Source organism: Vicia villosa, unplaced genomic scaffold, assembly GCF_029867415.1.
Source record: "Vicia villosa cultivar HV-30 ecotype Madison, WI unplaced genomic scaffold, Vvil1.0 ctg.002403F_1_1, whole genome shotgun sequence".
Lineage (NCBI taxonomy): Eukaryota > Viridiplantae > Streptophyta > Magnoliopsida > Fabales > Fabaceae > Vicia > Vicia villosa.
The window spans coordinates 272951-345039 of NW_026705919.1; the positions used below are offsets into that span (position 1 = coordinate 272951).

Here is a 72089-nt window from a genome sequence, read left to right on the forward strand (position 1 = left end):
AGGGTTTTTGAGCCTATCAAGAACTGAGATCAGGGATCACCTTTGGGAAATCCTAAAAAGCCCCAGGGGATCATTCAAAGACATCAATCATCTTCAAATAGCTCATATGACAAGATCCACTGGACATCACACCTCAATTCAAGACCTACAGTCATCATTTTCATCTAGTCGACAATTAGGGTTTTTGACCTAATTCACCAGGATAGTTGACTTTTAATCAGGACATGGATCCAAGACTCAAAGCATGACTCAAGAGCTCTTATTCCCTCAATATAATCCATTCACATCACTCATTTGAAGAGGATATTTTGATTCATCACAAAAGTCCAAGAATTCACTTCATCTGAAAAAAAGTCAACTGCATAGGATCATCTTTGACTTTTTGGAAATTTTGGTCAACCATGACTTTTGGAGTTTCTAATCATCAATATATGATATTTAAAGTCATTTGATCAAAGAAAATCAAGAAAATCAATCAAAAATCAAAAATCAAAAGTTTGACTTTTCATACTTAGAAAATTTTTTAAGTGTTTTCAAGTGATTTTTTGCCAAACTTTGGAAGGGATTTTCTCAAAATTTCACCTACAAACTGAAAAAAACTTCCAACATGAAAGTTGTAGATTTTGATCCAATAAACAACTTTGACACATATGATGTTTTGGCTAAAAATCAACCATTGAAGAGTTATGGAGCTTCAAAGTGGCTGCCTTCACAAAACATGCAAGAAAACCCTAGTTTTCTTCAAACTTCATGGGACTTTTTCACTAATTTCCATGAAGAATTTGGGCAACCACTAAACTAATGAATCAAATTACATATTAAGGGCTTTCCAAATTGTGCTCAACCTCTCCCAAATTCATTTTGAGCTAAGAGATATGGTTGATCAAAGTTAGGCACTTGAAGTGAAAATTATAGGTCATGTACAATTTGAAACTTTGCAATTTTGTGCAAGTGACTTCTCTAAATGATGCTACCCGACCTCTAATGCATCTGGAAACATGCCATACATCCAAATTCATCATTGCATAAGGATTAGAGAAGATTCCCAAAAACAAAGGCATGTGATTATGTAATGATTGCATTTTTGAATTTATGGCAAATGGTGAATCATCAAGGAATCTTGCTCTAAGCCAATTAGAACTCTCCTCTGAATCAGAAATGTTCCCTAAGATCATACAAGATCAATGGTTGGGGAAGCTAGCCCGAAAATGCATCATTGCATTTGGGATCTTTTCAAATTTTCTTCATGGCTAAGAAACCAAACTCACTTCACTAAGCAAGCTCACAATACACAATTACTCTGAACCAATTGCCTATAAATAGAAGGCTCTTTCTCATTCAGAAAACACACCAAAGCAACCATATTCTTTGCTTTCTCTTTCTCTTCTCATGCTTATGGTTTTTCAAAGTTCTTTGGCAAGAAGAATCGTTTTCTTCAGACCAGAGCTTATCTTTGGAAAGTAAGCATTCTAACATCTCAAGGGGGTTCATTTGAGGTGATCCAAGCACCTGGATCACTTCTGTAAGTGGAGGAACACCATTGTTGCTCTCACTTTGGAGCTGTTGCAGTTGGAGGTCCACAGAGCAATTCAGAAGGTTTCCAACAAAGCCAAGCATCCAGACACGTTCCTCAGGTCATAGTGAAGCTGTTCAGATGGCTGCAGCTCATCTGTAACTCAAGATTCATCACCCTCCATGTCCACTTGAAGCTCAAATCGAGGGAGGTCCATAGAGCAGTTCAGAAGGTTTGAGGTCACAACAAGCATCTAGTTAGCATCACTGAGTCCCAAGGAAGATTTTAGGATCATTCATACAAGCCCAGGTGCTCTCTAACATCCTCACGATCTCCATTTTCAGAGGTAAGTTTCTCAACTCCATCTCTTTAATTCGTGTATCTTTTTGGTTAAAACTCAACACCATTTCATTCAGCATCATAAGAGGATTAAAAACCCTCTATCATCAGTCATTTATGCTTCAGTATAGCCATTTAATTTAAATTTCAAATTTTATGGTTCTTCACGTATTTTAGATAATTCAGTAGATGTAGTTAATATAAATTCATATTAGTTACATATTTAGAATCGTGAGTGAATTTAGAGCAAGTTTGGTCTTTACATCTTTGCAAATGGTTGAGAAATGAGCAAGTTCACAAATTCAAAATTTGAGAGCTTGAGGAAGAAGACGACCATGGCTGTGGCGCGCAAATTTCAAATCTCTGGGCAAAGTTTATTTTATTTTTAATGATAGGCGTTTTCTAAACGAATGAATAACTTGCCCATGTGGCCTCACATGCGCTCTTAGTCTCCTCATGCCTCAAGTCTGGGGTTCGAATCCCCCTCGCCCCAGACTTTTTGATTCTTTTATTTTTCAATGATTGATCACTTGTTTTGAAACATAACCAAATGGGTGAGTGTTATAATCACCAAGCGCGCGTTGGCTCAGTGGTGTTATTTTGAGCTGGTGACTTAGAGGGCGTGTGTTCAAACCTTGGAGGAAACAAACCCAATTTTTTACCACTTTTTTTTCTTTGTTTTATTCACAAACTTCACACAATTATTTAACCTATCAAATAAATCCATTTTCACCTCATTTTTCACACACTTGTTATTTAATATACCTATTTTGTGAATAATCAAAAAAATCATAAAAATATTATTTATTTCATATATTTTTATTAGGTTTAAAATAGTATGTTTTAAGTATTTTCTTAAATACTTTGAAAATATATATCTTCATTTTGTTTTAACCTAATTATTTTGTGAATAATTTTATGATAAAACCCTAAATTATTTAGGTCTTAATTAGGTATAGATTTCATCTTTTCCTTAATTAAGTTGACTTTTGTCAATGTTCAAAACTGTTTTCAGTCTCCGATTAAACAGATGGTTAAGGTTTTCAAACAACAAAACCTTATATCATTTCAAATCTTTTTTCCAACTGTTTTCATAAACAGTAAATCATTTTCAGTGGGCCTCTATTAGAGTGTAAGACCCAACACCTTCTTTCTTTTCATAGTTTGTTTTCAAAAACTGTATTTTCAAAATCTCCTTTCTGTTTTCAAAACATTCTTCTGGTATTTGAAGGGCATTATTCCCGGTGAAACTCTTCAGATACCTATGTGACCTTTGTCCATCTTCACTTCTTCTGTTTTCAAAACTCTTAACTGTTTATAATAAATATTCAACTGTTATCAACAAAACAACAAAAAATTGCTGGTAAGGCTTGGTACATACTTCTTCAAAGGCCTCCACTCCATCCAGGTTAGGCTTTACAAGCTTTCAATTTACAGTCTTTATTTAAATTACTGTCAAATATAAACTGTGCATATATTTGTTTAGAACTATGTTTGAGTGTAAACCCTAGGACAGTTAAACTATATATATATTATAGGAATATGGCCTAGGATTGAGAATGTCTTCCCGGTGAAGGCTCTTTCCTAATTAGAGATCTGTAGTTCAAACCCCCAAGATGAATTATTCCCGGTGAAACATCTTGGCAAAAACCTTAGAACCCAAAATAGGACACATCCACCCAAAGAGGAATTATTCCCGGTGAAACCTCTTACCCATTTGCTTAGAGCCAAAATAAGTTCAAAACTACATAGCTTTCTCTTGTGCTATAACAAGGACCCTCGATGACCCTCGATTAGCCTCCTCTTGGGCTTTGTACAAGGACCCACAGGCTTCTTAAAAGCATTTCCAGCTTCCTCTTGAGCTTGTATACAAGGACCCATCAGGTTTCTTATAAACATAGGAACAGGTCTTTAGTCACCTTTTAACATACCCTGGTGAGTTTCTTCCATTCTTTAAACCAAACTTTAAACAAGCTAAGATTGTCTCAATTTCATATTGAGTACACTTTTTGGAATAAGAGACATGGACAGTCTCTGTCACCCTTATCTTCATTAATTTTTCCTTAGCAGAGTCTAGGATCCATATTTGCTCATCACCAGCAAGAGTCAGCCTTAATCTTGGGCTTTAAAATAAGAAGTCTCCACTAGATAATCTTTCTGCCATTCATCTTAACAAAAATCCTTGGAAAGGGTCAGCCTCCAAAATTACTTCTTCAAAACCAAAGATTCATTCTCTTAGGAGATAATTTCCCCAAAAGAGTCAAAAACCCCTGGAAAGGGTCAGCCTCCAAAAAAAACATGATAAAAATTCAGTCTTTTAATAGTCAATTTCTCCAGTTGAGTCAAAATCCCTGGAAAGGGTTAGCTTCCAAAAAAATCAGTCTTTTAATAAATAAATCAATCAAAAGCCTCAAGCTTGGGCCTCATACAAGCCAGTTAAAAAATCAAATCTTTTATACAGTAGATAGACATAGCTTATCTCTATAGAGAGATCTTTCCTCTATCTCACCACATTCAAACAAACAAACATTACATTTCATTTTAATCAAGTCTCCCATTTAGGATTTTGAAAGGCATGAGCTGGCAGTAAAACCCAGACATGTGGTAACTTTCCCTAATTTGGATGAGCATTTTTCTTTCATTTAAGAGGCATTTGACTGGTATACTTGCACATATACAAGTAAGTTCCCCCTCTTGAATGAAATGAATTCAGTTATTCTGTCACTCTTTTAAATGTTTGTGGTGGAATAGTAGAAATACCTCTCTATAAAGATGAATTCATGTCTCTTTATTGTAAACAGAGATTTAATTCAAAGCTTCAACCTTGAGCTTCAAGCAAGGCACCAAAAATAATTAATTTCCCTAGTTAGTTCCCCGAACTACATTAAGCTCTGACTTCCACTAGGGATATGTAGGCATGAGGTTCACAAGGAATCTCAGCGAGCTAATAAAATACCAAAAATAGTCAGCTTGTCTATCTGTCTGTCTATCTTTTTTTTAATCAATTCAATTCTCTCTCCTAACACAAAGGAGAAACTTTCCCAATCATTAGCAACAAACACAATCACAATGACACAGAGAAGGTTCCCGTAGAGTACTACGGATATGTAGGGTGCTTAAACACTTCCCTATGTATAACCGATCCCCCGAACTCTAGAATTTCTAGTCTAGGTGAATCCCCACACTTAGCAAACTCCTAGGGTTTAGTTGAGATCTTTTTTCCCCTTTCCTACTCGTAGGACAATAAGAAAGTTCGTGTGATATCGTAGGAAGAACTGAAATAAAATTCATCCCATCCCGGGCGCATTCTCCTTCCAAATTTCGCGTGAAGGGTCTAGCGTGCCGTCCTCCCAAGTGAAACGGGGAGGTAAAAAAACGACACCACAGTAAAAAATGGCGACTCTGCTGGAGATATAAGTGTTAAAAACCTTGGTTTTTCATCCAAGCCAATGGTTGACCTGTTGCTGGTCCAGCCCCAATGAGGAATTAGGGATGCCAAATTCCCCCTCAAACAAGAGAGGTCCTGCCTAACCTCTGTGTCATATCATGTGTTTGTTGCATTTATATTTGTTTATTTTGTTTATTCTGTATCGGGAAAGGGCTTGATTCCCCCTTGTGGTGAGAAATCCTATACCCGGATTTGAGTGCAACATAAGATAGGATGGAGGATGTCTTCCTGGTGAAGACCCTCTAATCTTGGTTTCCAAGTCTACTCTTGGGATTTGCCTGGCTGGTTGTGATTAACTGCGCCACTGCATTCCGAGACTGATTTGTACCAGGAGGACCTAGAAACACATTAACCCAACTTAAAGCCTTTTTAGGACGTAGAGCGGTGATTACGAAAGTAATTGTCACGCAGATACTACACTCAGAGAAAACTCTCTTATAGATACCAATCAACGTATCTTTAAGGTTGAGCAAAAACTCTGAGACCCCTAGAACCCGTTCTACAGGTACAAAAATCCTTATCCTTAGTTTACCATTGGGGCGAGGTTTGCGTTTTGACTTCATGACCACTATACCCTTCAACGCCATGTTTGTTTAAAACTCTTGTGTGTGCATTCATGCATTCATGCATCATTCATTAATAACAACTAAAAAAAAGAGTCTTTTTCGAGTCGTTTTTCAAGGAAACTAAATAACGAACGTTTTAAACTTCATAGAAAGAGAGAAACGGAGAAAGGACTTAAGGATCTATACCATGGATTACGGAAGAAAGAGATCTAGGAAGTACACCTTCAAGATTCCCCAGGTCGAGGAACTGGGAAAGCTCGGAAAACTGGTGGTCAACCCCCAGGTTTTCAAGGAGAAGTATGGAAAACTTCTGCCTTTGCTCAATACCAACATTGTGGATGGGATCCTTCCCACCTTGGTACAGTTTTACGATCCAACATATCACTGCTTCACCTTTCCAGATTATCAGCTCATGCCTACGTTGGAGGAGTACTCTCGTCTGATTGGAATACTCGTGTACGCGCAAGATCCGTACTCCGGTTTAGAAAAGAATCCTGACGACATTATCATTGCTGCAACTACTCCTTTGAACGTAGTCGACATCAGAACTCATATGGTGAGTAGAGGAGGAATTCAAGGATTGCCCTCCAAATTCCTGTTTAATCAAGCTCGGTACTTCGTCAGCATCCAAGATATGAGCGCTTTTGAGGAAATCTTGGCTTTACTTATCTACGGATTGTTTTTGTTCCCTAACATTAACGATTTCGTCGACATCAACGCAATTAAGATCTTCTTAATTAGAAATCCAGTTCCAACCTTGCTTGCGGATGCTTATCACTCTGTGCATTCAAGAAACCTGAAGCAAGGAGGATTAATCACATGCTGCGTACCGTTGTTATACGAATGGTTCGTTTCGCACCTGCCGAAGTCTAGCACTTTCTGGAGCATGAGGGATGGCCTTTACTGGCCACAGAAAATCACGTTCCTCACTCATACGGATATTGAGTGGTGTAGTCCTGACAACGACGAAACCGAGATTATCTTCAGTTGCGGCAGTTTTCCCAACATACCCCTTATTGGAACTAAGGGAGGAATCAGTTACAATCCAGCTTTAGCCCGTCGTCAATACGGCTATCCCATGAAAAATATACCAAGTAACATCCAATTGGAGGGTCTGTTCTTCAAAAACATCGACGATCATGGCAACATGCTGAAGAAGGAAATTGTCCAAGCCTGGCGTCTTGTTCACAGCAAAGGGAGAAGATTGTTAGGAAAAAATCTTTGCATCTCCCTGGATCCTTACCTTCAATGGGTACGCGTCAGAGCATTCAAGCTCAGGATGCCATATCAACATCAAGAACCTATTCCCCTAAGGGAACCAATTTACCTTTTCTCCACCGATGTTCAAAAATTACAAGCGGCATTAAACAAGGTATGCCAAGATAGGAATGCTTGGAGGAACAAGTATCGAATCGTCAACACGGAAAATATTGAGATTCAAAACATCCTAAGAAGGAAGGATGAGTTACTTGAAGTACTCGATCGACAAGTGACACAATCATCACTTTCTCATCATATCCCTCCTGCTTCCTGGATCATCGATCAGCTCACGTCAGAAAACGCTCAGCTCAAGAAACAGAAGAAGATGTTAGAACGTGAAGTCGGCTCTTCGTCAAAATTTTAGAGTCCTTTCTCTCAGTTTCTCTGTATTTCCCTTTTCAAAGTGTGTAAAAACGGCGTTTTCGCTTAATTAATAAAAGTTTGATGTTTCATAACGTAATTATGGTGTTTCCTTGAAAAATATTAACTTAATTGCATATCATACATCGCTTTAGTTGTACGCACTGACACGAGAATTGTCGCGGATCTAATAGTCACTTTCCTTTCTCCAGAAAGAGAGGAGGAGAAGGAGGTGAACCAAGACTTTCAAGCTGTCTCATCCATACAACACTCGTTCAAGTCGCAAGAAAAGAATGGAAGACTTTGAGAAAGAGAATGAAGAACTCAGAGAAGAGATTAATACTCTCAAAGGTACTGTTGAAAGACTCAATAGTATGGTAGAAGCCCTGGTAGTTGCGCAGAATCGACCAACGCCAGAAGAACCGCAAAGGACTGTGGTTTCCGAGATTGTTTCTACTCCTATTCCTCAGTATACCATGCCGCCCGATCGACCTTGGGGCATGCCGTATAACTTTACTCCAGAAGGGTACATACCTCCAGCTTCTGAAGCTCCAAAAGTCACCATGGATATGCGTCCACCGGAGGGTTACAAACCTCTGGAAATTGAAGTTCCAAGAGCAACGGCAATGGGTTTCGCACAACAGAATGCTGAGATTCCAAGATCTGCTGTCATGGCTTCTCCACGACCGATTATGCATACTTTTCCTCCACCGGGCGGACAAGTATATCATCACGCTCCAAGTGAGGATGCTGGCGTGTATGAAAGATTGGACGAGTTCCAGGAACAGTTTCTGCAAATGCAGAAGGAACTCAAGACTCTCCGAGGACAAGATCTATTTGGAAAGAATGCTGCAGACCTCTGTCTGGTTCCAAATGTTAAGATTCCTCACAAATTCAAAGTACCAGATTTCGAGAAGTACAAAGGGAATTAATGCCCACAAAGTCATCTCGTAATGTACGCTCGAAGAATGTCAACTCAGACTGACAATCAACAATTACTCATTCATTATTTTCAAGACAGCCTGACTGGTGCTGCACTCAAATGGTACATGAACTTGGACAGTTCAGAGATTCGTACTTTTCGGGACCTCGGAGAGGCCTTCGTCAAACAGTATAAGTACAATCTGGATATGGCTCCCGACAGAGGTCAACTCCGGGCCATGACTCAAAAGGATAGAGAAAGCTTCAAGGAATACGCTCAGAGATGGCGTGAAGTTGCTGCTCAAATTTGTCCACCACTTGAAGAGAAAGAAATGACAAAAATCTATCTCAAAACTTTGAGTCCATTTTACTACGGACGAATGGTTGCAAGTGCACCAAGTGACTTTACCGAGATGGTAAACATGGGTGTACGTCTAGAAGAAGCAGTTCGGGAAGGACGCTTGAACAAAGAACCAGAATCTTCTATTGGTCCAAGGAAGTATGGAAGTTTTTTCCAGAAGAAAAAGGATCAAGATGTTAGCAATGTCTTGCACAAAATCAAGAAGAAATTCCAACCTCAAGTTGCAGCAATAACTCCGGTTGTTAACTCAGCGCCAGCTTATCAACTTCAGGTCCCGCAACAACAAATTCAACAAAGGTCGCAACAACCTCAGCAGCAGGTTCGACCTCCAAATTACAACAATCGGGCTCCAAGGTATCCTGCCTTTGACCCCGTACCAATGCCGTATGCAGAATTGTTTCCAACATTACTGGAAAAAGGACTCATTCAGACAAGAAGTCCTCCAAATCCTACAAACAGTTCCTCACCATGGTATAAGGCTGACCAGTCTTGTCCCTATCATCAGGGGGCACCAGGTCACAATATTGAGAACTGTTTCTCTTTCAAGATTGACGTCCAACGATTAGTAAAGAGCGGAATGCTATCCTTCAAAGATACTAGTCCAAACGTCCAAGCAAATCCTTTGCCGCAGCATAAAGAAGCTTCAGTGAATTGGATAGATCAACACCCTAACGTCATTCAAATCTACGACATTCGTCAGATAGGGGAAAATCTTGTCAAGATGCACGCTAAACAAGCTGGGTACGGCCATGTACCACCTCACAACTACTTCACATGCGATATTTGTCCAAAGAATAATCAAGGATGTGCCGTAGTTCAAGCTGCATTACAAGAACAAATGGACTTAGGATGGATTCAACATATCCGAGTCAGAACTGAACATGCCATCAACATGGTTCAAGGATGTCCAGGAGAATACAAAATCTACAAAGTTGAAGATCTTGAAGGATCGGTAGTCAGGTTCCATAAAACTTTAAATGGACTTGCCTACTTTGGAACAGATTTCCACGCTTACAGTAGATGCAGAATTTGTCGAAGAAATTCACAAGGATGTTTGCGTGTTCGCAACGACATTCAAAAGCTGATGGATGACAATACCATTACTGTTCTTGCCAACAGAGAAGATGATGAAGTCTTTACCATATCTTCTCAAATTAATCAAGTTGAACCAATGCAAGTTAAGTATGATAGCAGGAAGACAACAGTTGCTCCACTAGTCATCTACTTACCAGGTCCTGTACCGTATGAGTCTAGCAAGGCTATACCATACAAGTACAATGCTACATACATTGAAAATAGTAAGGAGGTATCATTACCGTCTGTTGTCAACATTGCTGATGTTAGTTGAGTTACCAGAAGTGGACGAGTCTTCAACAGAACAACAGAAAATGTGGAGAAACCTTCGGAGGAAGTACCACATAGGCAAGACAATCATCCGACCAATGCTGTTCAAGCGAAAGAAAATGATGAGATCTTGAAGTTAATCCAGAGGAGTGAATACAACATTGTAGATCAATTACTACATACTCCGTCTAGGATTTCTGTTCTTTCCCTGCTATTGAGTTATGAAGCTCATAGGGAACCTCTACAGAAAGTTTTGGAACAAGCTTTTGTAGAACCTAGCGTCACAATAAGCCAATTCAACAACATCGTTGCCAACATCTCCGCCGGAACTAACCTAAGTTTCTGTGACGAAGATCTTCCTGAAGAAGGAGTAGACCACAATCTTCCACTTCACATCTCAGTTGGCTGCATGGGTGATATACTCACAGGAGTCCTAATAGACAACGGATCCTCTCTCAACGTCATGCCTAAATCCACATTATCAAGATTATCTTTCGAAGATTACCCTTTTAAGAAAAAGTCATGTCATCGTCAAAGCATTTGATGGATCAAGGAAGTCAATTTTTGGAGAAGTGGATCTTCCCATAACTATTGGACCTCAGACGTTCAAAATCACTTTCCAGGTCATGGACATTCCAGCACAATACAGTTGTTTGCTAGGTCGCCCATGGATTCATGAGGCTGGGGCAATTACTTCAACACTTCATCAGAAACTGAAGTTCATAAGAAATGACAAATAGGTAACCGTATGTGGAGAACGAGCTCTGATCGTCAGCAACCTGTCATCATTCTCCGACATAGAACCAAAAGAAGTTGTTGGAACTAAATTCCAAGAACTTTCCTTGGACAAAGGAAAGGAGAAAGCAGCGTCTATCTCTTCATACAAAGATGCAATCCAAGTTGTAAAGGATGGCACTACCAGTGGTTGGGGGCACATTAATATTCCTACCAACAACAAGAACAGAACAGGAATTGGATTCTTTCCAACATCATCAAAAACTAACCCAGGGATTGAGGTAGTTCTCCCAATTCAAGAAACTTTCTGCAGTGGAGGTTTTCTTCAACCTGTCCAGCAAACAGTCAATACCATCGGTACGAAAGACACCGATGAGAATTTTGAAGTGGAATGTATGTCCTACCTTCTCGAGGAAGGATACATAGCCCTATCAGAGTCTGATTCACCTTGCTGTTATCCGACTAAAGGATCTGAAAGTAAGACTCAACCAAGCAGTGATGAAGTTACTAACAGCTTCACCACCAGAAGTCATGGTTCATCAGAAGAAGTTCCTCCTATCCCCGAAGAGACTTGGGATACATTAGGAGAACCAAGCGGAAAATTCGACTACATGGTGAAATACTCCGCTCCTAAAAGTTCAAGAATCTCTCTTGAAGATATTGTTCCAACTGGATGGAACATTGATTATGAGTACCTCTCTCAGCCAAAAGAGATGTATAACCCTTGCTATTCATCATCATCGACTGGTGAAATCATCATTGAGGATTATATCCCCGAGTCACCTTCCGAGGCTACGGATCTAGAGTTCACATATCTAGTCAATGCCATCTTGGGAGAAGAGAAAGACCAAAATACAGAAGAGGATGATCTCGAAAGTGTCTCCGACAACGAGTCTCTCCATTCAGAAGATTGGAAGTTTCCTCAAAAGAAAAACCGACATACTCCACTTGGAAATGGGTATGCTCACACCGCTCAGTCTGCTGAAGTAGAAGAAGATCGTCTGAGTGTTGCAAAGACAGTGGTTAGTAAATCAAGACCTACCACAGGCCAGCTTAAGCCTAAGATTCCAGATTACTTAGTGCACAATGGGGTTCGCCACTATTGGACAACTGTTGAAGTTTCAACTGTTGTTCGCACTCCTAAGTAGGGACTTTCACCGTTATTTTGTCCTCTCACCATAGCCCAAGGTGAAAAGATGTTTCATAGGGCTTTGCATTTTACTATTTCTTAGGAAAATGTCCCTCTTTGCTTCGCCCAAAGCAATAGAGTTTTGTTTTATAGGGTCTTTGTTTCAAGAAATGACTGTCAATAAATAAAAATGTCATTTTGTTCCTTCGTTTAGTTTTCACTTTTCTTTTTTCGGAAATTGGTAATCCTAAAAAAAAAACACCCTAAAAAACATCAAAATATTCCATTAACTGCATGCACTGAGTCTTCCCTCGTTGTCTAAATAAAACTTATCACACATATGCAGATTAATCATAAAATACCCCGTTGAAACGAACGACCGTATGACTTCTCCAAGCTTTGAGTTTCCTGTATTCGAGGCAGAGGAAGAAGAAGACGAAAAAATATCAAAGGAAATTTCACGATTACTTCAACAAAAGGAAGAGGCCATTCAACCATACAATGAGCCTCTAGAGATCATTAACCTTGGTTCCGATGGAAACGGAAAAGAGGTTAAGATTGGAGCTTCGCTCAGTTCAGAGATCAGAGAGAGTTTGATACAGCTGCTCAAAGAATTCTCAGATGTCTTCGCTTGGTCTTATCAAGATATGCCAGGGTTGGATACCAGTATAGTGGAGCATCACTTGCCATTAAAAGCAGAATGACCTCCGGTCAAGCAAAAATTAAGAAGAACTCATCCGGAGATGACCATGAAAATCAAAGAGGAAGTTCAAAAGCAGATCAACGCAGGTTTCCTCGTCACTTCAGAATACCCTCAGTGGTTAGCTAACATTGTTCCCGTTCCTAAGAAAGACGGAAAAGTCTGCATGTGCGTCGACTACAGAGATTTGAACAAAGCTAGCCCTAAGGATGATTTTCCTTTACCACATATTGATATGTTGGTAGACAGTACAGCAAAATCCAAAGTTTTCTCGTTCATGGACGGATTTTCAGGATACAACCAAATCAAAATGGCACCTGAAGACATGGAGAAAACATCTTTCATCACCCCCTGGGGCACGTTCTGCTATCGTGTTATGCCTTTTGGACTAAAAAATGCAGGGGCAACTTATCAAAGGGCCATGACTACGCTTTTCCACGACATGATGCATAAAGAAGTGGAAGTCTATGTGGACGACATGATTGCCAAATCAGAAAATGAAGAAGATCACATACAAAATCTGACGAAGTTATTTCAACGCTTACGAAAGTTTCAGCTTCGCCTGAACCCCAACAAGTGCACCTTTGGTGTCTACTCAGGAAAACTCCTTGGTTTCATTGTCAGCAAACGAGGAATTGAAGTAGATCCAGACAAAGTCAAGGCAATTCAAGAAATGCCTTCACCCAGAACCGAGAAGCAAGTTAGAGGATTTCTTGGACGTCTGAATTACATCTCGAGATTCATATATCTCATGACTGCAACTTGTGCTCCTATTTTCAAACTTCTACGGAAAAATCATAGTTGCGTCTGGACAGACGATTGTCAGAAAGCGTTCGACAGCATTAAAGAATATCTGCTCGAACCACCCATCTTGTCTCCTCCAGTGGAAGGAAGACCTTTGATAATGTACTTAACCGTCTTAGAAGATTCCATGGGTTGTGTCCTTGGACAGCAAGACGAGACAAAAAGAAAAGACCATGCCATTTACTACCTAAGCAAGAAATTCACTGACTGTGAATCCCGCTACTCCATGCTCGAGAAGACGTGTTGTGCTTTGGCCTGGGCTGCCAAGCGTCTCCGCCAGTACATGATTCGACATACTACTTGTTTGATCTCTCATATGGATCCAATCAAGTACATCTTTGAGAAGCCTGCTTTAACTGGGAGAATTGCCCGTTGGCAGATGTTGTTATCAGAATATGACATTGAGTATCACGCACAGAAAGCCGTGAAAGGAAGCATTCTAGCTGAGCACCTGGCTCACCACCCACTCAATGGTCATGAATAAACCAGTTTCGACTTTCCGGACAAGGACGTTATGTACCTCAAGATGAAAGATTACGACGAGCCACTACCAGAAGAAGGACCTGAGATAGGATCCCAGTGGGGCTTAATCTTTGACGGAGCTGTCAATGCTTATGGACGAGGAATTGGGGCAATCATTGTTACACCTCAGGGTACCCATGTTCCATTTACTGCCAGATTAACTTTCAAGTGCACAAACAATAAGGCCGAATATGAAGCTTGCATCATGGGTCTCGAAGAAGCCGTGGATCTAAGAATCAAACACTTGGATGTATACGGGGATTCTGCTTTGGTCATCAATCAAATCAAAGGAGAATGGGAAACACGCCAACCAGGGCTAATTCCTTACAAAGACTACGCGAGGAGATTGTTACCATTCTTCGACAGGGTAGATTTTCATCACATTCCTCGTGAAGAAAATAACTTGGCTGATGCATTAGCCACACTCTCTTCCATGATTAGGATAAATCATTGGAATGACATTCCTCGGATCGATGTTATGCGCCTGGATAGGCCCGCTCATGTTTTCATAGTAGAAGCAATCATCGACGACAAACCGTGGTATCACGACATCAAGAACTTTCTTCAAAAGCAAGAGTACCCTCTTGGGGCGTCAAAGAAAGATAGAAAGACTTTGAGAAAGTTAACTTGTAGATTCTTCCTGAATGAAGATGTTCTGTATAAGAAAAAATTCGACATGGTTCTGCTCAGATGCGTTGACAGAAAAGAAGCAAAAGTACTCATGAGAGAAATACATGAAGGTTCCTTTGGTACTCACACCAATGGACATACCATGACAATGAAAATACTGAGAGCAGGATATTATTGGCTGACGATGGAGTCAGAATGCTACCAGTACGCAAAGAGGTGTCACAAATGTCAGATCTACGCCGATAGAATTCACGTGCCACCATCTCTTCTCAACATACTCTCTTCCCCTTGGCCTTTCTCCATGTGGGGAATCGACATGATTGGAATGATCGAGCCAAAAGCGTCCAACGGACATCGCTTCATCTTGGTAGCTATAGACTATTTCACCAAATGGGTTGAAGCAGCTTCATATGCAAACGTTACAAGACAAGTTGTCGTCAGGTTTATCAAGAATCACATCATCTGTCGCTACGACATTCCTAGCAGAATAATCACCGACAATGGGTCAAATTTGAATAACAAAATGATGAAGGAGCTTTGTGAAGAATTCAAGATTGAGCATCACAACTCATCTCCTTACAGACCAAAGATGAATGGAGCTGTAGAAGCAGCTAACAAAAACATCAAGAAAATCGTTCAGAAGATGGTCATCACTTACAAAGATTGGCATGAAATGCTCCCGTATGCTCTTCATGGTTACCGTACATCAGTACGTACTTCGACTGGAGCAACTCCTTTCTCCCTTGTATATGGCATGGAAGCAGTCCTACCCATAGAGGTTGAGATCCCATCAATGAGAGTCTTGATGGAGGCAAAATTAACAGAAGCCGAGTGGTGTCAAAGCAGATTCGATGAATTGAACTTGATCGAAGAAAAGCGCATGACAGCTTTATGCCACGGTCAGCTATATCAACAAAGAATGAAGAAAGCTTTCGACACAAAGGTTCGACCTCGCACAATCAAAGAAGGCGACCTTGTACTCAAAAAGATTCAATCTTTTCTCACAGATTCGAGAGGGAAATGAACTCCCAATTATGACGGCCCCTACGTGGTCAAGAGAGCTTTCTCAGGAGGAGCCTTAATACTCACGACTATGGATGGAGAAGAATTCACCCGTCCTGTGAACGTCGACGCAGTCAAGAAATACTTCGCCTAAATAATTAAAAGAACAGCTCGCTAAGTTGAAAACTCGCAAAGAGCGACTTAGGCAAAAAAGAGCGTCTCGGTGAATCGAAAACCCGAAAGGGCGATTCAGGCAAAAGTTAGAGACATAAAAAAATAATAATCAATCCCGGTAGACTTAAAACCCGAAAGGGGTAGTTTACGCAAAAGTTAGGGATATATGGCAAGTAACTGTGTTCAGGACAAACTTGATCATTCAAAAATCCATAACGGAGTATTCATCAGCAGTAGGTCATCTTCTACGAAGCACGAATACAACGCAACTCGGAGTGGAAGGGAAAGATAACGGTCGTCACGTTTCATCGTAGCCCTTTTCCCAAAAAATTACCAATTTCCAACTTTGTAAATGCTCCATGGAATCAAGCATTTGGCTGATTACCATTCCATATATAATAATTTGAGCCTTGTGCTTTTCTTTGCAATCGAGTCTTATTCAGTTTCTTAAAATGCATTTTAAGTTAAAACAGTCATTTTTTTTGAAACGAAATGTTTTCATAAAATAAAAATGAATTTACTTGCAAAAAAAATAAAGGTGAAATTTCTTTCTAAGGTTTACAAACAATAGGAAGAATGCAAACAGTTGCTCCGAGAACGGTTGAGACTTCGGGAACCAAGATTTCCCCATGAGGTCGCTTTGCGAACATCTCCCGATGACGGATCTTCACTTCAATTCATATTACTCACTTCGGACAGCGGACAACTGATAACCAGGTATTCCCAACAGAGTTCGAACTACAAGAAGAGGACATCTTCTGATCAACGAGATTCAAGTCGTATCATAGGATTTTACATCCACGACAATTCTATTCACACTCACTTTGCATTTCATAATCATTGTAATATTCATGCATTTCGTCTCACACCATATTTGCATAATGAGAGAGTCGAGCCAGGTTTTGATCGTGTTAATACCCAAATTACTTGGGCATACACCCAAATTCCCCAAGCAAGTCAGCAATGTTAGTCTCCCTCAAAGAAATAGTTTGTTCACTTTTGGAGTTCCCCAGCCGAGATTCTCTCGCAGAGCGACACTCGACAATCTTCTTCAGATGAGATAGTCTATTTCGCATTTTGGAATTCCCCACAGGGTCGATGAGCGGTTCTCTTCTCCAAGTAGTGTGGATTCCCCGACATAATTGACAAGTGATAGTTTTTCCTCCTGGAAAACAGTTTGGTATTTCCCCAGCAGGGTCAAGAGATGCCACTCTTCGTCAAAGAAAATAATTTGGAATCTCCCCAGCAGATCGACAAATGATCCCCAGCGGAGTCAGTGAATGGCAGTCTCTTTCGGCAAAAGACAGTTCACTCACTTTTTCGGGAAAAAAATAACGAATGGCAGCCTTCTTCATGGAGACAGTTCGTTTCGCTTAAAGATTCCTCAACAACGTTAGCAAATGGCAGTCTCTTTCGGCAGAAGACAGTTTGCTCACTTTCTTTCACGGCAGGGTCAACAAATGGCAGTCTCTCCCAGTAGAAGACAGTTTGTTCCCCTAGCAATTGGCAAATGGCAGTCTTTCCCCAAGGAAAGACAGTTTGTCTGTTAAACATTCAAGAGATCGACAAATGGCAGTTTCTTTAAACAGTTTGTCTGTTTCTGGGATGTTTCATCCCCTTCAGAGTCGACAAATGGCGGTTCTCCTCTTAGGAAAACAGTTTGTTGGTTTCCTGGCACAAGTCGATGAATGTTGGTTTTCACCCCGAAAACAGTTCGTCTGCTTTCAGGCAAAGTCATTAGCCCCTCAAAAGATCATGAGGCCATATGACATTCTTTCAAAGACGTCAAGTCAAAAGGGAAGATGGTGAAGTTTCTTTATTACCATCAAATGGCGTCTCATCTCCAAGTGCTGATGAGAAGTTTGATGAGGAAACAAACCTTTGAAGTTTCTTTATTACCATCAAATGGCGTCTCATCTCCAAGTGCTGATGAGAAGTTTGATGAGGAAACAAACCTTTGAAGTTTCTTTATTACCATCAAATGGCGTCTCATCTCCAAGTGCTGATGAGAAGTTTGATGAGGAAACAAACCTTTGAAGTTTCTTTATTACCATCAAATGGCGTCTCATCTCCGAGTGCTGGTGAGAAGTTTGATGAGGAAACAAACCTTTGGAAATTTTCTCTTTATCTGAGATATTGTCCAAACACGACTGAGACCAGTTTCGAGATATGGACATCTGAAACGAGGGGAGGTTGTTTACCTTTTTCTAAGTATCAACACTTAGTTAAAGAAGATGGATTGCGCATCCTACACTGCCATCCATTCGCCAGAATCCACATCAAGTATTTCTACAGGAGTTTGTCTCCTCATCCCCCGCCAAGTGCGACAACGGGATTAAGTCATGCAAAGATTTTATCAATTACAACATCTCAAGAGCGCCCAAAATTCGGGCATTCTCTGATATTTAAGTCTCTTTCACGCAGGAGAGATCGAGATATCAATCTCTCTCCCTCCAGATAAAAGAAACTTAAATAGGGGCATCTGTCATACCCTAATTTTTGACCCCCCTGAGATGACATATCTTCAGGATTTTTATCAGGTCAAAACAAGTACCAAGAGCAGTCACTTCTTCATCTGGCATTTAATCAAGGATGTTCAAAGACAGGAAAACTCAGGCAAAGGATCAATCAATAGAAGGATTGGTCTCTAACAGAATCATAGGACTCAAAAGCTTCACTTTTTATTCACCTATGATTGATTAGACACCCAGTCATCTGAGTACAGGTTTACTCAGGTCACCAGATTAGGGTTTTTGAGCCTATCAAGAACTGAGATCAGGGATCACCTTTGGGAAACCCTAAAAAGCCCCAGGGGATCATTCAAAGACATCAATCATCTTCAAATAGATCATATGACAAGATCCACTGGACATCACACCTCAATTCAAGACCTACAGTCATCATTTTCATCTGGTCGACAATTAGGGTTTTTGACCTAATTCACCAGGATAGTTGACTTTTAATCAGGACATGGATCCAAGACTCAAAGCATAACTCAAGAGCTCTTATTCCCTCAATATAATCCATTCACATCACTCATTTGAAGAGGAGATTTTGATTCATCACAAAAGTCCAAGAATTCACTTCATCTGAAAAAAAGTCAACTGCACAGGATCATCTTTGACTTTTTGGAAATTTTGGTCAACCATGACTTTTGGAGTTTCTAATCATCAATATATGATATTTAAAGTCATTTGATCAAAGAAAATCAAGAAAATCAATCAAAAATCAAAAGTCAAAAGTTTGACTTTTCATACTTAGAAAATTTTCTAAGTGTTTTCAAGTGATTTTTTGCCAAACTTTGGAAGGGATTTTCTCAAAATTTCACCTACAAACTGAAAAAAACTTCCAACATGAAAGTTGTAGATTTTGATCCAATAAACAACTTTGACACATATGATGTTTTGGCTAAAAATCAAACATTGAAGAGTTATGGAGCTTCAAAGTGGCTGCCTTCACAAAACATGCAAGAAAACCCTAGTTTTCTTCAAACTTCATGGGACTTTTTCACTAATTTCCCTAAAGAATTTGGGCAAACACTAAACTAATGAATTAAAGTACATATTAAGGGCTTTCCAAATTGTGTTCAACCTCTCCCAAATTCATTTTGAGCTAAGAGATATGGTTGATCAAAGTTAGGCACTTGAAGTGAAAATTATAGGTCATGTACAATTTGAAACTTTGCAATTTTGTGCAAGTGACTTCTCTAAATGATGCTACCCGACCTCTAATGCATCTGAAAACATGCCATATATCCAAATTCATCATTGCATAAGGATTAGAGAAGATTCCCAAAAACAAAGGCATGTGATTATGTAATGATTGCATTTTTGAATTTATGGCAAATGGTGAATCATCAAGGAATCTTGCTCTAAGCCAATTAGAACTCTCCTCTGAATCAGAAATGTTCCTTAAGATCATACAAGATCAATGGTTGGGGAAGCTAGCCCGAAAATGCATCATTGCATTTGGGATCTTTTCAAATTTTCTTCATGGCTAAGAAACCAAACTCACTTCACTAAGCAAGCTCACTATACACAATTACTCTGAACCAATTGCCTATAAATAGAGGGATCTTTCTCATTCAGAAAATACACCAAAGCAACCATATTCCTTACTTTCTCTTTCTCTTCTCATGCTTATGGTTTTTCAAAGTTCTTTGGCAAGAAGAATCGTTTTCTTCAAACCAGAGCTTATCTTTGGAAAGTAACCATTCTAACATCTCAAGGGGGTTCATTTGAGGTGATCCAAGCACCTGGATCACTTCTGTAAGTGGAGGAACACCATTGTTGCTCTCACTTTGGAGCTGTTGCAGTTGGAGGTCCATAGAGCAATTCAGAAGGTTTCCAACAAAGCCAAGCATCCAGACACGTTCCTCAGGTCATAATGAAGCTGTTCAGATGGCTGCAGCTCATCTGTAACTCAAGATTCATCACCCTCCATGTCCACTTGAAGCTCAAATCGAGGGAGGTCCATAGAGCAGTTCAGAAGGTTTGAGGTCACAACAAGCATCTAGTTAGAATCACTGAGTCCCAAGGAAGCTTTTAGGATCATTCATACAAGCCCAGGTGCTCTCTAACATCCTCACGATCTCCATTTTCAGAGGTAAGTTTCTCAACTCCATCTCTTTAATTCGTGTATCTTTTTGGTTAAAACTCAACACCATTTCATTCAGCATCATAAGAGGATTAAAAACCCTCTATCATCAGTCATTTATGCTTCAGTATAGCCATTTAATTTAAATTTCAAATTTTAGGGTTCTTCACGTATTTTAGATAATTCAGTAGATGTAGTTAATATAAATTCATATTAGTTACATATTTAGAATCGTGAGTGAATTTAGAGCAAGTTTGGTCTTTACATCTTTGCAAATGGTTGAGAAATGAGCAAGTTCACAAATTCAAAATTTGAGAGCTTGAGGAAGAAGACGACCATGGCTGTGGCGCGCAAATTTCAAATCTCTGGGCAAAGTTTATTTTATTTTTAATGATAGGCGTTTTCTAAACGAATGAATAACTTGCCCATGTGGCCTCACATGCGCTCTTAGTCTCCTCATGCCTCAAGTCTGGGGTTCGAATCCCCCTCGCCCCAGACTTTTTGATTCTTTTATTTTTCAATGATTGATCACTTGTTTTGAAACATAACCAAATGGGTGAGTGTTATAATCACCAAGCGCGCGTTGGCTCAGTGGTGTTATTTTGAGCTGGTGACTTAGAGGGCGTGTGTTCAAACCTTGGAGGAAACAAACCCAATTTTTTACCACTTTTTTTTCTTTGTTTTATTCACAAACTTCACACAATTATTTAACCTATCAAATAAATCCATTTTCACCTCATTTTTCACACACTTGTTATTTAATATACCTATTTTGTGAATAATTAAAAAAATCATAAAAATATTATTTATTTCATATATTTTTATTAGGTTTAAAATAGTATGTTTTAAGTATTTTCTTAAATACTTTGAAAATATATATCTTCATTTTGTTTTAACCTAATTATTTTGTGAATAATTTTATGATAAAACCCTAAATTATTTAGGTCTTAATTAGGTATAGATTTCATCTTTTCCTTAATTAAGTTGACTTTTGTCAATGTTCAAAACTGTTTTCAGTCTCCGATTAAACAAATGGTTAAGGTTTTCAAACAACAAAACCTTATATCATTTCAAATCTTTTTTCCAACTGTTTTCATAAACAGTAAATCATTTTCAGTGGGCCTCTATTAGAGTGTAAGACCCAACACCTTCTTTCTTTTCATAGTTTGTTTTCAAAAACTGTATTTTCAAAATCTCCTTTCTGTTTTCAAAACATTCTTCTGGTATTTGAAGGGCATTATTCCCGGTGAAACTCTTCAGATACCTATGTGACCTTTGTCCATCTTCACTTCTTCTGTTTTCAAAACCCTTAACTGTTTATAATAAATATTCAACTGTTATCAACAAAACAACAAAAAATTGCTGGTAAGGCTTGGTACATACTTCTTCAAAGGCCTCCACTCCATCCAGGTTAGGCTTTACAAGCTTTCAATTTACAGTCTTTATTTAAATTACTGTCAAATATAAACTGTGCATATATTTGTTTAGAACTATGTTTGAGTGTAAACCCTAGGACAGTTAAACTATATATATATTATAGGAATATGGCCTAGGATTGAGAATGTCTTCCCGGTGAAGGCTCTTTCCTAATTAGAGATCTGTAGTTCAAACCCCCAAGATGAATTATTCCCGATGAAACATCTTGGCAAAAACCTTAGAACCCAAAATAGGACACATCCACCCAAAGAGGAATTATTCCCGGTGAAACCTCTTACCCATTTGCTTAGAGCCAAAATAAGTTCAAAACTACATAGCTTTCTCTTGTGCTATAACAAGGACCCTCGATGACCCTCGATTAGCCTCCTCTTGGGCTTTGTACAAGGACCCACAGGCTTCTTAAAAGCATTTCCAGCTTCCTCTTGAGCTTGTATACAAGGACCCATCAGGTTTCTTATAAACATAGGAACAGGTCTTTAGTCACCTTTTAACATACCCTGGTGAGTTTCTTCCATTCTTTAAACCAAACTTTAAACAAGCTAAGATTGTCTCAATTTCATATTGAGTACACTTTTTGGAATGAGAGACATGGACAGTCTCTGTCACCCTTATCTTCATTAATTTTTCCTTAGCAGAGTCTAGGATCCATATTTGCTCATCACCAGCAAGAGTCAGCCTTAATCTTGGGCTTTAAAACAAGAAGTCTCCACTAGATAATCTTTCTGCCATTCATCTTAACAAAAATCCCTGGAAAGGGTCAGCCTCCAAAATTACTTCTTCAAAACCAAAGATTCATTCTCTTAGGAGATAATTTCCCCAAAAGAGTCAAAAACCCCTGGAAAGGGTCAGCCTCCAAAAAAAACATGATAAAAATTCAGTCTTTTAATAGTCAATTTCTCCAGCTGAGTCAAAATCCCTGGAAAGGGTTAGCTTCCAAAAAAATCAGTCTTTTAATAAATAAATCAATCAAAATCCTCAAGCTTGGGCCTGATACAAGCCAGTTAAAAAATCAAATCTTTTATACAGTAGATAGACATAGCTTATCTCTATAGAGAGATCTTTTCTCTATCTCACCACATTCAAACAAACAAACATTACATTTCATTTTAATCAAGTCTCCCATTTAGGATTTTGAAAGGCATGAGCTGGCAGTAAAACCCAGACATGTGGTAACTTTCCCTAATTTGGATGAGCATTTTTATTTCATTTAAGAGGCGTTTGACTGGTATACTTGCACATATACAAGTAAGGTCCCCCTCTTGAATGAAATGAATTCAGTTATTCTGTCACTCTTTTAAATGTTTGTGGTGGAATAGTAGAAATACCTCTCTATAAAGATGAATTCATGTCTCTTTATTGTAAACAGAGATTTAATTCAAAGCTTCAACCTTGAGCTTCAAGCAAGGCACCAAAAATAATTAATTTCCCTAGTTAGTTCCCCGAACTACATTAAGCTCTGACTTCCACTAGGGATATGTAGGCATGAGGTTCACAAGGAATCTCAACGAGCTAATAAAATACAAAAAATAGTCAGCTTGTCTATCTGTCTGTCTGTCTTTTTTTTAATCAATTCAATTCTCTCTCCTAACACAAAGGAGAAACTTTCCCAATCAGTAGCAACAAACACAATCACAATGACACAGAGAAGGTTCCCGTAGAGTACTACGGATATGTAGGGTGCTTAAACACTTCCCTATGTATAACCGACCCCCCGAACTCCAGAATTTCTAGTCTAGGTGAATCCCCACACTTACCAAACTCCTAGGGTTTAGTTGAGATCTTTTTTCCCCTTTCCTACTCGTAGGACAATAAGAAAGTTCGTGTGATATCGTAGGAAGAACTGAAATGAAATTCATCCCATCCCGGGCGCATTCTCCTTCCAAATTTCGCGTGAAGGGTCTAGCGTGCCGTCCTCCCAAGTGAAACGGGGAGGTAAAAAAAATGACACCACAAACATGTGACTCATGGGTGATCAATGAGGATCGTGTTATATACAATGTTATGATACTTGTGCATATTTATATTATGTCATGTTATATGGAGATGAACCTATATGGGAATCCATGAGGGGTGCCTAGTCTTGTCCGGACTCTCAAGGTAGAGTCGAATGGAGATAAGTCGCAGCTCGAGGAACACTTACGACTTATCCGAATTCCGATGGGAATCAGGTTCGTATAAATGAACCGTATTGATATGTTGGTACCGCATTCATGGAGTCATGATGGTTGAATCACTTTGTATACATAATTGAAATATGAGTCGTGCACAGTGAAGGTGCGTGATATTATGATATAAGTTGTGTGTACGTGTGATGATTGTGTTTGTTTTGTGAATCCTATCCTTAGCATGTGGTATTCACCGATAGTCACCGCATACATGGAGTCATGATGGTTGAATCACTTTGTATACATAATTGAAATATGATTCGTGCACAGTGAAGGTGTGTGATGTTATGATACAAGTTGTGTGTACGTGTGATGATTGTGTTTGTTTTGTGAATACTATCCTTAGCATGTGATATTCACCGATAATTATTTGAATGAAGTTCTCACCCCTTTTCTATTGTTGTGTTTGTGCTTTTTCGGAAGTACAGATAATCAAGTACTTGAGTAAAGCTTGGAGCTTATGTTGCTTGTGATCGAGTCTTATGATTCGCTCTGATACGTAACACGGGGAACATGGGATTTTTATTTGAATTTGTTTGGTTGTTTCATTTTTTACGTATCTTATTTTCAGATTATGTTGAACTACGAGTTTTGTGGAGTTTATTACCTTTGAGGCCTTAGAGCCATTGAAGTGAAATATTTTGAACTTCCGCTATTTAATTACCGAGCAATAATGATGAAGTGACTTGATATTTCATGAGTTTTTATGGATGTGACATTACTACTTGTGTGTACTCTGATTATTTCATAAATTATTTTATAATTTATTAACGGGGAATGTAGGGTGTTACAATTGGTATCAGAGCAGGTCGGTCCATCTGGCCAGGTTGTGGAGTCAGTCTAGTGTGACAGTGGTATGCTGTCTATAGTAACTTCTAAGCATTGTTGCTCATTATGGTGTGAAACAGAGGATGGCTGGAAGAAATGATGTTGCGATTGCTGATGCATTGCAGACCATTGCTTAGATTGTCACTCAGTATGCTGCTAAGTTCGTAGAACTTGTGAAGTTTTATGCATAATATAGTGCAAAAACGGTAAATTTCTCAAAGTGCATCAAGTTCGAGAATGGACTACAGCTATAGATTAAGTAAGCTACATGGTGCCAACAGATTCGCAGGTTTCTAGAGTTTGTAAACAGCTGTAGAATCTATGAAGAGGACACTAGGGCTCATTCGGCTCACTACAAGAGTTTAAGGGAGAAAAAGGGTAGCAAAATCTGAATCGTGGGAAACCTTACGATGCCCCAACTAATAGGAGAAAGCAGAAAGCTATTGATGGCAAGAAGTCAAGTCGAGGAGATGTTTCTCCCAATCCTATCAAGTGTTTCAGGTGTGGTGGCATGGGTCACCGTGCTAATGAATGACAATTTGATGTAAAGAAATGTTTTAAATTTGGAAGACCAAGTCACGTTGTGGCAGACTGTAGGACTAATATACCTACGTGTTACTATTGTGGGGAACAGGGTCACATCAGTATAAAATGTTAGAAGTCGAAGAAGTCACAGGAAGATGGGAATGTGTTTACATTGGCAGGGTCTCAGCCTACTATTGCAAATCGTTTAATCAAATGTACTTATTATGTTCATGATACTCCTTTGATTGCTATTATTGACACGAGTGCGACCCACTTGTTTATTTTTGTTGAATGTGTGAAGAGATTAGAACTTGTGTTGTCTACCTCGAGTAGGGGATGGTGATTGATACTCTTTTCATGGGGTCAGTAACCACTTCTTTAGTATGCTTGGATTTTCCTTTATAAATTCTTGGTAAGGATTTTAGAGGGTGTTTGATTTGTCTACCACTCAATGAGCTATATATTATCTTGGGGATAAACTGGCTAGAGTTGAACCGTGTTTATATTAACTATTACAACAAGACGTTGGTGTTCCTTACTCCAGCAGAAGAGGAGTTGGCTGATTATTTAACTACCAAAGAATTGATAACATTGCTAGATGATGGGGCCAGAGTATTCGCGATATTTGCCTCAATGTGTGTTAGAGGCAAGACATCAATTAATGAACTACCCATAGTGTGCAAGTTTCTGGAAGTATTTCCAGATGATATTTCAGAGTACCTCCAAAGAGAGAAATTGAATTTGTTATTGATCTTGTCCCTGGTACCAAACCTATATTTATGCGCCATATAGAATGTCAACATCTAAGTTAACAGAGCTAAAATTGCAACTAGGGAAGTTACTTGACAAAAAATTTATTAGACCCAGTGTGTCACCGTGGGGAGCTCCAGTGTTATCGCCCTTTACAATGGGTGCAACACTTGGTGAACAATCTTTCATTCTAAATCTCTCTAAAACTTTATTGATATAGGTTTCTTGTGATAGACCCAAAATTCCTCGAAGTCTATCTCTGTGGATCTTAATGCCAATGACATAAGATGCCTCACCCATATCCTTCATATCAGAGTTTTTAGAGAGGAATTGTTTCACCTCATGTAGCAAACCTTTACCATTGGTTACAAGTAGTATGTCATCCACATACAAAATGAGAAAACAAATTTTACTCCCACGGACCTTATAGTATATGCATTGATCTATGGGATTTTCAATACCCCCAAATGAAGATATTGTTCCATGGAATTTAAGATACCATTGACGAGAGGCTTGTTATAAACCTTATATGGATTTCTTAAGCTTGCAAACCAAATGCTCACCATTATTAGAGGAGAAACCTTCAGGTTGTTTCATATAAACCTCCTCCTCTAAATCACCATTAAGAAAGGTCGTTTTCACATCCATTTGATGAAACTCAAGGTTAAAATGTGCAACTAATGCTAAGATGACGTGAAGAGAATCTTTCTTAGATATAGGAGAAAAAGTACCATTGTAATTGATTCCTTCCTTTTGGGTAAATCCCTTAGCAACGAGTCTGGCCTTGTATCTCTCAATGTTACCTAATGAATCTTTCTTGGTTTTAAAAACCCATTTACAACCAATTGCCTTTGCCCATTAAGTAACTCAACAAGATCCCATACGTCGTTGTTTTTCATGGAATTCGTTTCATCATTCATGGCATCATACCACAAACTTGTCTCTTTGCAACTCATGGCTTGTTTAAAGCTCTCAGGATCATTCTCAGCTCCAACATTATAGTCAGATTCTAGTAGATACACAATGTAATAATTGGAAATAGCTATTTTATTGTCCTAATAGAACTCCTTAATGTTTGATCAATATTTTTTTGTGGATCTTGTTGTTCAGCTAATTGTTCATCATTTTGATGACCAACTTGATTTACTGGATCATCAGTAGCTTGTGGAGTCTCGATGATTGGTTGATCAACATCCATTTGAACTTGAGGGATGTTTTGTATAGTAAATAATCTATCACTTGAAATGGAAGGTTCATGCTCTATATGATCATGCACATAAATTAAATTTTTTATTTGATTGCATCCGCTACTCAAATTATTTTTAAGAAACTTTGCATTTCTTGATTCCACAATCCTAGTTGTTTGAGATGGATAGTAAAATCTATAACCTTTAGACCTTTCGACATATCCAATGAAATACCCACTGATGGTCCTCGGATCTAGCGTCTTTTCTTTTGGGTTATAAATCCTCACCTCAGACAGACATCCCCAAACGCGCATATGTAGTAAACTCGATTTCCATCCTTTAAATAACTTAAATGGCGTCTTTGGGACAGCCATGGATGGAACCCAATTAGAATATACACTTCTTTTTTTAACGCTTCAATCCACAATGATTTAGGAATATTAGAGTTGCAAAGCATACTCCACTCCATGTCCAATAATGTTCGATTTCTTCTTTCTGCAACACCATTTTGGTTCGGAGAACTGGGCATAGTTTATTGGGCAACAATCCCATGTTCTTGAAGAAACTTAGCAAATAGACCAGGTGCTTGTCCATTCTCAGTGTATCTAGCATAGTATTCACCACCCCGATCTGACCTTACTATCTTTATTTGCTTTTGTAGATGATCTTGATTGGCTGCACTTTATGGTAAAACAATGTTTTGTTTGTGTGGATGTCTTGACTGATGTCATGACTATATTATGATGTGTTATGCAGAATGTGTTAGGTTGCTAATACTTGTTTCACGATGGATGTCAAGCTGGATGTTGTGACATCACACTATGATCTGGATGTCGTGACATCACACTATGATCAGCTTGATTACTGTTTCTATTTCTGTCTGTGTGTTTGTTTCCTTATTTATTCAGGAGGTATTTTAGGAAACATTATTTGAGTGCTAATTTTGAAGTAATTCCTGCTGCCCTATTATTAAGCACTATAAATCGTGGAGATTGGTTTAAGTGAATTAAACCTAATTTGTGCTTCTCAAGCCCAAGGCCTATGCGCTATCTTATATAAAAGGGCATCTAATCCTAATTTGAAGACTCAGAGAATCTGAGATTGAAGAACAAAGTTTGAGTCCGTGTTTCCACTGTGTGTATGTGTTTTAGGATTCTCTTGTAAGCCAAGCAATTGTCACCTAGATAATTGTGTTAGTCTAGTGTTTGTGTTTTGTACTTTGTTTGTGTTTTGTACTTTGTTTGTGTCACTCTAAGCTTTTAAGCATGAGTGCTGTGTCCCTTGATTGAAGCTTTGAAGAAAAATCAAGATTTGTTTGAAGTGTGCCTTCACCCTGTTTGTTTGTCATTGTTGTTATCACTACTGTGATTGAGAGGGAGTGAGTGGGAACTCAGGTCCAACACTAGATTGAAATTGCATTGAGTAGGTCTTCAGTGAAGAGTTGTAAATGGGGGAGTTTATCTCTGAATTAATACTGCTTATAGTGGATTTCCTCCCTGGCTTGGTAGCCCCCAGAGTAGGTGTTTTTGTACACCGAACTGGGTAAACAATCATCTATGTTCTTTACTATTTTTGTTTACTTTCTGCGTGAATTTTATAATCAGTTCTAAAGTGGATGTCATAACATCCGACACGACATCGATCGTGTGTTACTAGAATTTCAATTGGCATCAGAGTAGGCACCCTGCCTGTTTATTTCTGGGTAAGATCTAGGGAAAATAAAATCTGCAACTATGGACAAGGATGTAATAGTGTTTGGGAATACACCACCCATTATGGATGAATCTAAATATGACTACTGGAAACCTCGTATGGTAGTCGTTCTGAAGTCTGTAGACAGCAAGGCCTGGAGAGCTGTGAGCAAAGGATGGGAACATCCTACGAAGAAAGACAAAGATGGAACAACTGTGTTAATACCCGAAGAAGAATGGAACAAGAATGAGGAAGAACTGGCTTTGGGTAACTCCAAGGCTCTAAATGCATTGTTCAATGGAATATACAAGAATATATTCAGAATTATGCAACACTGTGAATTGGCCAAAGATGTTTGGGATACTCTCAAAACAACGCATGAAGGTACATCTAAGGTGAAGATGTCTAGACTTCAGATGTTAACTACTAAGTTTGAAAATCTCAGGATGAAAGAGGACGAGACCATTCATGACTTTTACATGAATGTTCTTGAAATTTCCAATACTCTGGAGCCTTAGGAGAAAAAATGTCTGAAGAAAAGCTAGCGAGAAAGATCCTCAGATCACTACCTAAGAGGTTTGCTATGAAGGTTACTGCTATAGAAGAAGCTCAGGACATCAGCAAAATGAAGGTAGATAAACTCATTGGTTCCCTCCAAACATTTGAGATGAGTATATGTGACAGCGTTGACAAGAAGAACAAGAACATAGCGTTTGTATCTAACATTGAAGAGTACTCAAAAGGAAGCAATGTTGGAAGTGATGAAAGTATATCAGAAGCCATAACTATGGTTGGAAGACAATTCAACAAGTTCATTAAAAGAGTGGATCAGAGGAACAAATCAAATGTCAAGAACATTCCTTTTAACATCAGCAAGAACTTTGATTCAAGTAAGAAGTCTGAATAGAAGTCTACTCAAGGTAAAGGTATTCAGTGTCATGAGTTTGAAGGCTTTGGACATTTTAAAGTAGCGTGCCCTACTTACCTCAAGAAACAAAAGAAAGGTCTGTCTATCACTTGGTCTGATGGAGACTCTGGTAGTGAGTCTGAAGGTTATTCTGGAGTACATGACTACTGGACTACAAATTGCTGATATCTTTACTAAAGCCCTTGATGCTACTCAATTTGAAAACTTAAGAAGCAAATTGGGTATTTTCCTCTATGAGGAATTATAGCAATTACAGTTCCTTGGGAATTATTTCTTGAACAAGAAAAATAGTTCAAATTTTATGATTGGTCAAAATTTAAATCTCCCTCTCCTAGTGCAATCATTTCCTTTCAACCTCTCAACTCACTACTATACTTCTTGTTTAGTCTCTTGCACTTCTCACATCTCGCCTCCAACCACAAAAACAACAAGCTCTCTCTATCGCCTCCAAAGTCTCCCTCAATGTCTCAACAGCCAAACCCTCAACCTCCCTCGAAAATGTCCGCTTTGTCTACCCATGTTCAAGGCGCAAAGGATATCCCCATTAACCCTAATAAAATTCTTGAGGTCACCCCTTTACAGATGGTGACTCTAGACGATCTTGTGGCAAAGAAGCCAAGGACATTGCATGCACGAAGAACCAAAGAAACAGTAAAGAGACCTAAAAGGCCTAATTCTAGGGAAGACTTAACTAAAGAAGGTTCTAGGTATGCTCACAATGCCACTGCTAAACTTGTTACCCGTGTCTTGAATGAGAATCATGATGTACCTGGGATTTCCGTTCCTTTAAATTCTGTCCTTCCTAAGTCACATGACAATATGCATGTTAGTGGTAATGTTGTTGACTCTGTCCAAGCAAATGATGATATGGATACGACTGTTCATGAAGAAAATGTTGTTCATAATGATGTTGATGATGTTGTCAAGGCGAATGATGCTGTTAATATGGATGTGAATGTGGATGATAATAATAAGAATGATGATATGGAAGAGACTGTTGATAAGGGTGAGGGCCACACTGAAGGTGGTCAAACTGAAGAGAAAGAACCTGTGAAGACCCATGCTGATAAGGTGATCAACCTTGATGATCTCTCTGATGATGACTTGGTTGCTTCTATTAATCCAAGTATAGCCAAAAGGATGATGAGGAGGAAAAGGAAGGAAGTTGTGGATGAGGACTCTCTGAAGAAAAAGGTTGTGGTTAAGCCCACTTCTGTTGGCCCCAAGAAATCATGGAGCAAAGTGGTGCCTAAGAAGAGAAAGGTTAAAATCATTGCTGAGAATAAGTCAGATTCTGATGTTGCTGTGGATGTCAATGACATTCCTCCCAAGAAGAAGGCCTCTACTAGCAAGCTTGCTGCTAGTGTACCTGAAGTGCCTATTGATATTATTTATTTTCATTATCCATCCAGTGTAATCAGATGGAAATTTGTCTATTAGAAAAGACTGACCTTAGAGAGGGAGCTTGCTCAGAATGCTCTTAAGTGTGAAGAGATTGTGAATCTCATTCATGAAGTTGGGCTGATAAAAACTGTGACTAAATTCTCCAAGTGTTATGAAGACCTTGTGAGTGAGTTCATTGTGAATTTACATGAAGATTGTGCCAACAAGAAAGTTAAGGATTACTTGAAAGTGTTTGTTAGGGGAAATTATGTTAACTTCTCCCTCACTGGGATCAACAAATTTCTGGAAAGATCCAATGAAGCTCAACCGGAGCTGGAAGTGTCTGATAATCAAATGTGCAAGGTAATTACTGTTGGAAAAGTAAAGACATGGCCCGTCAAAGGAAAGCTGAAAGCTATCAAGCTAAGTGTGAAGTATGCTATACTTCACAGGATTGGAGCTGCCAACTGGGTGCCAACTCAACACAAGTCTACAATTTATGTTGTTCTAGGTAAATTCATCTTTGCTATTGGTATTAAGACCAAAGTTGACTATGGGACTTATATTTTTGAGCAAACTTTAAAGCATGCTGGTAGCTATAGTGTTAAAGGCCTCATTGCCTTCCCTTCCCTTATTTGTGGAATTATCTTGAATCAATTTCCTAATATCCTGAATGACAAAGATTCTGTGTGCAAAAGATCAAGTCCTTTACTCTTTCATCATAAGCTCTTTCAAGGAAACCATGTTATCGACATTGGCTTTACATCTGCTGAGACAACCCATGGGAGCTCTAGAGCCAGTGAGTAAGAGATTATAGCTGTGCTAAAAGAAACCTGTAAAGAACTTGATGCAAGAAAGTTGAGTCTTGAGAAATTGATCAACTTTTTTAATCTGATACTGAGCTTGTAGACAATGCTAATGAAGAAGATGTTAATGGATCTGAGGAAGGAGAAGATGTTGAACCTGAAGGGGAAGAGGATGAAGATACCAGTCCTGATGATGGCACTGAGGAAGAAGAAGAGGATGCTGCTAAAGGCTCTGAGTCAGAGGACTAGAGTTCTGTTTATCTGTTGATATCATTTATTTTGATTTCTTTTTGTGGGCCGGTACTTACAATGTGTTGATGTGTTGCCTTGGCAACATTTATGGATAAATAGGGGAGTAGAATAGAACTGTCACCCTAGAACAAATTTTTTTTGGTGTGTTCAGATCTAATTGTTTGTTATTCTCTAATCAAGCTAGTTCCTTGCCTCTATTGTGTATGTGTGTCGGTATTAGCAATTCTGCTTCTCTGGTCAGATGATAGTTATTTTTTGCTAATGTGTTTCTCTGATGGTGACAAGATTGTTTTAGCCAAAATTTTTCCAAAGGGGGAGTTTGTAGATGTTCTTGATTGGCTGCACTTTATGGTAAAACGATGTTTGTTTGTGTGGATGTCTTGACTGATGTCATGACTATATTATGGTGTGTTATGCAGAATGTGTTAGGTTGCTAATACTTGTTTCGTGATGGATGTCAAGCTGGGTATTGTGACATCACACTATGATCAGCTTGATTACTGTTTCTATTTCGGCCTGTGTGTTTGTTTCCTTATTTATTTCAGGAGGTATTTTAGGAAACATATTATTTGAGTGCTAATTTTGAAGTAATTCCTGCTGCCCTATTATTAAGCACTCTGAATCGTGGAGATTGGTTTAAGTGAATTAAACCTAATTTGTGTTTCTCAAGCCCAAGGCCCATGCACTATCTTATATAAAAGGGTATCTAATCCTAATTTGAAGACTCAGAGAATCAGAGATTGAAGAACGAAGTTTTAGTCTGTGTTTCCACTGTGTGTACGTGTTTTACAATTCTCTTGTGAGCCAAGAAATTGTCACCTAGATAATTGTGTTGGTCTAGTGTTTGTGTTTTGTACTTTGTTTGTGTCACTCTAAGCTTTTAAGCATGAGTGATGTGTCCCTTGATTGAAGCTTTGAAGAAAAATCAAGATTTGTTTGAAGTATGTCTTCACCCTGTTTGTTTGTCATTGTTGTTATCACTGCTGTGATTGAGGGGGGGGGGGGTGAGTTGGAACTCAGGTCTAGCACTAGATTGAAATTGAATTGAGTAGGTCTTAAGTGAAGAGTTGTAAATAGGGGAGTTTAGCTCTGAATTAATACTGCTTATAGTGGATTTTCTCCCTAGCTTGGTAGCCCCCATAGTAGGTGTTGTTGTACACCGAACTGGGTAAACAATCATTTGTGTTCTTTACTGTTTTTGTTTACTTTCTGCGTGAGTTTTATAATTATTTCTGAAGTGGATGTCATAACATCCGACACGACATCGATCGTGTTACTAGAATTTTAGCTTTCCACATTAGTTATCAACTTCAACCTTAAAGATTTTGAAGGCATCCAATGCTTCATATTTATTATTAAGCAAATAAATATTCGTATATAGTGAGTAATCATCTATGAAACTGATGAAATTTATAATGTGGAAAGCATCTATGCAAATAAATATTCGTAGGAAGAGAATTTCATAATTAATGTGCTTGCCAAAGCCTTTTCAGAAGTGAGGAACTTATCGTCAATGGCTTTAGCAAATCACGAACATTCTTATGCTATTTGACAAAATCACGTATTCCACCTGTGACCATAGTCTTAATGAACATCACACTGAGTCGGTTGGATCTCTCCCACCACTCATATAGTGTGATTACAGCTGGAGTACTTTCATTTGTAATTGCAGGTGATTCGTCTTTCCTAATAGCATAATCTATGTCCATCCATCCTAGATGGAGGAGAATTCTTTCCTTCCACACCTTATAATTATCTCGTCTGAGCTCGAAAATATCACATTTGATATCATAAAAGTTAGCAGGTTGAGAAGCTAAAAAATAAACAAAAATCTATGTCAAAATTTCGAGGCATAAATATTATCTAAATTGCATGTATTGTCAATATAAACATACCATAAACATACCTTTGGGCTAAATTTTTAATGTAATAAGAATTATTTAATTTTGCAATATATTTTTCAAACTTCATACACAATTTTGTACTTAATGTGTTGAAATTGATTTCTATCCAAAATTTATACTTTATAATAAATTTATCAAATTATATACCAATTCATAATTTCTGTGAGCAAGTTATGAAAAATAATTTGATATTTTATCTTAATTAATTATATAAATATGATGAATATTCCTATAGGACAAAATTCATTATATCACATATAATTAATCACAATTTTATGTCTAATTATTTATGTGATCTCAAAATCTTAAAAAATAAACTCAAATAGTTTAAGGATGTTGTGGCTAATCCAAAATAATCAAAATAACAATGATCACTAGACATAACAATTCAATTATATGAGAGAACAAATAAAATAAATAGATAAATAAGACCTCACATATAATTGCTTAACAAAATAATTATAATAATATTATAAATCACTTTTGATTTATGCATAGAGGTTTATATAAAAATGAATAGATTAAACATAACTAACCAATCAATAGATTTATGTTTATATTAACAAAACAACAAAGTATAGATATTGAACATACAACCCATCAGTTGTATTTTGAATCTAAAGGAACAGGGCGTGGGTTGAACACCTAGTATGTGCGGGAATTTCATTTTATTTATTATTGTTCATCGATTTATTGTTTCTTTAGTGAAATTTTTATTTCAGAAATCAAGATTACTGTTCATCCCGGTTTTTCGGGTACTGTTCACAAATTTTCAGAAAATAATTATTGTTTATGTCTCCAAATTTTTAGAAAATAAATTACTTAATTTTAGTAATTTGGAAACATAATAATGTAGAACTCAAAATTAAAAATAAATCATAAAAATACCGAATAATAAAGGACCAATACAAAAACAAGGCAAAGGTTGAGGATCGGCTCTGATACGACCATAATTTATAAAGGGTCATGCTAATATGTGCCCTAAGGGCACATGTTAAGATACTATAATTAGAAAAACTTAAATATAATTAAATGCAATAAAGTCATATTTAAAGTTTCGATACATTAAATGCACAAGTTCCAAGAAAAAATTTCTATAAATATTTTATTAACTTGTGCCCTTGGGGCACATGTTAGCTTTTCGCATTTATAAATTGATCCTATGTTCTTGATAACAAAAGAACAACAACATCAATAATCTAAATGCGGAAATAAAATTAAAGTTTACCTCCAGCCGTTGTTGCAGCATTGTGAGTCGACTGCCTTTGATTTTTTCAAGTTCTTGCTCTCTCAATATAGATGGTGTATTTCTGAAAACGATGAAAGAAAGCTTTGGGAGCAAAGTCTATTTATAGGCTTGATTCTACCATCAAGAATTTAAAACCATTAAAACCTATTACCACCCAAATTAATGGTCGTATCAATTTTCAAGACAAAAAATAAATCATACACCCTCCGGTCACATTTATAAGCAAAAAAAAAATAGTTTTCACGATTATTAAGAAAATCAATTAAGTGCAGTTAACTTTTTAGATTTTGGACAAAACATTGATTAAATTTACTATAATATCCTCTTTATTAAATTTAATGAAGTATTGGAAAATGAAATATTGGGGTATCTTAGAAATTACAACATTAAATGATTTAGGCCCTGATTTAGTAATAATTGATTTTTGCTTATAATAGTGACCAAAAATTAGATCATTTTTTTTGCTTATAATAGTGACCGGAGGGTGTACTCTTTTTATAACCAAAATTCCAAAAGCTATGGATCACATTAAAATTGAATTTTATTATTAATAATAATTATTGTTAAAGTTATATAAACCGTTACATTTTATAGTTTGAAACAAGCTCTCACAGTTTGGTAAAATCGCTTAAGTAATTTTCTTGAAAATCTATCAAATAAGAAAAGAAATGTACCTGGAAATTCCTAATATGCCATTTGGTTAAAATACTGCACATCATTGATTTCGGGTTATTTAGTGTCTAAATAATACTTTTTCTTACTATAATCAGATTTTTGTTGAGTTGTGACTATTGCTTTGGTAAATGTTGCCTATGCTGGTCACCAAGTTACGTTTATTACTGATAAAAAGTACTATAATGTAACCAAAGGAAAAACTGAATGCAAATTTCCAATGCTGGAGTGAACCAATGTCTGACCCAACAAAGCATTTTGTTCGCATAACATAGATCCGCTGTCGCGCACGGATAAAAAACGAGTGATTTTAAAAACTGTAGATAGCGACAATGACTCGAGTATCGTATCGCAAAGATTCTTGTTTTTTTATAAACAAATATAAATCAAATTGGGGATTTCTGGTTTTAGAATCAATTTATAAAACAGAGTAAATAAGTGATTATCAAAATAAGCTAAACGGCTAATCCTACTGATTCGGGTTCCGACTTATCATCGGTTATAGTAACACCAATCCCTAAACGGCTTCGGTTCTGTTTGATTATGAGATTAATTAGACAAGCGCTTATCAAAATCATATGAGTTATGTTCCTGTTTACCAAATTAAGTAAACGGTTAAGAATATGATGAATTAATGAATTAAGCAAACGATAACACACAATTAAATTTAGGAACATGCATACAATCGAATTTAATCAACTCTATTCTATGAACAAATGAATTAAGCAAACAATTGTAATCAAATTTAGCAAATGATTTCATAGAAAAGAATTGAACAAAAATCGAATTTAAATTAGTATTATAATAACCTCAAAGAAATGGAACCCATAAGCAGCAGGATTTGCCTTCGAGAATTAGTTCTTCATTCTAATCATCAAAGCAAAAGTAAAATTTATGGAAAAAAAAGGTAAAAACTATTGTAGCATGGATTCAACCCTTATAAACAAAATAAGGGTTTCCACAACTAACTCAAACTGGGTCAGAAACATAACTCAGGCCCATAACAAATGACCCAAAACAAAAATATATCTAAAGCTGAAACTTCAAATGAAATTATGGAAATGATGCGCTCCGAATCTACCTTTGACTCCAACATAAAAGTTGTAAACCTTTCTCTTAACTCTCTGGCGATTATTAGAACGCGTCGATCTGATTCTCGTACCTCTAGTTATGATCATTTTAGTGCAGACTGCTAATGCTAAAAATAAAGTGCGAAAATCAAATAAGTGCAAAAATAAACTGATTTGTAAAAACACCTTAAAATAGAAAAATAATCAAGGTAAAGTATGGAAATACATAAGTATAAACATAGAGGAATGTGGCTCAAAATGCAATGATCAAATTCCCCCACACTTGAACTTTTGGACACCGAGCAAAATAAAATCAAAATTTAAGAAACACACGACATCAGTTACTCATTCCAGGCTAAAAACTCTTCTTTGATTAAGATTGCATTGATATGTACTAATCTCTCACACTAAGGATATTGTAAGAACACAAATTCGCAATTGTGCGGTCATAAACTTCCTAAACACACAAACTATTTCGAATCATGTTATTTTGATTGGATATCGTCTCACAAGGATTCTTATTTTTATTAACTAATCACAGTAACGATTAATGGAGGGAGGGTTTGGTTTAAGATTGATTTAATAAAGAAATAGAAATTAAGTGATTCTGTAAAGTGATTATAAAATAAGATGTTCTACTGTTCGGGTTCCCCACTTATCATTGGTAATCATAAATCTAATCCCTATGCGAATTCTATCCCCTATTCGATTACAGCAACAATAAACAAGCGAAATTGGTACTATACGGTTTATATTCCTATTATCCGATTAAAGCACACGGATTCAACACTCATGAATTAAGCAAACATAATTTGACATACGCAAGTTAACGATAAAGCAACGCTAAATCGCGAAATAGATCAAGGAACATAAACCAATAGAATTAAATCAATAATATTATGTATGAATCGAATTAAGCATGCAACACATATAGAAGATTATTGAAAGGGAAAAGAATTGGGATTAAAATTATAAAACCTCAAAGATTCGGTGAAACATGAACAATAGATCAATCCTTGAACTTAGTTCTTCATGATCAACGTCTCAAGCTCTCAAAACAATAAAATCGTGAATAGTCTAATGTCATGAACAGTACGGCCAGACCTAGGTACTAGAGAGAATCAAAAGGTTTACAACCCAACCGGGTCAAAAACATAACCCAGACCCAAAACTAAAATAAAACTAATGCTGCAACTTCAAACGAAATTCTGGGAATAATTGACTCCGAACCTGACTTTGACTCCAACACGAAAGTTGTAGCTCTTCCTCTTAGATTTCCGGAGATTATTAGAACGTCTCAATCGGATTCATGGAGTTCCAATTATGATCATTTTAGTGCAGACTGCTAATGCTGAAAATAAAGTGCGAAAATCAAATGAAACCAAAAATAAACTAAATTAGAAAAACATTATAAAACATAAAAGTAAACAGAAAATCAAAGAAATGCTTAAGAACAAACATAGGAGGATGTGCATTAAAATGCACTGATCAAATTCCTCCACACTTGAACTTTTGCACTCCGAGAAAAATAAAATCAAAACTCAAAAGAAACACACATCAACATTTACTCATTCTGGGCTACAAACTCTTCTGCGGTTAAGGTTGCATCACTAGGTACTAATCTTGCACACTAAGAATATCGTAGGAACACAAATCCGCAATTATGCGGTCATAAGCCTCCTGAACACACAAACCACTTCGAATCATGTTATTATGCCAAATCCTAACTTAATCATCCTCCTTTTTACTCTTTTTCATTCTGGCGCAATCACATAAAGCCTGTTATCCCCACACACTCATATTAAGGCTACCGGTTAGTGACTCTGATCTTTTTTTGCATGGGGTTCTGGTACCTAAGTGGTATTACCCCTTTTATTCCCCAATTGTAGTTGCAGGGATCAGACCGTAATCCTCCCTACCAAGTTCAGTACCAGAAACCTCTAAATCAACTAACAACGAGACTTAAAATCTTTTTTTTGTAGGTTCTACAACCGTTGGGTTAAGTAACCGGGTGAGGGTCACCAAACTTAGAAGGTGCATTCTTTTTTTATTTTTTTTGAAAACTTGGATCACTCACTTATTTTCATCGGCTTCCTTACATAGAGCATGTGTGAGATGGTGCCGACTGCAAAGATAAACTACTCAAAAGCTATTCAAGAATGATAATTCAAGGCTATGTCATAACAATTATTCAAATCAATTTCCATACTCAAGACACTTACAGTATTAAGATGATACCGATCTTGTGAACTTTTCCCAAGTCCCCGCAACTAACCTCATATTAATCTATAGCCCAAAACTTTCAAAGAAGCATTTTTTTTTTAAGAATTGAAAACAAAACAAAAACAAATAAAATTGAAAGAAAAAAACAAATAAATGATTCCCTCCCCCATACATAAGACATACATTTTCCTCAATTAAAGAACATAAATATAAAATAAGAGTGAGAAAGGAAAGAACACACCCGAATAGTCAAGGAGGATATGTGATCACATAAGCAGCCTTTCCAAAGAGATATATTCTACATTTTCTTCTTCCAAATTGGGGATCTCATGGAGTAGATTAGGGTAATGCCCGTTGAACTTGAAATTTTTATTAGTACCTTCGCCTTTTATTCCAGGATCAAAGAAGAATCTTTGATAAGTAAAAGTGTCGAATGGGCACGTGATCTTCTTTTCCACAACATCAAAGATCAAAAGATTGAGGGTCTGCCCCACAACTTTTGTTTCATCTTCCCCTTCAATTGAGACCCTATGCAAATTCATGGACGGGCTAATATCAGAAATATCGGCCAATGTCCACCCAATCGCCTTCTTATGCTTCTTCAAAACCTGCAAAAGTTTATTTTCTTGATCAAAATCAAGGTTAGAAGAAATTATTACCGGTAACTTTTCATTTATCTCTAAATAAGCATATTTAAGATTTCCAGGAATTGGTTTTATCTCTTGGGAATGAGGTTGTTTGATGAATGATTTGTTCCGTGCAGCCAGGGCATCGAGAGCTTCATCTACATGAACAACTTCATTTGCAACCTCATATGCAGTAACAATATCATTTTGCAAGGCATTTCAGCACAAACAGAGCAAATTTTAGTGTTAGTACAAACATCACAAGAGTAAACATCATCAAAACCAGACAATGATGGAAAATCATCTGCAAACAAATCAGTACAAGTATCATCAATAGTTTCAGAAAGCAACTGTATTTGAAAAATAGATTGTTCTTCCAAGGGTTGTTGGGTTGATCCTTGGGCTTGCTGCATGGCATTCATCAAAGTGGCAGGTTGTCCAATTTGTGTTTGCAAAGTCTGAATAGTAGAATTTATTTGTTGTTGATACTGAAGATTATTTGCAGCCATTTGTTTGACAATATCCTCTGGTGAAGGTTCGGAAGGTGCATAACACATAACCTGAAATTCATTCAGATGCTTATGCGGATCCTCACCTGCAAAACCATTAAACATAGGAAACAAATGTATTAAACCAGATTTCAATTCAAAAGGTACATCAACATCAGGATACTCAATGCATAAGTTCACATCAGGGGCAGCCAACTGCCTTAAGGTTCTTTGTTCAGCCAAGTTATCAACAAACACATAAATACCAACTATGTCCCAAACAGGAAGAAACAAATAGAAAGAAGGAAAATGGTTCAATTAAATTCAGAAAAATATAAAAACACACAATTTCATCTAATTAGACTGAATAAAAATTATGGAAATTTTTTTGGATTTTTTCGAAACTGCAAAAACAGTAAAAAATTAATTAAAAACAAAAAAACAGACGAATTTGGCGATTTGGGGTCGAATTCCTGTAGGCAAAAAAAAGTTTTACAATCGAACATATTTTTTCCAAAAACCAAATTTTTCGACTATAAACACGGATTGGCCAAAACCTATGACTCTAATATCAGTTAATAACGACAAGAATCCCCGACAACAGCGCCAATTTGATCCGTTCGCGACAACAGATCAATAGTCAAGGAGGATAAGTGATCACATGAGCAGCCTTTCCCAAAGAGAGATCTTCTACATTCTCTTCTTCCAAAGTGGGACTCTCATGGAGTAGCTTTGGGTAATGCCTATTGAACTTGAGATTTTTATTAGTGTCTTCGCCTTTTATTCCAAGATCAAAGAAGAATCTTTGATAAGTAAAAGTGTCGAATGAGCACATGATCTTCTTTTCCACAACATCAGAGATCAAAAGATTGACGGGCTGCCTCACTACTTTTGTTAAATCTTCCTCTTCAACTGAGACCCTATGCAAAATCATAAATGGACTAATATCGGTAATTTCGGTCAAAGTCCACCCAATCGCCTTCTTATGCTTCTTCAAAACCTGCAAAAGCTTATTTTCTTGATCAAAATCAAGGTTAGAAGAAATTATAACCGGTAGCTTTTCATTCATCTCTAAATAAGAATATTTAAGATTTTCAAGAATTGATTTCAGCTCTTGGGAAGGTGGTTGTTCGATGGATGGTTTGTTCCGGGTAGTCGGGGTGTCGAGAGCTTCATTTACATGAACAAATTCATTTTCAATATCATCTGCAGTAAGAGTATCAACTTGCAATGCAACCTCAATTTCAGCACAAATAGAGCAAATTTTAGTGTCAGTACAAACATCACAAGAGTAAACATCATCAAAACCAGACAATGATGGAAAATCAGCTGCAAACAAATCAGTGCAAGTATCATTAATAGTTTCATAAAGCAACTCTATTTGAAAAACAGACTGCTCTTCCAAGAGTTGTTGGTTTGATCCGTGAGCTTGCTGCATGACATTCATTAAAGTGGCAAGTTGTCCAATCTGTGTTTGCAAAGTCTGAAGAGTAGAATATATTTGTTGTTGAAATTGGAGATTATTTGCAGCCATTTGTTTGACAATATCCTCTAGTGAAGGTTCGGAAGGTGCAGAGCACATAACTTGGAATTCATTCAGATGCATATGCGGATCCTCACCTGCAAACCATTAAACCTATGCAACAAGTGTACTAAACTAGATTTCAATTCAAAAGGTGCATAAGTTGTAGGATAGTCAGTATATAAACCATTATAGTTCACATCAGGGACAGCCAACTGCCTCAAAGTTCTTTGTTCAGCCATGTTATCAACTAACACAAAAATACCAACTATGTCCCAAATAGGCAGAAACAAATAGAAAGAAGGAAAATGATTAAAATAAATTTATAAAAATATAGAAACACTAAATTTAATCTAATTAAGACAAATAAAATTTTTGAGATTTTTTTTGGAATTTTTTGAAACTTTGAAACCAGTAAAAAAATTCATAAAAAATAGAAAAACAACGAATTTGCAATTCTCAAAAGGAGTAATTTTCGTCGATTTTTTTGTGACTTAGTGAAAAAAAATTGGAATGATTTGAAACAGTAGTTTTCAAACTTACCTGATAGGCTGGAAAACTTATCACTGTACTGCAATCGATATTGCAACCCTGAAAATCATCAAACACAACACCAAAAAAAACAAGAAAAATACTAGAAAGAACACTATACCTATGACTCTAATATTGGTTAATAATGACAAGAATCCCCGGCAATGGTGCCAATTTAATCAGCTGTCGCGCGCGGATCATAAACGAGTGATTTTAAAAACTGTAGATAGCGACAATGACTCGAATATCGTATCGCAAGGATTCTTGTTTTTTTATTAACAAATATAAATCAAATTGGGGATTTCTGGTTTTAGAATTAATTTATAAAACAGAGTAAATAAGTAATTATCAAAATAAGCTAAACGGCTAATCCTACTGATTCGGGTTCCGACTTATCATCAGTTATAATAACAACAATCCCTAAACGACTTTGATGCTATTCGATTATGAGATTAATCAGTCAAGCGCTTATCAAAATCATACGGGTTATGTTCCTGTTTACCGAATTAAGCAAACAGTTAAGAATATGATGAGTTAACGAATTAAGCAAACGGTAACATGCAATTAAATTTAGAAACATGCATACAATCGAATTTAATCAATTCTATCGTATGAACAACAATCGTATTAAGCAAACAATTGTAATCAAATTAAGCAAATGATTTCATAGAAAAGGATTGAACAGAAATCAAATTTAAATTAGTATTAGAATAACCTCAAAGCAATGGAACCCATAAGCAGCAGGATTTGCCTTCGGGAATTAGTTCTTCATTCTAATCATCAAAGCAAAAGTAAAATTTGTGGAAAAAAAGGTAAAAACTATTGTAGCATGGCTGCAACCCTTATAAACAAAATAAGGGTTTCAATAACTAACTCAAACTGGGTAAAAAACATAACCCATGCCCATAACAAATGACCCAAAACAAAAATATATCTAAATCTAAAACTTCAAACAAAATTATGGAAATGATGCGCTCTGAATCTACCTTTTACTCTAACATGAAAGTTGTAATTCTTTCTCTTAGCTTTTCGACGATTATTAGAATGCGTCGATCCGATTCCCATACCTCTATTTATGATCATTTTAGTGCATACTGCTAATGCTAAAAATAAAGTGCGAAAATCAAATAAGTGCAAAAATAAACTGATTTATAAAAACACATTAAAATAGAAAAATAACCAAGGTAAAGTACGAAAAAGTATAAGTATAAACATAGAGGAATGTGCATCAAAATGCACTGATCAATCATTTATGCTTCTCTCCTCCAAACTGAAGCATTCATTTTCTACATTCACTCCTTACTTGTCTTCTCCCTACCAACCCATATTTCTTTCTTTTGCATAAGAAAATCCATTTTCCGTAAATCCATCTTCTTTTGCATTTGCTGCATTTTCCTCTAACAAACAATGGCAAGACCTTTGGAGAGAGTTGCTAATATAACAGACAAAAAGTGGCGTTGGAAAGTTGCCGTTAAATTACAACACAAATGGAGCGTGCTATCAAACAACAAAGAGAATTTTGAAATGGTGGTCTGTGACAAATAGGTGATAAAGCTTGAAAAACCCTATTATGGTTTCTTATTTGTATGTTGAATCTGTTGTAAATATGCCATTAAAAGCTGTATATGTTTTGTATGTCTCCTAACGTTTGTGATTTGCGGAAAAACTAACCTCATTATTTTTGTGAGTTCATACGGTTTGGTTGCATGTTCTTTGATATATCTTCTTTCATTTTGTCAATATGTTGTAAATGTGCCATTAAAAGCTGTGTGTGTTTTGTTTGTCTCCTAACTTTTTTGATTTACAGAATAACCAACCTCATTGTTTTTTTGAGTTCATACGTTTTTGTTGCAGTTAAAAGGAAGAGTTTTTAATGTTGTTTGATATATCTTCTTTCATATTGTGTGTCTGTACGACATCATAAATATGTTTCCATTCTTGCATTGACAGATTTTCTTTGTTTTTCCATTGTAGGGTGTGATATTCATGTTATTGTACCTCATCTTTATAGGCATACTTTTGATTCCGTATTGGTTGTGAACGAGACATACACTATTGCAAACTTCCAGGTTCAACTTACTGATATGCTTTTCAAACCTTCAGCTCACAAATACCTCATAAAATTCACTAGTGGGACCAAAGTTGGGGATAGAAACATGCATCAAATCCAAGATAAGAGTCACAAGGTAACTCCTTTGGTTGATATCATAACTGGAAAGTGGAATAAAGATAGACTTATAGGTCTGACCATGCATTTTCTTATGTCTTTACTCCTTCTATCATGAATCCTTTAAACATAAAGTTACGACTAAGTGTTATTGTTTGATTGTTGTCTTTATTACAGATGTTATTGGAGTAGTTGAGGAAATAGGGTACACACAATCTCAGGTCGGTGGTAAGAAGCAGCAGGTCAACTCGTCATTCGCGACTTGAGGTATGTATTCTTATTTTCTCCTTCACAAAAACCTTATAATTTGTTTATGCTATACTTATACACATTATTTTCCCGTTATTTTTACAACAAAGTTCAATTTTCCTAGAAACAACACTATTAATTGTACGCTATGGGAGGTGTACGCAATGCAATTTGCCAACTTTATACAACAACAGAATGATACTTCCATTCCAGTTGTGGTTTTGATTCAATATGCTAAAGTCAAAGAAGAATCTGGTATAATCCCCCCTTTTAGTTCTTAAATTCGTGTTGGATCATACAATGTCACTTATTTGATACATTTATGTGAAAAACTATTATAAATTATGAAATGCAGGGAAATATCCTTTATCTGTCACCAACACGTGCAATGTGACAAAATTATCCATCAATGATGATTTGGAACTAATCCAACAATTCGCAAAGAGGTAATTTATAACCACATCTACAATTTCAACACGATTTCAACAAATGTCACCTACAATTCCATCAAAATCAAACACCACAAATTCAACACAGTAGAAAAATCACATCATCCCAATCATACATACTAACTATCATACTCCCGGTTATAAGATTCAAACCCCACCCTAACGTTGGATTAGAGGCAGCTCGAATTACTTGATCGAATTTCGCGAATCTACCGGACCCTAATTCTGGTATAATTTGAGACTGTTTGTTTCCTATCTTCCTCTTCGCTTGCAGGTTTTGATCTCCTCTCGTAGCAGGCAGTTGTAAATTTTTCACTTTCTAACCCTAGCCTCTTAGCAAGCCACATATAAATACTGCATGTTTGTTTTAATTAAATCGATCTCGTTCAATCTCCTAATGGGCCTAAAACCAACACCTCTATTTTGCTACTTGCCACACACAATTCAAGCCAACTATTTCAATTAATAAACTGCCCTTTTACTTTGTGTCTCATACTTTCCGGTCCAATCATAATTACTCGGAAAATTCCCAAAATGCTAAAATTTATTCTAATAATATTTCTAATACTAAAAATATTAACATTCTCGACTAACTATCTCTCCGCTATCCCGAACTAATGCCGACTAAATCGTCCCAAAACACAAAAATTTCAATAATTATCACAAACGACTAAATTAAGAAATTAGTCGTTTTTTCGGGCGTTACAGTAGTTGTATTCACAAATGATGTATGTAATGTTACTATAATGATGTTATTAAGATGTATTATGTTAATGATGATTTTGTTGTTGAAGACACACTTGACTAGCTGAGGCCGAACTTATGTGTGTTGTTGTTGTTGCATGCTGAGAGTCCATGCATCCATGGTGTCAGAACTTCGGTTCTAATTATGACATGGCCTCGTTTCTATGGCGGTGGTTTGAGTGCGAGTAGCTAATTTTCTTTGATGGGAATTAGTGAAGCATTACCTGCGGTGGCGGTAACAATTTTTGTGATGTGCTCCGGTTCAAGAGTGAACCAGATCCTATATGGGGATCCTGTATCCATAGTTGTGAAACATGGAACAAAATGAACTCGTGTGTTTATAAATTGGTACCACGTGCATTGAGTGTTGTTGTATAAAATTCTATGTGGCATTGCATGATTTTGTTGATGTTATGTGAATAGGTGATACTTGTTTTTGTAATGTGATTTATATGTGAGCTTTAAGATGGAAGTTGTGCACGAATTACTGTGATGATTATGGTGTGAATAGATGATGTATTTGATTTTGTTAACCTGTAGCTTATAACTATTGCAAATCTAATGTTTTCTTATATCTTTTATAATGAATTATGATTACCCATCCCTTCTATTTGAATGTTGCCTCTACGTGGGTAACGTGCAGATACTCAGGAGTAGCTTCCGTTGAAGTAAGTGGAAACTAGTTGCGAAGACATTTCCTTTGCTATCGTTTTATTTAGTGGTTTCTGCTTTGATCATGTAACATCACGTTGGGGTTGACGTTTGACTTGCCTAAACTATGATGTTGTTTATTTTGGAGACAATTTGTCGAACTATGTTTATTTTATTTCGAGTTAAATGTTTTATGACTCAAAGTGAATTTTATTTTATAATAAAGATTACATGATGATGATTCTGCTGCGACGTTGTTTTTAAAATGATCTTTAATTTCGTATAAGCATCATGAATGCTTAAGCTTTACAAAGGTTGATTCTAAATTGTGTAACGTGTGCTACGGAGCTGGAATATTTATGTTGTTTTTGTGAAGTGTGACACCCTTATGTGACTTGTTTTAATTAGTTTATTTGTAAATTTTATGTGGGGTTAGAAGGGTGTTACATTAGTGGTATTAGAGAAGGTAGGTCCATCCGACCAGGTTGTTCAATGTTATTTGTTCCTTAGTACATGACATGTGTGTGAAACACTGTCGGTACTCATTTGTTTTTCTAACTATTTTTTCTTCAGGAGTAGGATTGAGACAAGCGGGGGAGAAACTTTTGCTTCTCTAGGGTGTTCAAATTGTATAGTGTTGTTTCGGTGTGTTGGTGATTTCAACAGTGCAATCGTTGTTGAAGCCGTGTTGTTTCCCGAATCCAATAAGGACATGAATTCAAGATTTTTGTCTGCAAATTGAGTCGAGATGTCTTTGAGGGAGAAAAATCAGGTATTATTGACGTTTTCTTGTCGGAGAGTGAGGGAAATGTGATGGCTAGTGATATGTCGGTGATGTATAATTTCTTGATGCTTTTCCTGAAGATATTTTGGACTTGTCTTTATAGCATGAATCTGAGTTCGATAAAGGTGAATAGAAATTTGTTCTATTAAACGAATGGACGAGTCCTGTGACAATGACTTCTTATAGGATGTCTTCTTCAGAGTTGGTTGAGTTCAAGAAACAATTGGAAGAATTGCTTAAGAAGAAGTTTGTTAGACCAAGTGTTTCTCAGTGGGGTGCACTTGTGTTGTTACTTAATAAGAAAGTAGCAGTATGAGATTGTGTGTGGACTATCAGTTGAATAAGGTGACTATCAAGAGTAAGTATCCACTTCCAAGGATTGTTGATCTGATGGATCAGTTAGTAGGTTCTTGTGTGTAGCAAGATTGACTTGAGGTCGGGTTACCATCAGACTCGAGTTAAACTAGAGGATGTTCCCAAGGTGGCATTCAAGATGATATATGGTCACTATGAGTATAATGTGATTCCGTTTGGCCTATCTAATGCACCAGGCGTATTCATGGAGCATATAAATCATATTTTTCATGCGTATCTGGATAAGTTTGTGGTGGTCTTCATCGATGGTATTTTGATATATTATAAGACTTACGAAGAGCATGCAGTACATCTCCAGATTGTGTTGCAGGTGTTAAGGGAGAAAAAGCTTTATCCCAAGTTGTCGAAATTTGAATTTTGGTTGAAGGAAGTGAGCTTCCTTGGCCATGTGATTTCGAGTGGTGGAATTTCTATAGATCCTTCTAAAGTTGACGTCGTGTTGCAATGGAAGATCCCAAAGTCTACTACTAAGATATGAAGTTTTCTTGGTTTAGCAGGTTATTATCATAGATTTATCAAAGAAATCTCTAAGTTGGCACGTAGTTGACTCGAAAGGGTCAAGCGTATGTGTGCGATGTTGCATGTGAAGAGAGTTTTGTAGAACTCAAGAAATTGATGAGTGCTACTGTATTGATTTTGCCTAATCCGAGTGAGTCTTTTGTGGTATATTGTGATGCGTCGAAGATGAGTCTTGGTGGTGTGTTGATGCAAAACGGCCAAGTTGTTACTTATGCTTCTAGGCAACTAAAAGTTCATAAAAGGAACTATTCTACCTATGACTTAGAGTTGGGAGCTATGATATTTGTTTTAAAGATTTGGAGGCATTATCTTTTTGGCTCCAAATTTGAAGTGTTCAAATGATCACAAGAGTTTAAAGTATCTGTTTGACCAGAAGGAGTTGAACATGAGGTAGTGGAGATGACTCGAAGTTCTGAAAGATTATGATTTTGATTTGAGTTACCATCTGAAAAAGGCGAATGTTGTGGCTCATACATTGAGTAGGAAGTCATTACATATGTCAATGCTTATGGTTCGAGAGTTAAAATTGATTGAATAATTCAGAGATATGAGATTAACATGTGAAGTGACTCTTAACAATATGAAATTGGAGATGTTGAATCTAATTAATAATATTCTTGAAAAGATCAGAGAAGATTAGAAATCTAATTTGAGTTTGATTGACTGTTACAATCTCCATTTCTTCTAAATTATTTTATCTTAATGATTGTTTTATTTACCTTATAATAACAATAACTACACACATTCACACACCTCCTTACATTTACATCTTACACTCAATTACACACATTGTACATTAACATCTTACTATTTAAGAGTAAGTTTCATTCGTCAACTCTAACCTCTACAATTATCCTCTTAAACTTCTCCATCTCGTCAATGTCTCAACAATGCTGGACATGAACCTTGTTACGTGTAAATATTTAAACCTCGTTTTGAACTACAATCATCGATAAACATATACTTGTTTAACAAGGAACGTGAGAGCTTGTATTTAAAACGCAACAACCACACAATAATAAATGACAAATTCTAGTCTCAATATTGATTTGCCTTACGTCATAGTCAATGACGTGTTAGTTTTTGCTAGTTTTAAATTAATGAAATAAAATTTTGGATATTTCAAAGAAGAAAAATAAGGACTAGGAATCCACTAGATGATGGAAAATAAAGACAAAAATAAGAGGGAGAATATAGAGAAAACAGAATTCATTTATTTTTTATATAATATATGAAATATATTCTATTGTTTACTTTGTGAAAGTCATTGTTTGCCACTTTGCCTTAAGGGTTAAGGCAGCTTACTACGTGGGGAATTCGCGTTGAATGCCTATCAGCTCAATAGTAATTAATTAATTATAGAGCAGTTCTTGATGGACATGACCCTAAATCCACGTTCTTAAGCACAACCAATAAGAAAGAGTTTTTTTTAAATTTATTTTAATTTTGATTTTGGTTTTAATTGAATTTATGGGATGGTTGAGATTACGAAGGAGAAAGAAAAATCAGTATTTATTTTTTTAATTAATTAAAATTCCGTGATTGGTTGTGTGTAAAACAATTTCTTAGGTATGTGTCCACCTAAAAATTTTCGTTAATTATAATCAAATAGTTTTATTCAAAACAACTTATTTTTTTTTCTTAAAACACTATTTTATTTTTTATTTTGTTGTTAAATTGATACTGTAGAGTTTTTAAAGAGACCCTAAGGTCCTTCATGAAACAAATAAAATAAAAATAGAAATTACAATCCAAGAATAGTCATCACAATAGGGCGGGTTCATGAATAGTTTATGTTTTTTTCTTAAATTCAAACTCAAATCTGCAAACAATTTTTTAATAACAATTTTCAATGGAGATAAAAAATTAAAAGTCAAACTTATCTAAAATTGGTTCTAATTGAATTTAGTTATTTTTACTCAATTATAAAATTAATTTTTTAAATAAAAATATTTATTTTTTTAAACATCAAATTACATTACAAATAGCAATACCAACAACAATCAAGTCCCACCTCATTAAATGTGATCGACTACATGAATCAACTTTTGCCATAATATTATATATCTAATCATGCGTATATTCAAAACGCTAGGATATTTTTTAATAGTTTCTCTTATAGTCTTTTTAGGTCTTTCTCTTCCTCTAGTTATTTGACTTCTCTTCTTTTGATCTACTCTCCTTATTCCAAAATCGACAGGTTTTCTCTTTACATATTCAAACCATCTAAATCTATATTTTCCACTATCTTATCTATTATAGGTGCTACCCTAACACTCTCTAATATTTTCATTTATAATCATATCCTTTTTTGTCTTACCACACATCCAACCCAACATCCTCATATGTGTTACACTTTCTTTATTCTCGTGTTAATTCTTAAGTGCCAAACATTCTATCTCGTAGTACATTGCAGGTCATGCCGCAGTCCGATAAAAACTTTCCTTTGACTTGAGAGGTACTTTTGTATCACGTATAACCTCTAACTGACCCCTCCTTCTTTTTCGCCACCCAACTTTTATTTCCCCCATTATTTTATATTACATATCCAAGATATTTAAACTATGTGACTAGAGGGATGATATGCTCTCCAACTTTCACTCTAGGTTAGAAATACTTCTTCTTTTATTGAACTTACATTCCATATACTCTGTCTTACTTCTGCTTAGGCAAAAATCATGCATTTCTAAAGCTCGTCTCTAAGTCTCCAACCTCTCATTCAAATTTCCTTTGAATCTCCAAGTAGAATTCTATCATATGCAAAAAGTATGCATCTCGGTGCTAGCTATTTAATGTGTTTTGTAAGTACATCCAAAATCAAAGTAAAAAGATAAGGACTTAGGATTGAAAATAAAATAATTTCAAAAAATTAATACATACATTTCAAATATTTTAAATAATAGATATAAATTAAAATACCAAAATATTGATCACATATTTACAGTAAAGAGACATGAAGTCATCTTTTATAGAGAGATATTTCTACTATTCCACCACAAACATTTTAAGTGACAGAGAAGCTGAATTCATTTCATTAAGATAGGGACCTTACTTGTATGTTTGCAAGTATGCCAGTCGCGTTTTCTTAAATGAAAGAAGGATTCTCATCCAAATTAGGGAAAGTGTACAAGTTTGGGTTTGTTTGCCTCAGAGCATGCCTTTCAGAGTCCTAAATGGGAGAATGTTTGAAATTGAAATTGAAATTGAAGTTGAAATGTTTGTTTGAATGTGGTGAGATAGGAGAAAGATCTCTTTATAGAGATAAGCTATGTCTATCTATTGTTTGAAAGATTTGATTTTTAGCTGGCTTGTATGAGGCCCAAGCTTGAGGCTTTTTGATTATTTTTATTGACTCTGAGAGATAACTCCACTGGGGATTAACTACGGGGAATTTGTGTCCTGTACAAAGCCCAGAATTGAGGCTGACTCTAGTTGGAGAGTATTTATTTGGTGGATTTTATTTGGTGTTCTGTACAAAGCCCAGAATTGTGGCTGACTCTACTTAGTGAGACTCTATTTTGTGCCTTGTATGAAGCCCAAGGTTGTGGCTGACTGCTGAGGAAACTGAAATTTTAAAGACTATGGATGACTCTATTTTGTGCCTTGTACAAAGCCCAAGGTTGTGGCTGACTGCTGAGGAAACTTAAATTTTGAAGACTATGGATGACTCTATTTTGTGCCTTGTACAAAGCCCAAGGTTGTGGCTGATTCTTAACTGGGGAAGTTATTAATTTATGCCTTGTATAAAGCCCAAGGTTGTGGCTAATCTGGATAGGGAAAAACATTATTTTCTGCCTTGTACAAAGCCCAAGGTTGTGGCAGACTCTTAAAGAAACTGAGTATGGAGGACTCTATGGGGAAAAGATCCTTGATATTAGGAATCTTTGACACAAGAAATGTGGTTTATCTGCCTTGTACAAAGCCCAAGGTTGTGGCTACTTAATTATGGAAGACTCACTGAGGGGGTTTTACTTTCTTGGAGGATTTATCTATTAAAGGACTGATTTTTTGGAAGCTAACCCTTTCCAGGGATTTTACTTAGCTGGGGAAATTATCTTTTGAAAGAATGAATTTTTGGAGGCTGACCCTTTCCAGGGGTTTTGGATTTAAAGGAGTGATTTTGGAGGCTGACCCTTTCTAGGGGTTTTTGTTAAAATGAAGAATGTGTGGAGGCTAACCCTTTCCAGGGATTTTTGGATGATGGGAGAAAGATTATCTAACTGAGACTTCTTGTTTACAGCCAAAGATTAAGGCTGACTCTTGCTGAGGATAAACAAATATGGATCCTAGACTCTAATAAGGAAGATTGATGAAGATAAGGGTGACAGAGACTGTCCATGTCTCTCATTCCAAAAGGTGTACTCAATATGAGATTGAGACAATATTAGCTTGTTTAAAGTCTGGTTTAAAGTGGAAGAAACTCACCAGGATAGGCTAAAAGGTAAATAAAGACATGTTCCTATGTTTATAAGAAACCTGATGGGTCCTTGTATACAAGCTCAAGAGGAAGCAGGAAATGCTTTTAAAAAGCCTGTGGGTCCTTGTACAAAGCCCAAGAGAAGGCTAATCGAGGGTCCTTGTTATAGCACAAGAGAAAGCTATGTAGTTTTGAACTTATTTTGGCTTTAAGCAAATGGGTAAAAGGTTTCACTAGGAATAATTCCTCTTTGGGTGGATGTGTCCTAGTTTGGGTTCTAAGGTTTTTTCAAGATGTTTCACTGGGAATAATTCATCTTATGGAGTTTGCACTAAAGATCTCTAATTAGGAAAGAGCCTTCACCGGGAAGACATTCTCAATCCTAGGTCATATTCCTATAATATATATATAGTTTAACTGTCCAAGGGTTTACACTCTGACGTAGTTCTAATATATAAACAATTCTATATTCGAAAGTAATTTAAATAAAGACTGTAAATTGAAAGCTATAAAGCCTAACCTGGATGGAGTGGAGGCCTTTGAAGAAGTATGTACAAAGCCTTACCAGCAATTTATTGATGACAGTTGAATATTTATGATAAATAGTTAAAGGTTTTTGAAAACAAAAGAAGTGAAGATGGACAAAGGTCACATAGGTATCTGAAGAGTTTCACCGGGAATAATGCCCTTCAAATACCAGAAGAATGTTTTAAAAACAGAAAGATGATTTTATAAATACAGTTTTTTTGAAAACAAACTAAGAAAATAAAAAGGTGCTGGGACTTACACTCTATTAGAGGCCCAAAGGTTTGTTTACTATTTATAAGAAACAGTTGAAAATGATTTGCAATTGAAATGATTACTGTTATGAAAACAGTTTTACGAGTTTTAGGCTTACCTTGAAGAATGAGAAATTAGATTTCTGAGTTTGAGGTGTTACCTTAATCCTCAAGTGATATGCTTGGAATAAATTATGATCTTAACAGATATTAAGCATCCACACCAGTAGAAATGAAACGTCGGATAAGCTCACAGCTTACAGCATTTCATGATCATCCAGTAATTGTTTATGGACTTCTACAACAAATGGAAGACCAAACAAAACAGACAAAGCCAAAGAACAACAGAGAAATAATCTCGAAGTCTTGGATAAAGTGAGAAAATTCAAGTAATATGCAACAGTAATCAAATAAATTTTAAATGATTAACTATACAACAATAATATAAAAAATATCAAATTCAAATGAAATTAATTCTAAGAGAAGATATTTTTATGGTTTTATGTGAAAATATTTAGAAAACATAAAATTAAGTATGTATCTAATGTATTCTTTTTTTGCATTTTTTAATAAGGATTAAAAAAAAGAAATTAAAATCCTATATTAAAATTAAAATAACTTAAACTCATGAAAATGTTTATAGAAAAAATAAAAGGAGAATTATTTAAAAAAAACTAATTTAAATGAGCCAGGGGGTTTAAAACCCGGATAGGGGTGCATGCCCAATTGCTGAAAGCTGAATAAGTAAATAAAAGAAGTTGGGCCGGATCCGCCCAGCATCCTATCACAAACATGGGTTTGAAAAACCCTAATGAAGGAAAAGAAAGAGGCAGCGCCTCTCTTTTCATTTTTTTTTATTTTTTTTCACGAATTTTCTTCTTCTGAAAACACAAAACGTGAAAACAATGGAACTTCCTCCCCTCATGGTCTCTTTCGCGGACAACAGCATAACTCGGTTCCTCTCACGACTCGGCCTTGTCTCTCATTCTCGATTACTCTCATTCTCTCGGTTCTCTCGATGGCTCACAATTTCTCTCGTGGTGGCTCTCCGCTCACGTTGAACAACAACAACGAAATCCGCTCTCGGTCTTGGCTTACGGCGGACAAACAACCATTTCTGGCTTCTTTTGATTCAAGACAAACTCAAGGTTTGTTCTTCAATTTCGTTCCCCCCCCCCATTCTTTCTATGGTGTAACAACTACAACTTATGCTTCCTATTTCGTTAATGGTTACAGCAGTGATAACTAATGTTTTTTTAAACAGAAACTAACAGTAATAATAACAATTATTAGTGATAAAGAGTGAAATCGAGTTACCTGCGGCAAGGAGGTGTTTGCCGGATTTTATTGAGGTAGGCAAACTGTTTACTTCTGTTCCTGAGAATCGGCTACTATGATTGTTGAGTTTTGCACCTTTAAACATGTTTGTTGTTACTGCTCTGAAATAACCGTAAATTCTTGCTATTGCTGAATTTTGTTTTGAGCTGCTGATTCTGAACCGTGTGTATTGATAATGTCTTAAAATGACCGCAAGTTTTGTCACTGTCTCTGCATTTTTTTCACTTGCAGCACCTATGATTTTTCAGTGGCCATGGGAGCTCACATTGATGAGAATAACTTAACCTACGGCGATTTCTCTCACGAACAGAGGTAAAACCCAAGTGTATTTTACTCAATTTCGTTCTCCATGACACAATTTGCTTTTATGATATAATAACATTTGCTTTCTCTATTTTTTCTTGAAATTTTGTTTTAACAGGAAAATATGTTCATAGCAACAACAATATTAAGAGTAAGAGTGAAATTGACTTACCTACGGCGAGGAGGTTTTCGCCGGATTATCGTTGAGGTATGTGTTGACTCCTCTATTGTTACTAACAACCTTGAATTGTTACTAACAATTTCCCTAACAACCTTGCTTGTTGTTGTAGGCTTTTTGATGAAGGTGATGACACAACACCTCTCTTTGGACTTTGCTTCAAGACTTGAAGATGTACTTCAAGTTGGAGCTCTCCACCAAGGTATGAAGAATTTCTTCCTCACTCCCCTTCAAGAAACTTTGTAACTAGAACTTCTCATTTTTCAAGTGGTTTTCTTTGGTTTGAAGAATTTCTTCTTCTTGCCAAGAAACTTGAAAACTATGAGAAAAGAGGGAGAAGTGAGAAAGCAAGAAGTAGAGTTGCTTTGGTGTGTTTAATTCTAAGGAAATGCACTTGTATTTATAGGCAAATGATGCAGAGCAATTGGAGATAGTAAGCTTGCTTAGTGAAGTGAGTTTGGTTTCCTTGGCTATGAAGAAATGTGAGTAAGATTCATATGCAATGATGAGTTCTTTGATACAACTCCCTATCCATCGGTTTTGCTTGATCTTAGGGGACAAATTTGCTGCAGAAACGAGCTCCAATTGGTTGGGAGAAGATTCCTTTGATGAATCACCACTTGGCCATAAATTCTCAAAATGCAATCATTACATAATCACATGTTTTGGTTTTGGAATATTCCCTTCAAAAATTTGTGCAATGATGAAAATAATTCTCTCCTATCCTTGCAATGTTTCTGAAGTTTAGAGGCATCATTTAGTGTAAGCATTTGTACAAAATTGCAAATTTCACACTTAGGCATGACTTATAATTTCACTTCAAATGCCTAACTTTGATCAATCATATCTCTTAGCTCAAAATCAATTTGGAGAAGGTTGAGCACAATTTGGAAAGCCCTTAACATGTACTTCAATTCATTAGTTTGGTGTTTGCCCAAAATCTTTAGGGAAATTAGTGAAAAAGTCCCATAAAGTTTGAAGAAAACTAGGGTTTTCTTGCAAGTTTTGTGAAGGCAGTCACTTTGAAGCTCCATATCTCTTCAATGGTTGATTTTTAGCCAAAAAATTATATGTGACAAAGTTGTTCATTGGATCAAAATCTACAACTTCCATGTTGGAAGTTTTTTTCAGTTTGTAGGTGAAATTTTGAGATATTCCCTTCCAAAGTTTGGTAAAAACCACTTGAAAACACTTAAAAAATTTTCTAAGTATGTAAAGTCAAACTTTAACTTTTTGATTCTTGATTGATTTTCTTGATTTTTATTGATCAAATGACTTTAAATATCATATATTGATGATTTAAAACTTCAAAAGTCATGGTTGACCAAATTTTCCAAAAAGTCAAAGGTGATCTTGTACAGTTGACTTTTTCAGGTGAATCGCGTTTCGGGAGATTTCAAGTGAATTAAGCTATCCTCATCAAATGAATGATATGAATGGATCATATTGAGATATTGGAGAATATTGAGCCATGCTTTGAGTTTTAGATCCATTCCCTGATTAAAAGTCAACTGTCCAAGTGAATTAGGGTAAAAACCCTAATTGTTGACCAGGTGAAATTGGTGATTGTAGACCTTGAATTGAGGTGCAATGCCTTATCGATATTGTCATATGAGCTATTTGAATATAATTGATGCCTTTGAATGATGCCCTGGAGTTTTCTAGGGTTTCCCAAATGTGATCCCTGATTTTAGTCCTTGATGGGGCTTAAATCCCTAGGCTGGTGAAGTGAGCAAACTTGGGTTCAGGTGATGGGTGTCTTAATCAATCATAGATAAATATAATGAAGTTTTTGAATTCTATTTTTGTGTTGGAGACCATCCCTTTTATTGACTGATCCTTTGCCCGAGCTCTTTGTTCTTGAACACCCTCGACTAAGCATCAAATGAACAAGTGATTATTCTGAGCATCTGCTTTGATTCTGATGAAAAGCCTGAAAGTATAACATATCAGGGGGGTCAAAAATTAGGTTATGATAGATTCCCCTATTTAAGTTTCTTTCAACTGGAGGGAGAGAGATTGATATCTCGATCTCTTCTGAGTGAAAGAGACTTAAATACCAAAGAATACCCGAATTTTGGGCGTCCTTGAGATGTTGCGGTGATAATAAAATTCTTGCATGACTTGATCCCGTTGTCGCACTTGGCGGGGGATAGGGAGACAAACTCCTTTAGAAACGTGCTTATGCGAATTCTGATGAATGGACGACAATGCAGAATGTGCAATCCATCTTCTTTGACTAAGTGTTGATACTTAGAAAAAGGTAAACAACTCCCCTTCGTTTCGGATGTCCCATCGCGAAACTGGTCTTAGTTGTGTTTTTGGACGATATCTCAGATAAAGAGAAAAATCTCCAAAGGTCTGTTTCCTCGTTAAACTTCTCACCGGCGCTCGTCGGAGAGATGCCATTTGATGGATGACAAGAAACTTTATCATACTTTTCTTCAATGTGACGTCTTTGAAGGAATGCCATCTGATCGTGCATTTTTTTGAGGAGCTAATGAATTTGCTTGAAAGTAGACGAACTGTTTTTCGGGACAAAAACTGCCATTCATCGACTTATGCTGGGGGATTAACAAACTGTTTTCCTAGGAGGAAAACTTCCATTTGTCGACTCCGCTGGGAAATTAACAAATTGTTTTCCTAGGAGAAAAACTGCCATTTGTCGACCCTGAAGGGGATGAAACATCTCAGAAGCAGACAAACTGTTTCTTGCGAAGAAACTGCCATTTGTCGATTTCTTGGGTATTTAAACAGACAAACTGTCTTTCCTTGGGAAAAGACTGCCATTTGCCAATTGCTAGGGGAACAAATTGTCTTCTACTGAAAGAGACTGCCATTTGTTGACCCTGCTGTGGAAAAGAAAGTGAGCAAACTGTCTTTTGCTGAAAGAGACTGCCATTTGCTGACTTTGCTCAGGAATCTTTAAGGGAAACGAACTGTCTTCGTGAAGAAGACTGCCATTCGTTATCTCTCAAGAAAAAGTGAGTGAACTGTCTTCTGCTGAAAGAGACTGCCATTCGCTCAACTTTAATAAATAATCCTGAAACGAACTGTCTTCATGAAGAAGACTGCCATTCGTTATCTCCACTTGGGAGAAAGTGAGCAAACTGTCTTCTGTTTAAAGGGACTGCCATTTGCTGACTTTAAAATAAGAATTCTTAAACGAACTGTCTTCATGAAGAAGACTGCCATTCGTTATCTCTAAAGGGAACAAACTGTCTTCTGTTGAAAGAGACTGCCATTTGCCAACCCTTTGGAGAAATCCTTAAGTGGAACGAACTGTCTTCTGCTGAAAGAGACTGCCATTCGTTGACCCGTCTTAGGAAAAAGTAAGCAAACTGTCTTCTGTTAAAAGAGACTGCCATTTGCTGACTTTAAATAAAGAATTCTTAAACGAACTGTCTTCATGAAGAAGACTGCCATTCGTTATCTCTAAGGGAACAAACTGTCTTCTGTTGAAAGAGACTGCCATTTGTCAACCCTTTGGAGAAATCCTTAAGAGGAACGAACTGTCTTCTTCTGAAAGAGACTGCCATTCGTTGACCTGTCTTAGGAAAAAGTGAGCAAACTGTCTTCTGCTGAAGGAGACTGCCATTCGCTCAACTTTAATAAAGAATTCTTAAACGAACTATCTTCATGAAGAAGACTTCCATTCGTTTTCTCAAGGGGAACAAACTGTCTTCTATTGAAAGAGACTACCATTTGCCACCCCTTTGGAGAAATCCTTAAGCGGAACGAACTGTCTTCTGCTGAAAGAGACTGCCATTCGTTGACCCGTCTTAGGAGAAAGTGAGCAAACTTTCTTCTGCTGAAAGAGACTTTCATTTGCTGACTTTAAAATAAGAATTCTTAAACGAACTGTCTTCATGAAGAAGACTGCCATTCGTTACCTCTGATGGGGAAATTCGAAAGTGGACAAACTATCTTCCGAAGAATATTGCCATCTATCGACCTGTTGAGGAAGTCCAAAAGTGGAAAAACTATCTTCCGAAGAAGATTGCCATTTGTTGACCTATTGGGGATAACAACAGTAGCGAACAAACTATCTTTTTGAGGGAGATTACTGCTTGTTGACTTGCTGGGGAATCCTTAGTATATGCCTTAGGGACCCGGGCACGAACATGATCAAAGCTTATCTAGGCTATGCTAATTATGAAGTTATGAAGTGCGAAGCATGCATGACTATGATGATTATAAAACGTAAAGTGAACGTGAATAGAATTGTCACGGATGTGAAATCCTATGATACGACTTGAATTTTTGTTGATCAGAAGATGTCTTCTTCTTGTAATTTGTACTTTGCACTCTATCGGGGATACCTCATTATCAGTTGCCCGCTGTTTTGAGTGATATGAATTGAAGTGAAGATCCGTCATCGTGAGATGTTCGCAAAGCGATCTCATGGGGAAATTTGTTCCCGGAGTCTCAATCGTTTTCAGAGCAACTGTTTGCATTCTTCCTATTGTTTGTAATCCTTAGAAAGAAATTTCACCTTTATTTTTGCGAGTAAATTCATTTTATTTTATGAAAACATTTGTTTCAAGAAAATGACTATTTAAACTTTAAAATGCATTTTAAGAAACTGAATAAGACTCGATTGTAAAGAAAAGGCACAAAGCTCAAATTATTATTTATGGAATGGTGACCAGCCAAAGGCTTGATCCCATGGAGTATTTACAAAGTTGGAAATTGGTAATTTTCGGGAAGAGGGCTACGATGAAACGTGACGACCGTTATCTTTCCCTTCCACTCTGAGTTGCGCTGTATTCGTGCTTCGTAGAAGATGACCTACTGATGATGAATACTTTGCTATGGACTTCGAATGATCAAGTTTGTCCTGAACACAGTTACTTGCCATATATCCCTAACTTTTGCATAAACTACCCCTTTCGGGTTTTAAGTCTACCGGGATTGATTATATATCTTTTATGTCTCTAACTTTTGCCTGAATCGCCCTTTCGGGTTTTCGATTCACCGAGACGCTCTTTTTTGCCTAAGTCGCTCTTTGCGAGTTTTCAACTTAGCCAGCTGTTCTTTTTTTTTTATTTAGGCGAAGTATTTCTTGACTGCGCCGACGTTCACAGGACGGGTGAATTCTTCTCCATCCATAGTCGTGAGTATTAAGGCTCCTCCTGAGAAAGCTCTCTTGACCACGTATGGGCCGTCATTATTGGGAGTCCATTTCCCTCTCGAATCTGTGAGAAAAGATTGGATCTTTTTTAGTACAAGGTCGCCTTCTTTGATTGTGCGAGGTCGAACCTTTTTGTCGAAAGCTTTCTTCATTCTTTGTTGATATAGCTGTCCGTGGCACAAAGTTGTCATGCACTTTTCTTCGATTAAGTTCAATTCATCGAATCTGCTTTGACACCACTCGGCTTCTGTTAATTTTGCTTCCATCAAGACTCTCATTGATGGGATATGAACCTCTATGGGTAGGACTGCCTCCATGCCATATACAAGGGAGAAAGGAGTTGCTCCAGTCGAAGTACGTACAAATGTACGGTAACCATGAAGAGCAAACGGGAGCATTTCATGCCAATCTTTGTAAGTGATGACCATCTTCTGAATGATTTTCTTGATGTTTTTGTTAGCTGCTTCTACAGCTCCATTCATTTTTGGTCTATAAGGAGATGAGTTGTGATGTTCAATCTTGAATTCTTCACAAAGTTCCTTCATCATTTTGTTATTCAAATTTGACCCATTGTCAGTGATTATCCTGCTAGGAATGCCGTAGCGATAGATGATGTGATTCTTGATAAACTTGACGACAACTTGTCTTGTGATGTTTGCGTACGAAGCTGCTTCGACCCACTTGGTGAAATAGTCTATGGCTACCAAGATGAAGCGATGTCCGTTGGACTCTTTCAGCTCGATCATTCTAATCATGTTGATTCCCCACATGGAGAAAGGCCAAGGGGAATAGAGTATATTGAGGAGAGATGGTGGCACATGAATTCTATCGGCGTAGATCTGACACTTATGACACCTCTTTGCATACTGGTAGCAATCTGACTCCATCGTCAGCCAATAATATCTTGCTCTCAATATTTTCCTTGTCATGGTGTGTCCGTTGGTGTGAGTACCAAAGGAACCTTCGTGTATTTCTCTCATGAGTATTTCTTCTTATTTTTTGTCAACGCATCTGAGCAGGACCATGTCGAAATTTCTCTTGTACAGAACATCTTCATTCAGGAAGAATCTGCCAGCTAACTTTCTCCAATTTTTTCTATCCTTCTCAAATGTCCCAAGAGGGTACTCTTGCCTTTGAAGAAAGTTTTTGATGTCGTGATACCATGGTTTGTCATCGATGATTGCTTCTATTGTGAAAACGTGAGCGGGCCTATCCAGGCGCATAACATTGATCTGAGGAATGTCATTCCAATGACTTATCCTAATCATGGAAGAGAGAGTGGCTAATGCACCCGCCAAGTTATTTTCTTCACAAGGAATGTGATGAAAATCTACCCTTTCGAAGAATGGTAACAATCTTCTCGCGTAGTCTTTGTAAGGGATTAGCCCTGGTTGAGTTGTTTCCCATTCTCCTTTGATTTGATTGATGACCAAAGCAGAATCTCCGTATACATCCAAGTGTTTAATTCTTAGATCCACGGCTTCTTCGAGACCCATGATGCAAGCTTCATACTCGGCCTCATTGTTTGTGCATTTGAAAGTTAATCTAGCGGTAAATGGAATATGGGTACCTTGAGGTGTAACAATGATTGCCCCAATTCCTCGTCCATAAGTATTGACAGCTCCGTCAAAAATTAATCCCCACTGGGATCCTATCTAAGGTCCCTCGTCCGGTAGTGGCTCGTCGTAATCTTTCATCTTGAGGTACATGACGTCCTCGTCTGGAAAGTAAAAAATGGTTGATTCATGACTATTGAGTTGGTGGTGAGCCAGGTGCTCAGCTAGAATGCTTCCTTTCACGGCTTTCTGTGCGTGATACTCAATGTCATATTCTGATAACAACATCTGCCAACGGGCAATTCTCCCGGTTAAGGCAGGCTTCTCAAAGATGAACTTGATTGGATCCATATGGGAGATCAAACAAGTAGTATGTCGAATCATGTACTGGTGGAGACGCTTGGCAGCCCAGGCCAGAGCACAACAGGTTTTCTCGAGCATGGATTAGCGGGATTCACATTCAGTGAGTTTCTTGCTCAGGTAGTAGATGGCATGATCCTTTCTTTTTGTCTCGTCTTGCTGCCCAAGGACACAACCAATGGAATCTTCTAAGACGGTTAAGTACATTATCAATGGTCTTCCTTCCATTGGAGGAGACAGGACGGGTGGTTCGAACAGATATTCCTTAATGCTGTCGAACGCTTTCTGACAATCGTCTGTCCAGACACAACTTTGATTTTTCCGTAGAAGTTTTAAAATTGGAGCACAAGTTGCAGTCATGAGATATATGAATCTCGAGATGTAATTCAAACGTCCAATAAATCCTGTAACTTGTTTCTCGGTTCTAGGTGAAGGCATTTCTTGAATTGCCTTGACTTTGTCTGGATCCACTTCAATTCCTCGTTTGCTGACGATGAAACCAAGGAGTTTTCCTGAGTAGATACCAAAGGTACACTTGTTGGGATTCAGGCGAAGCTGAAACTTTCGTAAGCATTGAAATAACTTTGTCAGATTCCGTATGTGATCTTCCTCATTCTCTGACTTGGCAATCATGTCGTCCATATAAACTTCCACTTCCTTATGGGTCATGTCGTGGAAAAGTGTAGTCATGGCTCTTTGATATGTTGCCCCTACGTTCTTTAGTCAAAAAGGCATAACGCGGTAGCAGAACGTTCCCCAGGGGATGATAAAAGCTGTTTTCTCCATGTCTTCAGGTGCCATCTTGATTTGGTTGTATCCTGAAAATCCGTCCATGAATGAGAAAACTTTGGATTTTGCTGTACTGTCAACCAACATGTCAATATGTGGTAAAGGAAAATCATCCTTAGGGCTAGCTTTGTTCAAATCTCTGTAGTCAACGCACATGCGGACTTTTCCGTCTTTCTTAGGAACGGGAACAATGTTAGCTAACCACTGAGGGTATTCTGAAGTGACGAGGAAAACAACGTTGATTTTCTTTTGAACCTCCTCTTTGATTTTCATAGCCATCTCCGGAGGAGTTATTCTCAATTTTTGCTTGACCGGAGGGCATTCTGCTTTTAATGGTAAGTGATGCTCCACTATACTGGTATCCAACCCTGGCATATCCTGATAAGACCAAGCGAAGACATCTGAGAATTCTCTGAGTAGCTGTATCAAACTCTCTCTGATCTCTGAACTGAGCGAAGCTCCAATCTTAACCTCTTTTCTGTTTCCATCGGAACCAAGGTTAATGATCTCTAGAGGCTCATTGTATGGCTGAATGGCCTCTTCCTTTTGTTGAAGTAAACGTGAAATTTCCTTTGATATTTCTTCGTCTTCTTCTTCCTCTGCCTCAATTACAGGAAACCCAAAGCTTGGAGAAGTCATACGATCGTACATTTCAACGGGGTATTTTATGATTAATCTGCACATGTGTGATAAGTTTCTATTTAGACAACGAGGGAAGACTCGGTTTATGCAGTTAATGGAATTTTTGATGTTTTTAAGGGTGTTTTTTAGGATTACCAATTTCCGAAAAAAGAAAAGGGAAAAACTAACGAAGGAACAAAATGACATTTTTATTTATTGACAGTCATTTCTTGAAACAAAGACCCTATAAAACAAAACTCTATTGCTTTGGGCGAAGCAAAGAGGGACATTTTCCTAAGAAATAGTAAAATGCAAAGCCCTATGAAACATCTCTTCACCCTGGGCTATGGTGAGAGGTTAAAATAAACGGTGAAAGTTCCTACTTAGGAGTGCGAACAACAATTGAAACTTCAACAGCTGTCCAATAGTGGCGAACCCCGTTGTGCACTAAGTAATTTGGCACCTTAGGCTTGAGTTGGCCTGTGTTTGGTCTTGATTTACCAACCACTGTCTTTACAACACTCAGACGATCTTCTTCTACTTCAACAGTGGAGTATGTCGGACTTTCTTTTGAGGAAACTTCCAATCCTCTGAATGGAGAGACTCATTATCGGAGACACTTTCGAGATCATCCTCTTCTGTATTTTGGTCTTGCTCTTCTCCCAAGATGGCATTGACTAGGTATGTGAACTCTAAATCAGTAGCCTCGGAAGGTGACTTGGGGATATAATCCTCAATGATGATTTCACCAGACGATGATGAAGAATAGCAAGATTTATATATCTCTTTTGGTTGAGTAAGGTACTCATAATCAATATTCCATCCAGTTGGAACAATGTCTTCAAGAGAGATTTTTGAACTTTCAGGGGCGGAGTATTTCACCATGTAGTCAAATTTTCCGCTTGGTTCTCCTAATGTATCCCAAGTTTCTTCGAGGATAGGAGGAACTTTTTCTGATGAACCATGGCTTCTGGTGGTGAAGCTTTTTGTAACTTCTTCACTGCTTGGTTGAATCTTACTTTCAGATCCTTTAGTTGGATAACAGCAAGGTGAATCAGACTCTGATAGGGATATGTATCCTGCCTCGAGAAGGTAAGACATACATTCCACTTCAAAATTCTCATCGGTGTCTTCTGTACCGATGGTATTGACTGTTTGTTGAACAGGTTGAAGAAAACCTCCACTGCGGAAAGTTTCTTGAATTGGGAGAACTACCTCAATTCCCGGGATAGCTTTTGATGATGTTGGAAAGAATCCAACTCCTGTTCTGTTCTTGTTGTGTAGGAATATCGATGTTCCCCCAACCACTGGTAGTGCCATCCTTTACAACTTAGATTGCATCTTTGTAGGAAGAAATAGACGCTGCTTTCTCCTTTCCTTTTTCCTTATCTAAGGAAAGTGTTTAGAATTTAGTTCCAGTGACTTCTATTGGTTCTATGTCGGAGAATGATTACAGATTACTGACGATCAAAGCTCGTTCTCCACATACGGTTACCAATTTGTCATTTCTTATGAACTTCAGTTTCTGATGAAGTGTTGAAGTAATTTCCCTAGCTTCATGAATCCATGGGCGACCTAGCAAACAACTGTATTGTGCCGGGATATCCATAACTTGGAAAGTAATTTTGAACGTCTGAGGTCCAATAGTTATGGGAAGATCCACTTCTCCAAAAACTGACTTCCTTGATCCATCAAATGCTTTGACGATGACATGACTGTCCCTTAGCGGGTAATCTTTGAAAGATAATCTTGACAATGTTGATTTTGGCATGACGTTGAGAGAGGATCCATTGTCTATTAGGACTCTTGTGAGAACATCGTTCATGCAGCCAACTGAGATATGAAGTGGAAGATTATGGTCCATTCCCTCTTCAGGAAGATCTTCATCACAGAAACTCAGGTTAGTTCCCGCGGAAATGTTGGCAATGATACTGTTGAATTGTCCTATAGTAATACTCGGTTCTACGAAAGCTTGTTCCAAAACTTTCTGTAGAGCTTCCCTATGAGCCTCAGAACTCAATAGCAGGGAAAGAACAGATATCCTAGACGGAGTATGTAGCAGCTGGTCTACAATGTTGTATTCACTCCTCTGGATTAATTTCAAGATCTCATCATTTTCTTTCGCTTGAATAGCATTGGCCGCATGATTGTCTTGCTTATGTGGTGCTTCTTCAGAAGGCTTCTCCATATTTTCTGTTGTTCTGTTGAAGACTCGTCCACTTCTAGTGACTCGACTAACATCAGCAATGTTGACAACAGATGGTAATGGTATTTCCTTACCATTTTCAATAAATGTAGCATTGTACTTATATGGTATAGCCTTGTCAGACTTTTACGGTACAAGACCTGGTAAGTAGATGACTAATGGAGCAATTGCTGTCTTCTTGCTGTCATACTTGACTTGCATTGGTTGATCTTGATTAATTTGAGGAGACACGGTAAAGACTTCGTCATCTTCTCTGTTGGCAAGAACTGTAATGGTATTATCATCCATCAGTTTCTGAATGTCGTTGCGGACACGCAAACAACCTTGTGAATTTCTTCGACAAATTCTGCATCTACTGTAAGGATGGAAATCCGTTCCAAAGTTGGCAAGCCCATTTAAAGTCTTATGGAACTTGACTACCGATCCTTTGAGATCTTGAACTTTGTAGATTTTGTATTCTCCTGGACACCCTTGAACCATGTTGATGTCGTACTCAGTTTTGACTCGGATATGTTGAATCCATCCTAAGTCCATTTGTTCTTGTAATGCAGCTTGAACTACAACACATCCTTGGTTATTCTTAGGACAAATTTCACATGTGAAGTAGTTGTGAGGTGGTACGTGGCCGTACCCAGCTTGTCTAGCGTGCATCATGACGAGATTTTCCCCTATCTGACGAATGTCATAGATTTGAATGACGTTGGGGTGCTGATCTACCAGATTTACTGAAGCTTCTTTATGCTGCGGCAAAGGATTTTCCTGGACATTAGGATTAGTATCTTTGAAGGATAGCATTCCGCTTTTTACTAATCTTTGAACATCGGCCTTGAAACTGAAACAGTTCTCAATGTTGTGACCTGGTGCCCCTTTATGATAAGGACAAGATTGGTCAGCCTTGAACCAATGTGAAGATTCATATGCGAGATGTGGAGGATTCTTTGTCTGAATGAGTCCTTTCGCCAGTAGTGTTGGAAACAAATCCGCATAAGGCATTGGCACAAGGTCAAAAGGAGGATACCTTGGAACCCGATTGTTGTAATTTGGAGGTCGAACCTGCTCTGAGGTTGTTGCGACCTTTGTTGAAATGGTTGTTGAGAAACCTGAGGTTGATAAGCTGGTGCTGAGTTAACAACCGAAGTTATTGTAGCAGCTTGAGGTGAAAACTTCTTCTTAGCTTTGTGCAAGACATTGCTGACGTCTTGATCCTTTTTCTTCTGGAAATAACTTTCATACTTCCTTTGACCAGTAGAAGATTCTGGTTCTTTGTTTAAGCATCCTTCTTGAACTGTTTCTTCTAAACGTACGCCCATGTTTACCATCTCGGTAAAATCACTAGGTGCACTTGCAACCATTCGTCCGTAGTAAAATGGACTCAAAGTCTTGAGATAGATTTTTGTCATTTCTTTCTCTTCAAGTGGTGGACAAATTTGAGCAGCAACTCCACGCCATCTTTGAGCATATTCCTTGAAGCTTTCTCTATCCTTTTGAGTCATGGCCCTGAGTTGATCTCTGTTGGGAGCCATATCCAGATTGTACTTATACTGTTTGACGAAGGCCTCTCTGAGGTCTCGAAAAGTACGAATCTCTGAACTATCCAAGTTCATATACCATTTGAGTGCAGCACCAGTCAGGCTATCTTGAAAATAATCAATGAGCAATTGTTGATTATCAGTTTGAGTTGACATTCTTCGAGCGTACATCACGATGTGACTTTGTGGGCATGAATTCCCTTTGTACTTCTCGAACTCTGGTACTTTGAATTTGTGAGGAATCTTAACATTTGGAACCAGACAGAGGTCTGCAGCATTCTTTCCAAATAGATCTTGTCCTCGGAGAGCCTTGAGTTCCTTCTGTATTTGTAGAAACTGTTCCTGGAACTCGTCCAATCTTTCATACACGCCAGCATCCTCACTAGGAGCGTGATGATATACTTATCCGCCCGGTGGAGGAAAAGTATGCATAATCGGTCATGGAGAAGCCATGACAGCAAATCTTGGGATCTCAACATTCTGTTGCGCGAAACCCATTGCTGTTGCTCTCGGAACTTCAATTTCCAGAGGTTTGTAACCCTCTGGTGGACGCATATCCATTGTGACTCTTGGAACTTCAGAAGCTGGAGGTATGTACCCTTCTGGAGTAAATTTATACGGCATGCCCCAAGGTCGATCGGGCGGCATGGTATATTGAGGAATAGGAGTTGAAACAATCTCGGAAACCACGGTCCTTTGCGGTTCTTCTGGCGTTGGTTGATTCTGCGCAACTACCAGGGCTTCTACCATACTATTGAGCCTTTCAACAACATATTTGAGAGTAGTAACCTCTTCTCTAAGTTCTCCATTCTCTTGTTCAAAGTCTTCCATTCTTTTCTTGCGACTTGAACGAACGTTGTATGAATGAGACAACTTGAATGCCTTTGTTCACCTCCTTCTCCTCCTCTCTTTCTGGAGAAAGGAAAGTGACTATTAGATCCGCGACAATTCTCGTGTCAGTGCGTACAACTAAATCGATGCATGATGTGCAATTAAGTTAATATTTTTCAAGGAAACACCATAATTACGTTATGAAACATCAAACTTTTTACTAATTAAGCGAAAACGCCATTTTTAACACATTTTGAAAAAGGGAAATACAGAGAAACTGAGAGAAAGGACTCTAAAACTTTGATGAAGAGCCGACTTCACATTCTAAAATTTTCTTCTGTATCATGAGCTGAGCGTTCTCTGACGTGAGCTGATCGATGATCCAGGAAGCAGGAGGGATATGATAAGAAAGTGACGATTGTGTCACTTGTCGATCGAGTACTTCAAGTAACTCATCCTTCCTTCTTAGGATGTTCTGAATCTCGACCCGTGTTGACGATTCGATACTTGTTCCTCAAAGAATTCCTTTCTTGGCATACCTTGTTTAAAGCCGCTTGCAATTTCTCAACATTGGTGGAGAAAAGGTAAATTGGTTCCCTTAAGGGAATAGGTTCTTGATGTTGATATGGAATCCTAAGCTTGAATGCTCTGACGCGTACCCATTGAAGGTAAGGATCCAAAGAGATGCAAAGATGTTTTCCTAACAATCTTCTCCCTTTTGTGTGAACAAGACGCCAGGCTTGGACAATTTCCTTCTTCAGCATGTTACTTGGAATATTTTTCATGGGATAGCCATATTGACGACGGGCTAAAGCTGGATTATAACTGATTCCTCCCTTAGTTCCAATAAGGGGTACGTTGGGATAACTTCCACAACTGAAGATGATTTTGGTTTCGTCGTTGTCAGGACTACACCAATCAATGTCTGTATGAGTGAGAGACATGATTTTATGTGACTAGTAAAGGCCATCCCTCATGTTCCAGAAAGTGCTAGACTTTGGCAGGTGCGAGACGAACCATTCGTATAGCAATGGTATGCAGCATGTGATTAATCCTCCTCGCTGCAGGTTTCTTGAATGCACAGAGTGATAGGCATCCGCAAGCAAGGTTGGAACTGGATTTCCAATTAAGAAGATCTTAATTGCGTTGATGTCGACGAAATCGTTAATGTTAGGAAACAAAAACAATCCGTAAATAAGCCAAGCCAAGATTTCCTCAAATACACTCATATCTTGGATGCTGACGAAGTACCGAGCATGATCTAACAAGAATTTGGAGGGCAATCCTTGAATTCCTCCTCTACTCACCATATGAGTTCTGATGTCGACTACGTTCAAAGGAGTAGTTGCAGCAATGATAATGTTGTCAGGATTCTTTTCCAAACCGGAGTACGGATCTTGCGCATACACGGGTATTCCAGTCAGACGAGAGTACTCCTCCAACGTAGGCATGATTTGATAATCTGGAAAGGTAAATCAGTGATACGTTGGATCGTAAAACTGTACCAAAGTGGGAAGAATCCCATCCACAATGTTAGTGCTGAGAAGAGGCAGAACTTTTCCATACTTTTCCTTGAAAGCCTGGGGGTTGACCACCAGTTTTCCGAGCTTTTCCAATTCCTCAACCTTAGGAATCTTGAAGGTGTATTTCCTAGCTCTCTTTCTCCCATAATCCATGATATAGATCCTTAAGTCCTTTCTCCGTTTCTCTCTTTCTATGAAGTTCAAAACGTTTGTTATTTAGTTTCCTTGAAAAACGACTCGAAAAAGGCTCTTTTTGATTTTAATTATTATGATGAATGCATGAATGCATGAATGCACACACAAGAGTTTTTAAACAAACATGGCGTAGAAGGGTATAGTGGTCATGGAGTCACAACGCAAACCTCTCCCCGAGGTAAACTAAGGATAAGGATTTTTGTACCTGTAGAATGGGTTCTAGGGGATCTCAGAATTTTTGCCTGACCTTAAAGATACGTTGACTGATATCCATAAGAGAGTTTCCTCTGAGTGTAGTATCTACGTGACAATTACTTCCGTAATCACCGCTCTACGTCCTAAGAAAGGCTTTAAGTGGGGTTAATGTGTTTCTAGGTCCTCCTGGTACAAATCAGTCTCGGAATGCATTGGCGCAGTTAATCACAACCAGCCAGGCAAATCCCAAGTGTAGATTTGGAAACCAAGATTAGAGGGTCTTCACCGAGAAGACATCCTCCATCCTATCTTATGTTGCACTCAAATCCGGGTATAGGATTTCTCACCTCAAGGGGGAATCAAGCCATTTCCCGATACAGAATAAACAAAATAAACAAATATAAATGCAGCAAACACATGAAATGACACAGAGGTTAGGCAGGACCTCTCTTGTTTGAGGGGGGATTTGGCATCCCTAATTCCTCATTAGGGCTGGACCAGCAACAGGTCAACCATTGGTTTGGATGAAAAACCAAGGTTATCTTCATCAATATCCCCAGCAGAGTCGCCATTTTTCTGTGGTGTTGTTTTCTTTACCTCCCCGTTTCACTTGGGAGGACGGCACGCTAGACCCTTCACGCGAAATTTGGAAGGAGAATGCGCCAATGGCGGGATGAATTTTGTTTCAATTCTTCCTACGATATAACACAAACTTTTTAATTATCCTAACCAATAGGAAAGGGGAAAAAGATCTCAAATAAACCCTAGGAGTTTGCTAAGTGTGGGGATTCACCTATACTAGAAATTCCGGAGTTCGGGAGGTCCGTTATACATAGGGAAGAGTTTAAGCACCCTACATATCCATAGTACTCTACGGGAACCTTCTCTGTGTCATTGTGATTGTGTTTACTGCTAATGATTGGGAAAGTTTCTCCTTTGTGTTAGGAGAAGGAATTGATTGGTTTAAAAGAAAGACAGACTGACTGACTATTTTTGGTATTTTATTAGCTCGCTGAGATTCCTTGTGAACCTCATGCCTACATATCCCTAATGGAAGTCAGAGCTTAATGTAGTTCGGGGAACTAATTAGGGAAATGAATTATTTTTGGGTGCCTTGCTTGAAGCTCAAGGTTGAAGCTTGAATTAAATCTCTTATTACAGTAAAGAGACATGAAGTCATCTTTTATAGAGAGGTATTTCTACTATTCCACCACAAACATTTTAAGTGACACAAAAGTTGAATTCATTTCATTAATATAGGGACCTTACTTGTATATTTGCAAGTATGCCAGTCGCGTTTTCTTAAATGAAAGAAGGATTCTCATCCAAATTAGGGAAAGTGTACAAGTCTGGGTTTGTTTGCCTCAGGGCATGCCTTTCAGAGTCCAAAATGGGAGAATGTTTGAAATTGAAATTTAAGTTGAAATGTTTGTTTGAATGTGGTGAGATAGGAGAAAGATCTCTTTATAGAGATAAGCTATGTTTATCTATTGTTTGAAAGATTTGATTTTTAGCTGGCTTGTATGAGGCCCAAGCTTGAGGCTTTTTGATTATT

At 37.4% G+C, this 72089-nt stretch overlaps 2 protein-coding genes across 2 annotated transcripts; both read left to right on the forward strand.

The window, feature by feature from the left end:
• Nucleotides 1-30378: 30378 nt before the first annotated feature.
• Nucleotides 30379-32354, forward strand: LOC131638747 (uncharacterized). Its single transcript, XM_058909294.1, has 3 exons — nt 30379-31281; nt 31357-32098; nt 32209-32354. The coding sequence occupies exons 1-3, from the start codon at nt 30379-30381 to the stop codon at nt 32352-32354; spliced, it is 1791 nt and encodes a 596-aa protein (XP_058765277.1).
• An 11695-nt stretch (nt 32355-44049) lies between these two features.
• Nucleotides 44050-47644, forward strand: LOC131638748 (uncharacterized). Its single transcript, XM_058909295.1, has 6 exons — nt 44050-44176; nt 44617-44883; nt 44987-45051; nt 45169-45313; nt 45414-45504; nt 47476-47644. Exons 1-6 carry the CDS (start codon nt 44050-44052, stop codon nt 47642-47644), a joined length of 864 nt encoding a protein of 287 aa, XP_058765278.1.
• Nucleotides 47645-72089: the final 24445 nt, after the last annotated feature.

Coding starts and splice junctions, on each gene's coding strand:
- LOC131638748 (XM_058909295.1), top strand. CDS start 44,050: ATGGCAAGACCTTTGGAGAGAGTTGCTAATATAACAGACAAAAAGTGG. Junction 45,314..45,413: donor TAAAGTCAAAGAAGAATCTG/GTATAATCCCCC, acceptor TATGAAATGCAG/GGAAATATCCTTTATCTGTC. Junction 45,505..47,475: donor ATCCAACAATTCGCAAAGAG/GTAATTTATAAC, acceptor TTTTTTCTTCAG/GAGTAGGATTGAGACAAGCG.
- LOC131638747 (XM_058909294.1), top strand. CDS start 30,379: ATGTCTCAACAGCCAAACCCTCAACCTCCCTCGAAAATGTCCGCTTTG. Junction 31,282..31,356: donor CTAGCAAGCTTGCTGCTAGT/GTACCTGAAGTG, acceptor TTTGTCTATTAG/AAAAGACTGACCTTAGAGAG. Junction 32,099..32,208: donor CCATGGGAGCTCTAGAGCCA/GTGAGTAAGAGA, acceptor CTGAGCTTGTAG/ACAATGCTAATGAAGAAGAT.